The sequence below is a fragment of the Actinia tenebrosa genome, unplaced genomic scaffold (assembly GCF_029948245.1).
Source record: "Actinia tenebrosa isolate PJP-AT-01 unplaced genomic scaffold, QUT_ActTen_1.0 PGA_scaffold1__47_contigs__length_23844297, whole genome shotgun sequence".
Taxonomy (NCBI): Eukaryota; Metazoa; Cnidaria; class Anthozoa; order Actiniaria; family Actiniidae; genus Actinia; species Actinia tenebrosa.
In genome coordinates this window covers 4,120,471-4,176,251 of record NW_028292578.1, presented here as the reverse complement: position 1 = coordinate 4,176,251, position 55,781 = coordinate 4,120,471, and the positions used below count along the sequence as shown (strand labels likewise).

The window sequence follows — 55,781 nt, the reverse complement described above, 5'->3', positions numbered from 1 at the left end:
CAATGTACATTTGACCCTCGCAAACAATAACAGCACCATATAGCGCGAGTAATGAACTGGCTTTGCCAAAATTCTGGCCAACAAAATGTGTTTGCAATGAGTTTGTACTCTTTGATTACAATAACAAGCCAGGAGTTCATTATTTGACTAGCTCTCAAACCATGTGCGTCTTAGATTTAAAACAAAGTTCATGGTAAATCATGATGCCTTCCCCCAGCATTTTAGCGCTGGATTTACAAGACAAAAACCAGATGCAAATACAACTGCAAATACAAATACCAACTACCCATCAAATACAATCAAATCCAATGCCAATACAAATAATACCCATACAAAGGTCAATCACAATACAAATCACATGCACATACAAATACACATCAAATGCAAATACAAATACAAACAAATACAAATACAAATCAAATACCACATAACAAATACAAATACAACTACAATACACAAATACAATACAAATACAAATACAAATACAATACAAATCCAAATACAAATACACTACAAATACCCTATACAAATCAAATACAAATCAATACATACAATCCAAATACAAATACAAAAATACAAATACAAATACAATACAAATACAAATCATACCAAATACAAATACAATACAAATCAATACAAAATCCAAATACAAATCCCAATACAAATACAATAACAATCCAATACAAATACATACAATACACATACAATACAAATACACTACAATACAAATACAAATACAAATACAATACAAATACAAAAATACACTACAATACAAATACAATACAAATACAAATACAAACAATACAATACAAATACAAATACAAATACAAATACAATACAAAATCAATACAATACACTCCAACATAACAAATACAAATAATACAAATACAAATACACTTCAAATACCATACAATCAAATACAAATACAAATACAATACAATAACAACTACAAATATCCAAATCCACAATCCAAATACAAATACAAATACAAATAACAAATACCAAGACCAATCCCACAAATCAAAATACAATAACAAATAAAATACAAATCCAATCCAATCACATACAAATACAAATACAACTACAAATACAAATACAATACAAATACACTCCACAATACCCAATACAATACAATACAAATAAATACCAATACAAATCAATACAATCAAAACAATAACAAATACAAATACAAATACAAATACCAATACATACAAGCAAATACAAATACAATAAAATAACAATACAAATACCATACAATACACATACAATACCAATACAAATACACATACAATACAAAATACAATACAAATACATACAAACACCAATAAACTACAAATCACTACAAATAACAAATACCAATACAACTACACATACAAATACCAAATCAAATACAAATAACAAAACTACAAATACAAATACAAAACAATACAAATACAAATACACCTACAACTCAAATACAAATACAATACATACAATACAAATACAAAACAAATACAAATACAATACAAATACAAATACAAAATACAATACAAATACAATACAATACAAATACAAATGACAAATAACCAATACAATACAATACAAATTCCAAATACAAATCCCAAATACAAATACAAACTACCAATACAAAATACAAATACCAATACCATACAAATACAAATACAAATACAATACAAATACAAATACAAATACAAATACAAATACAATACAATCTCAAATACAAATACAAATACAAATCCAAATACAAATACAATACAAATACAATACAAATACAAATACAAATACAAACAACTAACAAATACAAATACAAATAAATACAAACAATACAATACAAAACAAATACAAAGACAAATACAACATACAAATATAAATACAAATACAATACAGAATACCAATTACAAATATACAAGTACAAAGACAAATAAATCCAATAGAAATACAAATCAAATATGCAAGTACAAATACAACAACAAATACAAACTACAAATTATCAAAGTACAATACAAATACAATACTACAAAAAAGCACAATCATCAACTACAATACGCCCATCCAATACAATACACCAAATACACACTACAAGACAATAAAATGCAAACACATACCAAATACCAATCAATTACAAATTCCACATACAAATGACAAATACACAATACAACTATCCAAATCCGCATACAAACTACAAATACAAAATCCAATATCAGAATACAAAATACAAATACAATCAACACTACCAATACAATACAACTACAAATACAAATACACATACAAATACAAATACCAAAAACAATACAAATACAAACTACCAATACAATAATACAAATACAAATACAAATACAAAATCCAAACGCTCCAAATACAAATACAAATACAAATTACCAAATACAAACTACAAATTACACACTCCAAATACAAATACAAAGATTCAGAAATATAAGTAAAATATCAATCCAAATCGAAACAAATACAATACAAATATCAAATACAATCAAATACAACTACACACATCCACAAATACAAATACGAAATCACACAATACAAATACAAATACAATACAAATAGCAAATACTACAATCCAAATCCAAAAAATAACAAATTGGGAAATACAGAATACACATACAAATACAAATACAAATACAAATCAACAATACAAATACAAATACAAATACCAAATACAAATACCAATCAAATATCAAATAACCACATACAATACAATACAATACAAATACAATACAAATACAGAATACAATACAAATACAATACACAATACCAATACAAATACCAAATACTATACAAATACCAAATAACAAATAACATACAAATAAAATACAAATACAAATACAATCAAATCAAATACAAATCACAATACACAATATCAAATACAAATACAAATCAAAGTACAAATACAAATACAAATACAAATACAACAAATACAAATACAAATACAATACAATACCAATACACAAATCAAATACAAATCAATACAAATACAAATACAAACAAATACAAAAATCAAATACAATACAAGACAAATACAAAATACAAATATCAAATACAATACAAATACCAAAAAATTTACAAATACAATTACCAATACAAATAAATAACAATACAAATACAAATACAAATACCACATCCAATACAATACACAATACAAATACAAATACAATCACAAATACAATACAATACAATACAAATACAAAATACCAATACAAACTACAAATCACAAATACAAATACAATACAAATACAATACAAATACAAAACAAATACAAATACAATACAATACAAATACAAATACATAATACAATACCAAATACCAATACAAATACAAATACAATACAAATACAAATACAAATACAAATACAGAATACAAATCAAATACAATACAAAATACAAATACAAATACCAAACTACAAATACAAATCAAATCAAATCCATACAAATACAATACACAATCAACTACAAATACAAAATACAATACAATACAAATACCAATCCAATAATCCAATCAATACAAATACAAATACCAATAAAAATACAATACAAATCCAAATACAAATACAAATACAAATACCAATAACAAATACAATACAAAATACAATACAAATACCAATACAATACAAATACAATACAATACAAATAGCAAATACCGCAAATACAATACCACAAATACCCAATACAATACAATAACAAATACAAATAACAAAAATACAAACAAATACAAATCAATACAATACAATACAATCCAAATACAAATCCAAATACAAAATACAATAACAAATACAAATCAATCACTACAATAGACAAAAGGACAATACAAAGACAAAGACAAAAAATAAACACTACAACCTCCAAATACAAATACAAATACAATACAAATACAAATACATACAAAACAAATCAATACAAATACAAATCAAATACAATACAAATACAAATACAATACCAAAATACAAATACAAACTAACAAATACAAAGTCAAATAAACACATACAAATTCAAATACAAATACAAATAACAAATACAATACAAGATACAACTACTACAATACAAATACAAATACAAATAACAAATAGCCAATACAAATATAATGCAAATGCAATGCAAATGCAATGCCAATGAAAAATGCAAATAGCAAATTGACAAAATGCAATATGCAATCAAATGCAAATGCAATGCAAATAACTGCAAATCCCAATACAAAAATACAATACAAATACAAATACAAATACAATACAAATAGCAAACTACAATACATATTATGTCCGTGTTCCCACTTTTTTTCCCCGATTTTGTATAAGGTTAAATCGTTATATCCTTTGTATTTTTTAACCTTGTGGTTTTTTAACTATTTTTTTGCTCTATATTTGTCTTTATCCGGCTCTTTGTTTGTTTGTTTGTTTGTTTGTTTGTTTGTTTGTTGTTTTTCTTTTGTTTTGTTTTGTTTTTGCATAATTCCTCTTCTGGTCCGCCTCAGCAGTTTTGTTTTAAAAGGAATGACATAAAGTTTTTTTCTTTCAATATCAAAAAAATCTACATCAACTTTTATCTTACCAAATACTAATGCGCCAAGACAAAAGTGCTGACATGATTAGAACCAATCTCGTACCCAGAGCCTGCGCCTTCTGGCCTGCGGCGAAGAACGAGGGCTCTGGCATAATCCATTTTTTTGAGACCAGGATTTCTTGGGCTTCCGGTATAAGAGCACATACGTTAAAAGACTTGCCCATCAGAAAAAATCTGTTAACATTTGGTCAGCTACAATTTCAAGCTCACGCCCCCTCATGTGAGCCCATACAAATTATGTCTCAAAAACACGGTTTTTGTTGTTTTTTCTCTGTAAATGGATCTTTTTTTTGTAAATAACTAAAACTAAATTTCTTGCAATTTGTTTTGTATTTGTTGTAAATTGTCCTGTAATAAAATAAAATTTAAAAAAAATTATGGTGGTAAAATACACCATTAATAGTCGGTTATTATAACCAATTGATGGTGGTAAAATATACCATTAATAGTTGGTTATTATAACCAATTTATGGTGGTAAAATATACCATTAATAGTTGGTTATTATAACCAATGAATGGTAGTTTCAACCACACCACGGTCAAACTTTCTTATTTCAACCACTGTTAAATGAACTTTGGTTTCTATCTTGCAATCAACACACAACCTGAAAGAATGTCAAAAACCAGAAATGAGCACCTAGCTAGGCTGCCCATAGGAACAGCCACAGCTTGGCATATGCCATAAAGCAAGTGTTCCTACAGTATGTATGCAACAGTATGCCTTGATATAACAACGGCTCCTGAATTAAAATACCTAATCTTGTGAGCGAGTCCATTGTAGAACACAAAGGTTTGTGAAGAGCAAAATTCAAGGTCAGTAAATTGGGCACTGACACAGACATAGACATGGACATTTTGGATTTTATTTTTAGTACCTCAATGTTTACATTTATCAAATATATTAAAGAGAAATTGTCCAGAACGTAAGGTACAAGCTATCTAAAATAACTAAAAAAGTTATTTAGTTAGACAGCTATATATCTAACAGTTTGATAGAGAAAATCCAAGTTAAAGTTTATGCAAATGATTACGAATCTATATCAGATATAAAACCTCCTTCATTGTCACGATTTCTATACACGATGTCTATATTGTGTTTCCTTCATGAATTATTAATGCGTTTTTGAATAAGTTTTAAAGGTTAAATGATAAAGTGATTTTCTAATTCGAAACAATGCCGAGCCTTAAACACAAATCGGGCACGTTCCGCAGATGTGAAATTATGGAATTCGCCAATATTAGATTTCGAGAAGCTCTTATGTAACGTGACTGCAATGTTTACATCGAAGCAGAAAACAATAGAAACGTGACGTGGTACCGCTTTGTAGATCTGGAGCGAATCACGGACTGATATATATATATATATATACATTTATATCACTTATTGATTTTCTAGGTAAATGACAAAAAAATATTAATTAACTATATAATGTTATATATAATTATTGTATAGTGAACACATGATATTAAATTCATAGCAAGTAGGAAAAAGTAACAACTCAATTGTACATGAGAATTAATTTATTCTTTAGGAATGTAATGAAGATTGCCTTGCTAAGTTGTTTTGTAGAGTCATCAATGGAATTCCAAATTTTAGCACCTATGAGTTTGATGTTCATTGAGCCATAATTTGTTCTGTGTTCTTAGGAAGCACGAAAGTCAATCTTGTGTTGTAAGCATGTCTTTTTGAGACTGGTAGAAAAAAGTTATTGAAAACAAGTGGAAAGAGAGCAATTTAGAGGAGTTAGTTATGTCATTTAGGTAAAGAAGAAAGAGTGTTGGTCCAAGTACCAAGCCTTGCGGGACGCCGCAACTTACTGTACGGATTTCTGATTCAGTATTGTCTAAAGTTACAAATTGTTTCCTATTTAAAAGATAAGAAGAGAACAGATTTCCAGCTGGACACGTATTCCATAATGTTCAAGTTTAGATAGTAACAATTGATGGTTTACAGAATCAAACGCTCTGCTTAAATTAAGAAAAATGCTACATGAATATTCATTAGCTTATATAGCACATTGGATATTATTTACAATAGATATTATTGCATGAATAGTACTATTGTGCTTACGGAAGTCAAACTGTTTATTGTTAAGTATATTCTTTTCATTTAAAAATTTGATTAGTCTTTTGCTTATTAATCGATCCGAAACATTCGCGAAAATATGCAATATTGCCAAGTCATTTTTCAAGATGAAGTAAGCGACGTTATTTTAAAGTATTAACACTATGATATACGCTAATTACTTTGCCAGTGACTTGCCTCCGGCCAAGAATCAGAACCCAAGAATCAGAACCCAAGAATCAGAACCCAAGAAATGCTTGCTGTTGCCATACGTACAACAGAAGGTGAACAGACCAACTTTCAAAGGTCCAAGGTTCACGATAATTCCCGCGTGTTTCTTTTCGGAGCGAATCAGAATAATTACTAATTTACTTTGTTAATAAATATTTACTATTTTAAAATGCACTCAACACAATTACTTTATTCTGATTGACTTTATTCTGATTGGACAAGGAGTGCAATTAAATCGAAAAACGACAAGCCCGATACTTTAACAATTTTTTACTCAACTGAGCTTAAAACTCCAAATTTTTAAGCGATTCATTGATGTTACGAAATTTTGTCGAGTTAGAGTAAAGGCTGCTTATTAGTATTCACGAAAATGTCAGTTTTTTGCTGATCAAAATATCACCTCTACAAAAATACACGGCTTTATATCTCAAATACGCATAAATAAATTTTGGTCGTATTTAATATTTTGATATTTGGCTCCAAAAGAACGTGTTTACAAAATATTGAGCTTAAATACGTAAAGCTGTCCTTATTACGAAAGGCCAAAAACCGTTTTTCTGCCCTGTCATATATGACCGTTTAAAGTATCAGGGTACCCCAAACGACCATTGTGCATTCAACTCTTAATAGCACAAAACCTTTTAATCGAAACCTCAACAAAGTATACATTTTCTGAAAGCTGAATAAATGTCGAAACTATTCTTTTTTTCCTTTTTGTAAAATATATTTATCCTTTTAAGCGAATTATTCAAATTTACACCGTGGCACCTTCGCGGAGTTTGGTGACAGCCGGTAATGATCGGAAACCACTTGCTTATTACCTTTCCGAGATCACAAGTCATCACTTGTCAAGGGTGTTTCTCCGATTTTTGATTAGTTGCCCCGTTGCTTTTTTCTACGCTCTTAAAGTTATGACGCTGCTATATCACTGGTATGTAAACCAATATCCACGATAACTTTTGAAATAAGCAAATAAATAAATAAATAGATAAATAAATAAAGAAAAAATAAATAAAATAAAAATAAAAAAAAAAAGAAAAAATAAAATAAAATAAATAAAATAAAGAAAAAAGAAATAAATAAAGAAGAAAGAGAAAGAAACGAATAAGAAAGAAATTAAAGAAATAAAGAAATAAATAAATAAATAAATAAATTAAATAAATAAATAAATAAATAAAGTAATAAATAAATAAATAAATTAAATAAATTAAATAAATAAATAAATAATATAAATAAATAAATAATAAATAATAAATAAATAAATAAATAAATAAATAAATAAATAATACTTAAATAAATAAATAAATAAATAAATAAATAAAAAATAAATACAATAAAAAATAAAAGTAGAAATTAAAATCGGAATACCACGGTTTGAAGAACAACTATCCAAGATGACTTCCTCAAAATTTCAGTTAAATCGGTCATTTTGCCTTTGACAATGAACTCAAAATTTACAGTTAACTGAACGCAAAATCGCTTCCGAGAAAAACGCAAAAATGACTGAGAGGAAGCGCCTTTGTTGCCACAAACCGTATTTTTTTATTACTCCCTATTAAAAATAACTATCGAATTTTTTTGGGGGGGAGGGGGGGGGGGAATCGAAGAATATTATATATTTTATCACAAAATGTAAAAATGTAAAAATCGATACTTTTGAGCAATTTTGGGGTACCCTGATACCTTAAATATAATCACATATAATGAGTGGCGACCAATGATGCACTTACATCTCCGGTACTCCCGTAAATTGAACCATTCGTTGTTAGCAAACCGTCATAACTGTGATGGAATAGACCTCCTCGACATTGGAGTGCTCGAGCTTAATGTTGTCTCATTTCAGACCACGTGTCATTTCCTTGAGAATAATACTCTTTGTTTGTGTTGTATCCATTCATGTGTCTTCTCATGTGCAACCGAGCTCAAACCTTTTACTCAGAGTATTATGATTTCTTTGTTTAAAAACAAATAAATGATACTCTAAGAATGACATGCGTGGTCTGAAATGGGAAAACACTACGTAAGAACGGATGAGGTCCATTCAATCCATGGGGCTGCGCCCCCTCCACCGTTATCAATCAATCAATCAGCTTTGTTAGCCACTTAACAAAAGTAAAGTATCGTTTTAATCAACCCAACTGCATAAATAATGATTCCGTAATTATTCCATTTGCGTTTTAAATCTTCAAAGCCCATTTTTTAAGGCAACGGCATTTATGCCGGTACCCCCGGTACCCCCGTAAATTGAACCATTCGTCGTTATCAAACCTTCATAACTGTGATGCGTAATGTTGTCCCATTTCAGAAAACGTGTCATTCCCTTGAGAATAATATTCTTTGTTTGAGTTGTACCATTATTCATGTGTCTTCTCATCTGCAACCGAGCGCAAACCTTAAACAAAGAAATGATGCTCTAGAGAATGACACGTGGTCTGAAATGGGAAAACATTACGTAAGAGCCGAGGAGGTCTATTCCATGGGGATGCGCCCCCTCCACCGTTAACAACTTAACAAAAGTAAAGTATCGTTTGAATTAACCCAACTGCATAAATAATGATTCCGTTATTATTTCCTCTGTGTTTCAAATCTTCAATGCCCATTTTTTTGAAAGCAACGGTATTTATGACGGCTTATATCAGTTACACAACAGTCCGCGATATTTGTATTATTTTTGTGGTCTGTAATAATGCGCACATGCGTGAAAAAAAAAATCCGGGACTTCGGTTAGGAATTTTCCAGAATTAAATTCTTTTGTCGAGCATACGAAGTAAGAAATAAAGACTATTGCCTTTAAGGATATGATTTTTCCTTTCTCTTGTTTTCAGCTGCCAAGCTGGATTGTGTCCAATATCCCTGCCCCAAAATGTCCCGTGGTATTCGCCATGCAAATCGTTCCGTGGTACTTCCCTGTTTACCCATCAAGTACACTATGGAATCGAGAAACCATCCAAATCGATGCCATTTGCTCGTCTCAAGCATGGGATTGTTAGTCTCACAGCTATACTAATCAAAGATCCATTCCTGAAGTTCCATGGAGATAAATGGCGGGGGCTCGCTGTGTTTAACGAAGCAGCGAGATCTTCGTACATGTTGTCGAAAGTCTTTGCTCCAACAATTCCGACCATGAATGAGTTCTCGATTATTGCAGAGCATTTTAAAAGAAAACCGAAGCTTCTTTTACATGTAAGTTTTTTTTTTTGATTTTAGGGGTGAGGGGCACATAACCGTATTAAACTAGGCAAATGATGTACGATAACATCTGCCTATCAAATTCGTCCTGAATCCATAATAACAGAAAAAAAGTTACACTTAAATTTGGTCATTACTAGACATGTATAGAAACTGACCTTAAATACAATAAATACTTTATTGAACAATTAAATTGAACAGTTTGAAATACTGATTTGTTTGATTTGAAGCAGTTGACTAAAATGTCTTTCGTTCGGTTTACTCAGGGCTACGCAAAGATACCATCAGATCAAGAGCCATTTGACAAATCCAAGACTGATTGGTTGTCAGATCAACATTTTGCTGAACAAAGACTGGCTGGAACCAATCCATTGAATCTAAATAAGATAACTTTCTCTGGTGAAGGTAATGCCTTTATCATCAGAATGTACTGATTTTGTCAAATTTTAGAAAACCATGCATTAGCGGGCCGATCTAATAAAGTCACGGCTAACTATTAGATCAAACTTGCCCGGTTTAGTAGGCTGGGATTTGCTGCATGAGAGAGGAGACAACCAAATGACCCAAAGCAAATCCTCGAATCGAGGGAGAGAAAAACAAGGACATGAAAGTTTGAATAATATTTTTCTTGGAACATTATGGTATACTAGCAGTAAAACATAAATTATATTGATTTTAGGAGACATTCTATTTTTTCTATATAGTGGGAGTAAACTGGAATGAATTGAAATCAACATTGAACGAAAAGTTTGAATGGGAGAGCGTTGTCTCAAAAGCATTGAATGGAATGCTCTTTGACACGGTAAGGAAACGTCGAAAGCGTTCAATATTTCTAAAAGGCAATGCCGATAACATGCGCACTAAAATCGGTTGGTTTAGCAAGATAATATATAAGTTAGGCACTGCCTAAATGCGGAGCTCCCAAAAAGGCACAGGAAACCAAATCTGGATAAAACTTGCAGGTGAAAATAAAATCGGTGGGAAAAAAATGCGAAAAAAATAACTACAGATAATTTAATAAAATATAGTAAAATATAGTGAAATTTACTTTGGTTGTTTTTTATCAAAATCCAAATTTACTCTAGAACTTTTTAAGGACAAAACAGGACTCGTCGATCAAAGAAGTGGTTAAAAAGTTGAGCAAAATATAAGCTCAATTTAACTTTTCTTCCACTTCTTTAACATAAAAATTTTTGGTTATCCATATGAAGAGTTTTATCTTTTTATATGAAACGTATTCTCTCCCCAATAAAAATTAAACACATAAATGGAAGCAGCAAAATTAGTTAAACAAATATTTGGTAGCATTAAAGAGAAGAAAGTAAGCTTGCAATTACTCGCCTAAACTAGACAAATTTGCGAGACCCTGCAGCGACAACAAGATACTTAAAAATAACTTTCTGATCCTAATTCTTCATTAAAATATTTTCATTACTTTCATACGAGCATAAACTGTTTTTCGAGAATCTTAAAAACTAAGCTTACTGGATTTTGAGATTTAATTTTACCAGTTTTTATCTGCTATAATGTTTGAACAAGATGTGAAAATCAAGAACGATAAAAATTTTCGAAAAATAAAGTTTACACTCAGCTAAATGAAACTTCACAAAAACCGAGTTAAATTTATTAGTGCAAAATATGTATTCCGTTTTATATTTCTTTCTATGTTTAAATAAACTATCTATACAAATATTAAAACTATTGAATAAAAGTCTTCTTTGCTTTGCCGATGGGAAGCGAACGAAACTGTTTTTCATGTACGTACTAAATATCCTAATGCGATAGTTGGCTAAAAACAATATTATTGAAGATTTATAAGCTAAATAAAGCGTGAATATAGTTTGTAATATATACTGTTTTTAAATTACCTATAAAAATATGAAACGTTTTGCGCTGAGAAAGTCCTTGATAAATTGTCGATTTGATGAAAAAAAACTGCTTTTTACAAAGGTAAAAATATTACACAACTGCTCTCTAAAAAACACACACCTGAATTCTTGAACAATAGTTCTAGATCCATCTTTGACTAGATGCTTTTTTTCCCTGTTGTTGGGCTTAAATTTTTCCTAAAGCGATGTTTTCTGTGCCTGTGAGAGCCGGGTTTGTTAGTATATTTGTTTTGGCATCAAGCGGGATCCCTCGGGTTGTGTAATTGGACGTACGTATACGGACGGAAGTTACGTAGTAGTCAGGCCATGAAAACTCAACTCTCAATGGGCCTTCGGCCCGCGCGGGAGCTCTGTTAAAAACAAATTGGCTGGGGGTGGGGGGTCTCTAGGTCTTAAGTTACAACCATTGATCGAAAGACGGCCAAATGTTCATTTGCAACAACCCTTTCCTAACCCTTACCCTCCATAACTAGTTGGTCGTAGGCTGCCCTTAAATGGCTTTATTTAAATCTAGTAGTATTCTCTATGCTTTATCAATCACGAGAAGACCGGCTTCGTTATATGATAGTGTATATTTTTTAATCACTAAATCCTGTCGCCCCGTGCTACATATGACATTTTCAGTATTAGCCAATGTAGTTCAAAAATTATTGCGCGGGGGAGGGGGGAAGGTACGGCCTAGCATATAATAACTAAGTATAACTTGAAGCAAATACCTACGAAAGATGTGCCTGGCGAGCGCTTAATGAAGGATATCCACCGAGTAGAGGTCTATTTTACAAGGAAGCGGGACCGTGCAATCACCTGTCCGTTCAAAGCAGATTAGAGTATCCGCTTAATAAGGAACGGCTTAAGATAGGTATCATTGTCCTATGAGGCCTTTGAGGCCTCTGAGTCCCGATGGCTCTATTACGATCGACTTTGATCTATTGCAGGCCATCAAAGAAGGACACCTTTATGTCCTACACCACCCTTATGGCGATGACTTGATGACGATGGCCGATGAGGTAGACAAGGATCCTGAAAGAAAGATGTGGAAATTCATGTCTCCGATTGCTCTCTTTGCATCCGTACCATCCAAGAATTCTTCCTCTGAGGCAAGACTGCTGCCTGTTGCAATTCAAGTGGACCATAAACAGAGTATGAAAAACCTTGAGAACTAAAAATTACCATTAGAGATTATTTCTTAGATTGATGATCTACTCTATCAGCAAATCTGGCAAATTTACTATGAATCAGTAATATCGCTGCCAGGAATGGTCTTGGTTTGTTAGAACGCTTCATGCTACAGTATATCAATCATTAGACATGCAATGGTTTTTGTCCGTATTATGTGCGGTGCATGACGTTGAAATGCATGGATCTATTGAAACAACTTGTTTACTAACCGTTTTTCTTAGGTTCTCCTGTCTATACCCCAAACGACGGTGACTTGTGGACCTTAGCCAAACTCAATGTTCAGCTCACAGACTTTGAGGTCAGCCAGATTGTAGAACATCTTAGCAAAGTTCACTTCATAGCCGAAGGATTGTGTGTAAGTGTGGAGAGACAGTTATCTTATCAGCACCCACTCTACGTCATCATGAGGTACCACTGCCGAGGAGTGCTCGTGGCCAACACATATGGTGGACCAGTTCTGTTGGCTGATAATCTAAAGCTTGATAAATTATTCGCTTATGGTTATAAGGGATCCAACGAACTTGTAGCCAAGACTGCGAAGATGTTTGAATGGGGTGACATAAAGCTGGAAAACAACATCAAGGTAACATAGAACCCAACATATCATTATTCGGGAGTGGAAGATGGAAGTTTGCATTTAAATAATTATACCATTCATTGTTCGCCCATTGTTTTCCTAATTATTTAAACGGTTGGAGGCATCAACACATTGTTTTGATTTCGGATCGTGTTTGCATTAAGAGAGCAGGTGGAAATGCTATTTCATTGCGATACGGCTGCCTGCATTTTCAATAGGCTCTGGAAAGTTTTGAAACACTAACTTGATGGTTTTATTTGCTTACCATTTTCGTTGATCCAGCAATGGCGCCGTAGTATCATAATATTAGGGTCTATATCCATAGAAATTAAATAAATAATGCAGTCTACTGAAATAGCTGACAGCATTTGTGATAATATAGCCGGCGTGTATGATTTTGCTCTCAGCAATTTTTGATATAATGCAGCCGAGAGAAAGCAATAGGCTGGGATATTGCATAGTATTTATGACAAATTATCACTTTGGCACACATCCTTTGTGGGTATATTGCCGGCAGCTTCGGGCTGCCTCCTCAGCTCCATCCATTACCCCCACTTATGCTGCGTGCCGCAGAATTATCTATCAAATAATGTCGTGCAATTTGTACTTATTAGCCCGTAAATTTTGTATCTTGTTCTAAACATCTGAATGTTTTTATAGCGAAGAGGAGTAGATGACACTCGTCGCCTACCCTATTACCCATTCCGAGACGACGGAGCCGAGATAGAGAAGGCTATACGACTCATGATAACGGATTATGTGAATGCGTAAGCATAATAGCTAACAATACCTATTAAACTATGAATATAATATAACAATAACATTACAGGACTGTACAATGTTTCTTAATACAGTACGCGCAGAATCGTCGTGCCGACGAAATAGTTTTGGATGTTCCATGACCTTCCATAGACAAGTGTCTCGAAAAGGTCATGGAAATACTTTGATTGACCCCTATCACTACCCTTTCGCGACGGAAAATTCTGCGCGTACCATTGGATTGCACATAAAGTATATACTCGTTAGATCCCTGAAAAGGTACAAAGCTGAGACCAACGAGGATTATCGGGAGATACACTTTCCATGTTTATACTGCTTCATAACTATATTGCTGGATTTGACATCTTTTACCAGTTACATTTCCAGCTTCTGTGAGCATCCTCAAACTGCAGTTTATGTCAAAAGCTATCCAGGTGAACTGACTGGGCGCGTAAAGCATGGTTTTCCTTTTTTTTTTTTTTTTTTTTTAAATGAATCAATCCCATTAACCACTGCACGCTCAATTCACTTGATTTTGGTGGCGGCATCTTGAAAAATGATAAAAAAATGCGACTTTGTTGAAGTAAATAAACTTTTTCTTGTTGAAAATGAGACACTATCAATAATAGATATGAGGCTTAACTAAAGTTCTAAAGCATCCTGGAGATTTTTAAAGACCCAAGAGCACTGAAAGATGTGGAGGTTGAGGTTAAATCTTATCAAGAGATCGAGCGGAAAGTTTTTCGCCAGCTTCTTCAATAGCGCTTAGGGGTTCACTGTTTATTAATAAAATCGATGGAAAATAACCTTCCGATGAAAGCAAATGTCTCTAGTACCATCTGAACAACATTTAAAGCAGAAACATTTTAAAGCCTTAAAATATCGGCTAAATGACATTATCCGTTTGTATTTTCCTTGTCCGCCATTTTGTTTTCCACATCAATAATTTAGACGCGCAAAGACACATGAGATTATTTTCCCAAAAAAGTGATTCGCGATTTGATAGATTGGCTAATCGTTTATCCCCAGATCACTTGGCTACTTGGATCATGAAGTATTTCCCAAGATCTTCTGCGGTCTCAGCTATATATGTTTTGGGTGACTAGCTTTGTTGAAATACATGAGGAGCTTTGGTCAAAAAAGTTTAAACTTTGATTGACATAAAGTAGTTTCATGCTGCATTTAGCGACACCTTCAAGGTATCGCAGTCAAAAAGTGCATTATAGCAGTTTGTTTTATTAAGAATACACTATAGTAGTTTCATGTTTCATGTTGTTTTTGTTTTATCAAGCATTCGACTGTGTGACTAAAGTAGACTAACGACTCTACGATGAGCCTGAATGAAATCATATCATAGCAGTAAATTCTAATCAACAGTCGGATTTTGCATATTTTGTTAACGATTAGAAAGCGTACAACGAAAATTATTTCTTTATCGTATTTAGAAGAAAAAGACATGAAAAAGTAACGTGAACTAAGCACGTCGACTTTTGAATATGTGTTCTAGAAAAAAACAATTACTGTTGCCGAGAGGCAGACTTGATCACTGAAGATATAAAGACGCGTGACACATGAAGGACGACATTTATTTATATGAAACAAACTCACTATGTCACCGTTTTAGGGTTATGAAGTTTTCTAAAGTGCTATTTGTGATATTTTGCGTGGATAAGGCAGTAGGAAATCAGGTCCATGAATAAAACCCCAAACAAAAAATTGATGATGGAATGACTTACCGTGTATCTGCTCTTATTACAAAGAACGAGTGTATGTTGACAACAGGATTGACACCTACACACTGATACTTAAGGAACGATGGACATTACTTCAAACCTAAAAAGACCTCATGCAAAGTAAACTTTTTTTACCAAAGCTCCTCATGATGGCGACCGTACGTAAATTTTTATTTTAGCGAAAGTCATTGAATTTGATTCCAAATTGCTCGATTCTAAAGGTACTATCGTAGAGATCGTGATGTGAAAAGAGATATCGAAGTGCAAGCCTTTGCGAGTGAGGTCTCAGACGAAGGAAAAAATTCAAAAGTCATGGTAAGAAAGACAGATTAACCATATCAGTCCATTTTCCCTTCCTGCAAACGGCAGGACTCAACGTTTTACCTCGACGTTTTCATCCCTTCCCTGCACTTCTCACTTTACCTTTTGCAAACTTTCTCACCACGTTTCTAGTTTCTCTTTTGCCGAAAACGAGATTAACTAAAAACTGTAATTCAAGTTTATTAACTGTTTCAGAACCATTATTCTTCAAAATTAAATTCTGATACTTTTTAATACGTTTTACACGCATATATATTTTATCTAACAGCTTCGCGGGTTTCCTGCAACGATCGACACCAAGGAGCAGCTGGTTGATACATTCACTCAAATCATTTGGTTGATGACTGGCCATGACTGGCCAGCATGCGTCTGTCAATTATCCAATGATAGACTACGTTACGTATGTCCCCAATTTACCCCTGAAACTCTACGATTCTGAAAGGATTCCTAATACCACATTTGGTCCTGAGAGGTTGCCAAACAGAGCACAATCAGCGGTAAGTCTTTAAATGCGTTTTCTAGCAAGTTTATCGCTAATGAATGACTTTAAGAGAGGCTCAAGAGAGGCTACCAAACAGAGCATGTTTAGCCGTAAACGTGTACAATGTCTTTGGCAAAGGTTTTAGAAATGATATTGAGAACCAAGGAATAAATCACATGTATGACTTAACATAACACGTTACATAAACTTTAAAAATAAACCCTTCGCCAAAATAGCGCCGGAAAATTGAAATTGTTAAATTACAGCGAAAATCGTTGCATCGCGACCCACCGTTAAAATCCTGAATGGATTTTGGTCTTTTCCGAGCCGTACAATTATCTTGGGCATATGCAAATGAAGTCTACGAACATGATCGCCCAACGTCGGCCATTAACTCATCTTTTTGCGAAACTCTAAAATGACTCAAGAATATTTCAAGCAGTTGCTATACAGAGTAGTTTTAAAGTTAAGAGAAGGCTGATCAATCAGCTGAATGTAGGCAAAGACCAGGAAAGGTTAGAAGCCTTGAGCCGCCGGGCGAGTTTCCAAAGCCTCGGATTTCAAAGCCTAAATATTCAGTTTCTGAATTCTTCGGAATTTAATACAGCTCGGATGAAACACTATCATCGACACATATTTACTAGTAATTTACAAACTATTGTCTTAATCACTATAAAATTTGCTTACGAAAGCCTACACAGATTACTGTCGAAACTTTTTAAGTAAAACTACTCAAAATGTTTACCTCGTCCATTCTGAGAATAGTGCAAAACATTTTGCTCATGATAAATATTGTAGCAAAAAATTCTGAGTTTGATAAAGATGAGCAACAAAAATGGCTTTAATCAAAGGAAAAACACTTAAGAACACTACTCTCCAATTCCTTTGAATATCACCAAGTCATTTTAGATTTTTGAAAAAATTCAAAAATCAGGCAAATTTCATACGTCCAATTCGCGCCAACTAAATTGAAAAGCTCTTTGTGGAGTGTTTCACGGACCAACATTACCTGCTCGTCATTTTATGGTAATGGTTTAATAAACAATTGGTGTGCTCGTCTTTTTAATGATGAATAATTAATGTACTCGTCCTACTCGTCCAAAACTCTTGCATAACAATGAACTCATGACGTCAATTGGACGTCATGGCAACCTCAAACAATACCTGCTCGTCATTTTATGCTAATATGTGAAGAATAATTAATGTACTCGTCCTGCTCGTCCTTTTGCTCGTCCAAAATCCGGCCCTTGCGGTGCGGCCTATACTACTAAGACATGAGATTGAAATCGCTTTGAATATAGTTTGCTGTAAACGCGAACAAATTTCATAAAATATTATAAGTTGAATTAAATGCACACGTCGTCAGATATTTCTTCACTTTTGTAATGTTTTTTCATGTATATTATTAATAAGTAATCATACGGTTTCTCGTTCGATTTGAGATAATTTGCACTCGTGTGTTTTTCAAAAAGCTGAAATTGAGCTCGACCTACGGTCTCGTGCAATTACTCTTTGAAAAACGCACTCGTGCGAATTAATCTCTAATTGAACTTGAAACAATATGATTACCTATACTAACAGTTAACTGACAACTGACTTAAAAATTAGTAGATAGCTGAAAGTTGGTTACCCCCCTCCACACCCCCTATGATGCCGCAAATACTAGATAATGTAATTTCAAATTCAGTTTCCATTTCAATAAAATATTGTCAGCTCGTGTAATTCCAATATAAATTTTGCAAGAAAATAGTAACTAAGAAAAGGAATTCCATATATATAACACCCTATCATGAGCACTCTTTAATACTATTTTTAGAATCTTTGACGCTATCGTTAGAATAATTGATTTGATCTTTTTTCCACGCGCTCTACGTTGTGGCTGCCCATGTCTTCATGTGTTTTTTTCGAAAAAACCGTAAAGAAACAGCTGCTTAGAACGCGCGCAATATGCGCGTGCAGAAAACCAAACGATAGCAAACGTGATTTTAAGAATAGTATCAAACGATGCCTATGATAATTAGGAGCACGAATAGCAGAGATTCCCTCTCTTGGTTCATTTTCTCATGATTTACGATCGAATTTTCAATTTCTGTTTTTAGTCTCAAGCTTCCTTTGGCGCGACCCTTGCTTCGTATCGTGAGGATAGTCTCTTCGACTACGGCAAAAATCTCAAAGACTGCAAAGGTAGAAAAGTGGTGTCTCGATACTACAACTACCTAAAAGATGTAGTGGATCCGCTTTTGGAGATGAGAAATCATAAGAGGCTTGTTAAAGGTCACCTGACCTATCCCTACATGCAGCCAAGATGGGTGCCAAATGGTATTCAGACTTAAAAAATGTATGCAACTTATTCAATTGATGAGAACGACAACCCAAAGAAATTCATAATATGAAAATTAATGTTATCTTAACGGATAAAGCCAATAATAATAATAATAATAATAATAATAATAATAATAGTAATAATAATAATAATAAATTTAATAATGAATTTATTAATAATAATAATAATAATAATAATAATAATAATAATAAAATTTATTCAAAAGAGCTGGTAGATTTGTGGTTCACAGTCTGTGTTCAATGTGAAAAATAGACCGTTCTAGAATATTATAGAACATTGCTTCAATCCCCTCCAATCCCCCCCCGATTATTCAACATACACTGGATATAGTTCTCCGGTTTTCAAACGCTAAAGTTCCAATTCTATCTTTGGGCTTTAATGTAACAAGAAGCTTGGGACTATGTTTATAGTGTTTTTATAGTGTCTATTGAATTCCATAGCTTGACTCGATTGAATCTAATGCTGAATTTATTAGTTGGTTCTCACGCATGTGTGAGAGAATGACGACTTTGATGCAAGTCTTGTATTGTAATTATGTATTTGAGAGGATTTAACAAAGAATGAATCAAAAATACTTGCTAGATTTCCTGAATGGTAGTTATACATAAAAACGGAATATAAAAGTAAATAGGTTCCTCGAGCTTTAATGAATAAGGAAGTGAGGCTAATGCGAATAAAGCAGCTTATCACTTAATTCATCTTTGATGTCTAGGAAATATTCAAAGTATTACTTGAGGTTTACCAAGTGACTGCTAAGATGCATGAAATATTTGCTTAGGTGCTTGCTTATCTTTTTTTTCACATGAGCGATTAAAATCTTCATTTGATGGCCCACTCTTAATCATAAAAAAAACTTGCTTCTCATTAGTTGATTGGATCTCGATTTTTTCTAAATCTATGCCCTTCTTTAATCAATTGCACGCACGGTTTTAATGACACCCATACATTTTCGCCAATATACATATTATAATCAACACTTTTTTGTGAGATTTGTCATTACGAGGAAATACTACTTTATTTCTTGAAGATTTACTGAAAAATACCACTTCACTGAATTTAAGCTTATTATTAAAGATTCCAAAGTGTTTAGATTAGAATCTGGATTCAGAAATTTTTTTCCGATAAAACTCCATTTTAAATTATCAATGCAGATATTTTCCCCCAAAACAATTAGTTACTTTTTATATTTGTGTGGTTTTCACCTTCGTTTTGTGCCGACCACGCAGCATCCGGAAATCATTGAACTACTAAGGCTTATACGTAAATGCTTGCCCTTAAGCTTTTTTTTTTTTTTTTTTTTAATTATTACATTAGAAACCAAGAGGCCTGATAAAAGCAATAGAGTGAAAACACTTTTAAGGCTTAATGCTGGTGGGAGGCTGAAGAACGTAAGTACCTTTGTCCAAGGGGTGATCGGCGGTAGAAAGAGCTTTTGAAGTCACGTATAATTCAGACCCTAAAAGGTACAACCAAATAAAATGATCGAAAGTGGTTGTACTGATGTATCGTTTAATCAGTGACTGGACAACATCTTTATTTTGTTCTTTCATTTTTCTTCAATAAAGAAAATGAATAATGAACCCTAAAAGGTTCATAAACAGGAAAGTCGTAAAGGACTGCCGATGAGCCTTACCACTTGGACAAAGGGAGTGCCCCCCTCCCCCCCTCTCCCCACTCCCCCCTCCCCCAAACACCACTCCTCCGCTTACCCCGAGGTTTGCAACATATATGAAGCAAATAGAGCCCTTTTAGTTTAATATAAAACGATAGCGACAGAGAGATAGAACCTACAGGAAAGCGAGTTGCTGTTTGTTAAGGATTCTGAGTATTCAGCAGGTAACAATTTTGTCTTAGTCTTAGAGTTGACCGATGTTATTAAAAATAATAATTTTATCGATACCCGGAAAAAACCTATGGGGTAAAAAACGATTAAAAAAACTAGAAGAGGCCAAAAAAAAAAAAAAAAAAAAAAAAAAAAAAAAAAAAAAAATAATAATAATAATAATAATAATAATAATAATAATAATAATAATAATAACTAAAAATTAAGGGCATATCGTCTGGTAAAAACAGATTACTCGTTTGAAAATTATTTAATGGAAGTTCAAAATGTTGAACACAGAAAATCATTAGCCTGCGCTGCATCCGGAATTTTCTAATTGAGAATTAGTAATGACTGCCTTGAAATCGAAAAGGAAAGATATTCAAGGGAATATGTCCGCTCGACAGCTTGATCCATTGAAAAAACAAAGATTTAAGATTTGCTCTCTGAAAACACGAAGATGTGACAGAAGCCCAAGGAACGTCATGTAATACGTCACGATACCTTAGTGAACAGGCACTTCAAGCGGTGTCACATTACACCAGCAACGCCTGGTCAAAAGTATTCAATTCGAAACGTGTGTACTCAATTCAAAATGCGCGTTCGTTGTTTTCAGTTAAAAACAAAAAAATAAAAAAACACGCAAATCAGAATGCATTCGAATTGTTGTTAGTTTACACAACAAATTCGCAAAAAGATTTTGGTTTTCGCAAGACTGGCGTAAGCATTTGTCCGAATGTAATTCGACACGAGTATTTTTTTTGCTAAATTCGAAACGATATATGTAATGTTTTGGTTGAATAATGATTAAGTGACGTTTTATCTAACAATTCAAAATGAAAAGTACGTCTTTTTTTTAGGAGCAAATGACACAAAACATTTGAATTCTTAATTCATAACGTCTCTGCACAACACTGTGAATTTTGATCCCCAAAACACGCCATATTCCTTTGCCCAGATAGTGTAGAAGATGAGAGGCACTTTCTTCTTCACTATACACTATACTTAAATCTAACTTTTTAATTCCGACGAAGGACTAGCGTCCCAAACGTCATCATCTTTTCACGGTGTATAATTTATCTTTTTATCATTACTGTTTCATTAGAAACATCGACCTAGCTAACAGATAGAAGATAGAAGATAGAAGACAGAAGACAGAAGACAGAAGACAGAAGACAGAAGACAGAAGATAGAAGATAGAAGACAGAAGACAGAAGACAGAAGACAGAAGAAAGAAGAAAGAAGAAAGAAGAAAGAAGAGAGAAGATAGAAGAAAGAAGAAAGAAGACAGAAGACAGAGACAGAAGACAGAAGACAGAAGACAGAAGACAGAAGACAGAAGACAGAAGACAGAAGACAGAAGACAGAAGACAGAAGACAGAAGACAGAAGACATGGAAGACAGAAGACAGAAGACAGAAGACAGAAGACAGAAGACAGAAGACAGAAGACAGAAGACAGAAGACAGAAGACAGAAGACAGAAGACAGAAGATAGAAGATAGAAGATAGAAGATAGAAGATAGAAGATAGAAGATAGAAGATAGAAGATAGAAGATAGAAGATAGAAGATAGAGAATAGAAGATAGAAGATAGAAGATAGAAGATAGAAGATAGAAGATAGAAGATAGAAGATAGAAGATAGAAGATAGAAGATAGAAGATAGAAGATAGAAGATAGAAGATAGAAGATAGAAGATAGAAGATAGAAGATAGAAGATAGAAGATAGAAGATAGAAGATAGAAGATAGAAGATAGAAGATAGAAGATAGAAGATAAGATAGAAGATAGAAGATAGAAGATACATGGCGAAAAATTACGTACAGTCAGCGGTTCGGTACCGCGGGCGCGTATTCATTGTTCAATATTGTACTAAGATGGCTGCCAGTACCAATCGAAAAACGATGCCAGGATTCTACAGACAGCTTAATGAGTCTGAAACCTGGTTTTTAGAGCCAGTAAAGGTGATGAAAAGAAACAGGATGACAAGTGGCCCATATTTTGCAGTAGAAAGGTTAATTTCGAAGCGAAACTACAAGGGAAATGTAAGTAAATTAAAATTTTTTGACAACTTCATTCTTACTTTTTCGGCATGCTTGTGACCATTTTCTTAGCTTTAAAAGTCAAAATTTTAAATTTTTTTTCGAAAAAAAGGATTCGGACTCCTGTTTAGTTAGTAAGCTTCACATTTCCCCCCAATTTAACAAGGATTTTTGTATTTTCAGACTGAGTATCTTATCAAGTGGGAAGGTTACAGCTCGTACTGCAGTAGCTGGGAGGATGAGGGGAATCTAACAAAAGATCTGATCCGGTAAGTATTAATGCGAATCTAGTGATTTTTGCTCCTGTAAATTACATGCCAACATAAAACTTTATTTAATCATACTCTACTAACTGTGATTAAATTAACCTCTATTAACTCTGGATTAAATTCACTCTCTTTTTTTTACAGAACATTTGACAAACCTATAATAGACCATCCAAGACTGGAAGCAAACATTGACTGCTTGTTACATAACATAACTGCTAAGCTAAAAAGCAAATCAAGGGCTCCAGTTTCCTTTTGTTTTGACCATGATTGTTTTCGGTTTTATTTGGGGGTAAGGGAACTGTATCTAGGGATGACAAAGCATTTATGCTAGAAAAGGAGGATTTTCAATGTTGTCATTTTTTCAATGATTGGGATCAGTGTTTAGATAGCAATGGGGATGGAGTCATTATTCAATTTCCAATGAAGGTGGGACTAGTTCTTTCTTTATCACCAAGTGTAACTGTTTTTCAAAATAGGAAATTAGTAAAACAACCCAGAATGCCAATAGAAAAGCTGAAAATTGATTTTTTTCGTAAGCCTTTCTCCTGTATTTAAATTGTTTACATTAGGGAAAACATTTAAATATAAACAAATTACTTGAAAGTATCATTTGTAAAAGACATGAAAAGTTATTTATCAGCTTCTAAAAAGACACTCTAACTCATTGTTTTTTCCCCAAACAGTTGAATGACTGTGTCATCTATGTGAATTGTCAGTATAATGAGTGTCAAATGGGCTAGCTAGTGTATTTTATTCAATATGCATTGCATTTTATGTCTGCTATTACTTGATTTTTGTAGATAAAATCCATTGTCAAGCAAAAGCTAACAATTTAAAATTTTGTATTTGTCAATAGAAGATAAAATAGTGCAAATTGTAAAGATAATTTACATTGTACTTCTTTGAACTTTTGTAAGCAAACAGGCTAATTTTTAAATTTTAAAGCAATTAATTTGAAAAAAGTAGCTATTAGAGTGCCATGAACATAGTAATAAAATAGTAACACTATGTGAATGAAATTGTATATAGAAAAGCTACTTAAAGTATATTGCAATTGAATATATACAATATGAGTCAATGGCATGAAATTAAAACATCTGGGTAATTAAAAAACTATAATATTTTTAGTATTTCAGTATGCCAGTCATTTGCATTTCTCTTTGAGATAAAATTGTCTCTTTGTTTTCTTTTTTATTCCCTCTTCCCAGTAAACAGCATTCTTTTTCTCATATTTTCTTCTTTTCCTTTCATTATCCCTTAGACTCCATTGCCTACTTTCCACTCTTAAGATATCTGCTGTTGAGTCCCACTTGTTTGATTTTCTTAGGACTACAGATCTAGCAACATCATTGTTTTTCTCCACTCCCTGTCCTGTAAAAACTTTCAATGACTTGTACATTTGAAGAAAATATGGTACATGAGCTACTAAGATATGCATATAAGGTGTTACCCTTCTCCTCTCATACCCCTTCATTTTTCCATTCAGGGAAACAAACAACTTCACCCAAGCTACAGCTTTAAGATGGAAGATAGATGGATCTTGTTCTGGTGACCAAGTGTTGATAATGGCATAGAGCTCACCAAAGTTATTCCATATCTCTATAACCTTTTGTCCCAGGTCTTGACACTGAAAAAGTTCTAGAGTTCCTTCTTTTTTTGGAAATTCTTTAAGAAGTTTCTTTTTGTCATCTCCTGTAAGACTGGTCCACTTATATCTTCCACTTGCCCTCCCATCTGCATTTTTTTCTTCCCACACATCAAAAGAAATTCCTAGTGACTTAATATGCTCCACAGTTTTCTTTAGCTGAACTCCCCTCTCTTGTCCCCTAGCTCTATTCACTTCAATAATTTTGTCCCAATCTAGTGCAGCATCTATCACATTCTCTAGCAAAATATCTGTTACTCTTAACATAAGATGAAGCTCATCTACGACTACATGGTCTAGTTGAATCTTAATAAGTGGTTCTCGTTCGCACCCATAGTTGTAGTTATTTTTCTTGCTGGGATGGTTTTTGTACAAGGTAAGTATTTCTTTGAGAGTTCTGCATAGAGGAAGCTTATTAAAATTGGAGAAATCAGTGTCTACTTTCCATCTATCTTCTTTGGGAATCTTACACCAGGCACAGGCATAGTCAGCTGTGGCAGATTTTAATCCAAGCATTAGCAAAATAAATTTGTAATCCCCTCCCAAGAAAAATTCAGTGTTCAGGTGTTGTCCATTAACTTCTATAGAACCACTCTGTATCAAATCATTGATTTCTTGAAAATTGATTGGAAGGCATCCCTTAGAACTTCATAATTTTCAGGTGCATCGACAATGGCAATGGTCCTGTTTCCCTTAGCAGACATTACATCTTGTCCCGATTGCAGCAAAGAAAATGAGAGAATTATATAATTACTATTCCTGGTCATACGAGCACCATCGCCATTTACCTTGATTTTGATCTTATCATTGGCTACAGAAAAGTCCCTTGCATTTTTAAAGAAATCTGTTACCTGTACTTTGAGTAGGTCAGTTAGAGAGTTTACTTTAGAACCATGGTATGGGCCAGGAAGTGAAGATAAATGGCACATGTCATTAAGGTTGGACCTGCACTGTTTGATTAAATAAGATTTGGGAAGTCCCTCACAAATAAAAGAAAATTCATGATAAAATTTGTCACCAACACAAAACTTGTCAAGTAGATATAAAACCTGCTCAACTTTGGACTTTTCTTCATTGGTCAAGTTGTTATAATTTTTTCCCTTCTGACTACCATTTAAATCTAGCATATGGGTATCTCCTGATTCTTGATCCTTAATTAGTAAAGCCTGTATGTCTAGGCCAAAAGAATTGGAAAACCAAAGTGCTGTTTTTGCTCTATTTAGAAAACAGTTCAGTGTTCTGCTCTTATTTTTTGTCGATGATAGAGGTTTGCCTTGAAATTCGTTTTCATTTTCTAGTACAGAAATGTAGCTTTGTAGCTCGGCATTGGACTCCTGAAGATGTTGAATTTGCCTATCTCTATTTGCTATTTCTTGCACAAGACAATCAAACATATCTTTCTTTGCCTTTTCAATATCATCATACCTTTTTCTCCATTCCTCCACTTCATTCCTTCATTCCTTAGAGTACCTAGCTCCTCGTTCCACTGATCTACGGTTTTAATTTCGCCTTCTCGAATATGAAAATTTCTGCTTCTATCATTCAGTTGCTTCCTAGCTCTACCTTTAGTCTTCCTATATTCTTGAACTACTGATCCTGCTATTTTTCTGATGTTATCGTTTATTCTATTTCTTACTTTTTCTTCAGAAATAAAAACAAACGCATTACCTGGCACACTCCATTCTAGTAAATCAACAAAATTTACCTTTGCATTGTACCGATCTTCTTGTACAATTTCGTGCCATAATTTCAGTAGTGGAAAAGGTATTTTCACTGCAAAAATTACTTTATCGTTTCCCCTACTATAAGCATAATGAAATTCAGAAGAAGACAACTCAACGTTTGAGAGATCTTTATTCAAACGGAGCCGATGGTAATGTGCAAACACGTCCGACATTTTGAAAAACTAGTAAACAGCTGATCGATTGACAGATGATTTTACCGCCAAAATACGATCCACAGGCTCTCAGTCCTCCTCTATAAAATTAGTCAGTGATAACCTGGGACTTAGATGATATATTGAATGATGGGATACAAAATGGCAGACGAAGAATCTATAGTTTTTCAGATATTCTCTTCGAAATTCGCTCTAATTGTACAAGAATACCGCGCGTCATTAGGAATATAAGCAGAAGAAGATTCAAAATTTCTATTCTACCTCATGTTTGGCTGATTTTGGAACCGGTAAAACGAATTTTTTTGCTTATAATTTTGGTTTAAAAACATTGTTTACATGATGAACTTCAAACCTGGATATGTGCAAAACCTATATATTCTTCATTTACATTATTAGAAAGCTGGATTTTCGTGCGAAAATCAGTAAAACAGCATGTCGGCCATTTAATTTGTCTATTCACTCTATGTTTTAACGGCTAAATCTTTGAAAGTAATTGGAACCGGTAAGACGATATTTTTTCCTTTCAAAAATGTAATGACATTATCGATAATTGTTAGGAAAAAAATATTGGATATGTGCAAAATGTAAATATTTCTCACAATAAAAGCTAGGAGGAAAAAACTCGGGATTCTCGAAGGTTTTCAATTAAATTTTGTTGTTCTTTCTTTGACTTTTAAGCACTCTACTGCGCATGCTCATCGGCCATGTTGTAGCGAATTTTTCGCCATGTAGAAGATAGAAGATAGAAGATAGAAGATAGAAGATAGAAGATAGAAGATAGAAGATAGAAGATAGAAGATAGAAGATAGAAGATAGAAGATAGAAGATAGAAGATAGAAGATAGAAGATAGAAGATAGAAGTGTGAACATCTCCTGGCGAGAGAGTATTATGAATGTCAAATATGTCTCACCGATTTGTTGTGGATTTTCTTGCAGTTGGTGATTTCCTATATCTACACTATGTACACTTTCAATTTCTACATACTTGTACGGTGAAGTCTCTGCCATTTATGTCGATAAAACTAGTTGGGGGCCACGTTAGCTTCACTGGCAACCCTCGCGAACGAAGGATTGTTTTGTTTCCTGACTGCCAAAAAATCCGAGAAGGTGGCCTTTGACCATAAGGGCTGTTACTTGCCTCAAAATGGTCAAGTGGTGGATATTTCATTTGATAACTTTATTCAAACGCGATTGATTGAGCTAGAACATCGAGCATCCAAACAACCGGTCGGCTTGAAATCACATACCCGGCGACTAAGATGACAAACCTTGAACCGATTTTTCGAATTCTCTTCAAAAATATCTCCTAAAACCATTCATTTAATTACATACATTCATTTTTAATTATTTCTTGTCAAGCTTAGGTTCTTATCATTTAAACTTTTTGTTTTGGAATAATTATAAAGCGTTCTTATTGTTTCAGGGTCAATATTGAAGTCTAAAGTCTTTTAAAGGTTATGATAAATTGATAAACTTTGCATTGTAAATTTAACAGTATTTAACCAGACGCCATTTTTATTTACAACATCAAAATCGCTGACAAATTGCTCGCGGTAAAAAAATCAACAGGGAACCCAATACGTCGTTGCCCACCACAACCTTCATTGTATTCTGCCGTGGCTTTCTTTGTTCTGCCGTGGCTTTCTTTATTCTACCGTGAGTTAAGTTTATTTTGCCGTGAATTTATTGCCTTTTGCCGTGAGTTAAGTTTGTTTTGCCGTGAGTTTTTGTTTTGCCCTGAGAATTGTGGGCCACCGTAAGAAAACCAGCTTATGAACACTTTGAATGCCAAGGAGCCGAGAGACTGAAAAATATATTGATCTTCAAAATTGGAAGAAAGCTAGCAGTGCAGTACTTATAAAACTTGTTTTTTTTTTAGTTGACCCTGAGCTATAGTAGTGTAGGTAGTATTTTGTAATCGTAGACTCGGGCTATTGGAAAACAAATTACGGTACAAAAATTACCGTAAATTAGCGTAAAATTGACGATGGTAGTTTGTAAAGTAAGCTTAAATTTCTTACAATAGATTTGTTCATTCTTGTTAGACTATGAAAAAAAATTTTAAATTTTATTTTTTTGACTTCTCTAACACCATCACGATCAAGCAAAAAGCTTCTGAGGGAGCTTAACAAGGTCAATATAGTCGCAGCACAAACGAAAGAAAGCTTTACTCGTCGAAATGTAGTAACAATCAAATGTGCTTCAAAACGACAAATTTTCCTTTTTTAGAGGAAAGACATAATTCTTGATAAAAATAAATGAATATTTGAAATTTGAAATGTGAAAATGCTTTAAATTGAAGAGCCGAATTCCTGTGACTTAATTTCTATGTTTAATTTTGTATAGAAAACATGGTTTTGACGTCATATCTATGTTTATATACTCTGATAAAACATAGCTTTTCATCCAATCAGAGCGCGCGTTCGTGAAAATCTATTATATAATGAATAAATAAATAAAACAGGAAGCCCTTCTCTTCCTAAGCTGCAACTTTAATTAACAAGAAAATTGTTTCCGGTAAATGATTTTCCTTATTTTATGTCCAACCAGGTGTCAGCTTGTTAGCCCTTTCTCTATTCCCCTCCCCCTTTCCCCCATATGTTATTTTGAAAGGGAAGTCAATGGTTGATGTGACATGAGAGTGACGAGTGGGCAAAATAAGTGGGTTGGATAAGCACCTATAAATATCTTAGCAATTAATTAAATTGAGGACAAATATCCGTAGGCAATATTGACATATCAGCTTATAATTTTAATTAATTTTAAATTTCCATATGACTAAATGCTGCAAATTAAAAAACATTGCTTACGTTAGCTCTAACGAGTGTGAGAGAGGAAGTTGATCGTTTTTTTCAGTGTGCGGAAACGTAGACGGGTACTGAAACATTTCACATACATTTTACGACACACCGTAACATTTATCGCAGTTTTGTTCTCTTCTCCCACGAGGTAAACGCAGTTTTACGACAAAATACAGTTCAGTACACTCGCGCCACTGTCAACTTGCGTTAGTATTTGGGCCTTCCCCTTAGATGTTATGAGACATTTTTATTTTAAAGACAAAGGTAAGTAGACGTTTTTGAAAAGGAGCAATTAGCCGTCATTTTCTTAAGGCCACATGCATAGTAGTTACAAATGCTGAAGAGGCGATCACAGTGTTGAAAATAGGCCGATAGGTAAATAGACAGTTGAGTAGTATTGTAAAGGAAGAAAGGAAAAGAGCGACGTGCGATATGAGCGAAGAAAAAGAAAGACCGGCTTAGAATTTTCTCTGAAAAGGCTCATTTGGCCAATAAAACAAAAGAAAAAACAGTGAAAAAGAAAAAAAGAAGAAAGACTGAATTCATAAATGATTAATTAGAAAATGAACCAATGGTGCTAACATCAATTCTTTATCTATAAAGATAATTTGCAGGTGGCCCTCGCCGATGAATAAATGAATGAATGACTATCGAAATGAATAAATGAACTTCTTAAACCCCCTGAAGGGATAGAGGGCAATCGGCACAATTAAAGCTAATAATTTCTCCACTATGCAAATCTCTTATATCACATTAATTTTCCAATTTATTTGTTATAAAGGTCGTTTTGCTCATGTAGTACCGAATTCTGGGTAGCACTCGTACAACTGGAATATCGAAGAATAATCTGAAACACACGAAGAGTCTTTGAATTAAGCAAACCATGGTTGAAAGTAGATACCATCAACTTTTAAATGGTAAAGTATTAGCATAATGCCGTATTAATAATGTATGTAGAGGATATTACTCGGTGGCTCAAACATATGAAGTTTATCTTCTAGTGGTGGACATATTTTTTAACACGAGAAGACAACATCGTCATATCTTCAGGCCAACGTGTGATCTTCTTTTTATTATATAGACACATTCACAAACAAAAAAATTGTTGAAAACATTGGAAAAGACGTTATCGACATATTCAGTAGTAAGGATATCGATGACGCCTTTTCCAATGTTTTGAAAACGTTTTTGTTCGTGAATGTGTCTGCATAAGAAAAAAAAAGAAATTAGACGTTGGCTTAAAGATATGACGCTTATTTTAAAAAAATATTCCAACGTTTTACAAACATACAAAACAAACATACAATCTACATCCGGGACCTCAATCACATATTTCCCATATCTTGACTAGTAAGGATATGCAAAATATGTCCCGGATGTTGTTCGTATGAAAAATACGAGTTGCATATTTTCCATAGCAGTAAAACACTAATGTCTATGTAATAATTGTAGATATGTAATCAATCATTTAAGGATCCCCTTGGTTTGTGATCACTACATTTTCTAAAAAAATTAAAGCAAACTGTTTCTGTGCGAGTTGAGAAAGTTGAGAAAAAACCAGTTGAGAAAAAACCATTAGCAACCAGCACTATAGTTATATATTCAGTAAAGATCTGGTGTTCTGTCAATGAACATCAGAAAAAATCTGTTAACATTTGGTCACTTACAACTTATGTCCCAAAAACACGGTTTTTGGATATTTTCTCAAAATAATTACTACCTAGGCAAAAATCAGAATTGGATTCAGTTAATTCAACTATTCACGGACTGTATTATATGGTTTAGATTGAATTCTAAAAGAGCAAATATTCCAAATGTATGGGCAATTTTTTCCAATGGTAACCTATAAATAAGATGGGGATTTCCGGCCAACCCTAAATTACGCAGTTTGAAACGGCGATCAGAAGTTTGATAACGACGGAAGTAGATGCCATCCAATCGACTTGTTTTCTATCTATGATCGGTTCATGGTACGTGCAGCAGTAAGTCAAATTAGTCATTTCTTTGATCGATAACGATAACGATTTCAGTTGTAGAAAAAGAAGACGAAGACAACAACAACTGCAGAAAGAAACGCTGTTGGTTAGTTAGGAAAAAAATGTTTTTGAGAAAAAGGGTAAAGAAAATCTGAGCTCGAGAGACGATTCTTGCTATCAAAATATTGCTTGCGTACGCCTTGGTTTGTTCCGTATAGCAAAACTCTCATTCCAAATAGCCTTATAATACCTTTTAACTCAAAATGCAGTTCTTCTTCTCTCATTTAAAGTATTTTGTTTTTTATTTTTTTAATGGGGCAATAACTGTTATCGTGGATGAGCACGCCACCCCAACAAACCAGCGGTATTGTGATGAACGTAGCATCAAAACGAGACTATCGGGTCGAGCTTCGGATAATTTGCTAAGACATTTACTACAATTCTTCGAAAGATCACTACATTTTTATAGATATCTTTGTTATACAAAGTATTTTTTCGGCTTTCTAACTTTGATCAAACACTATATAGATCATGGGTGTAATATATATGAACAGTAGTTTAAAGACAGAAAGCAAGGAATTATCGTGGCTTTGCTACCATTGGTAACTGTAAAACGTGGCTTGCTAAATGACATGGTTCATCAGTTAAAACGTAGAGAGAACACTGAGTTACCAAAAAGTCTTACATTTATAGTTGGCATTTCGAACATGAATGCTTTTTTAAGCCACTGAGATGACAGATAATTGATTTGAAGCCGAGGTCCTATGCGAGGAGGCTCTCAGTAAAACACTGCATACCAGGGCTCCAATAGTTTTTTTTTAAAATTATTTAAACCATAGCCAGAAATCTCGGACATTTTGCTCCCGCGGTCAAGTCAGCGGAATTACCCATATGAGATATATTCAATATGGCGACAGTCAGAAAGAAAGACTATGGTGAGGGTTACTATCAACAAGACTATGGTGAGGGTTACTATCAACAATTACGCAACATTTCATCGGTCATTTTACATGAAAACAGGAAGAAAAAAGTAAAAACCTACCCACATTATTTTGAAGTCGAAAAAATAATATCTAACACGAGTGGAACAATAGATAGGTTGTTTATATGTATTGTGAATGAAATTTCACTTGCATTTACGTATCGTTGTTTTACATAGGTAAGATTACAACTAAAATAAACCCTTAAAGTACTTTGAAGCTTTTAAAAATCATAAAAATCAAACTGAATCGACATTTTGTTTTGTAATTCGAAAATTTGATCTCACCGGAAGTAAAAGTGCACAGTCTTTTACTATTGATTTTGGGCTTCCTTTGCAAGTCTTCCCAAAACCCTCTGCGGCATGGCTAAGCCTGATTTCAGAGGTTTATTTTGGTATCAAACACGCTCAGAAAATGCCTTTTAAAACGCCAAAAAATGGCGATTTTTGTGCGTCATCTTCGCCTTCCGGAAGCAGGATACACTCGACATGGATTATTAACTTCTTTTGTGACAAATCAAAAGCTTTGACTCCCAAAAGGCAAACTTTGCTGATGGTAAAGACTTCCAATTTCTTCGCCAGCGATCAAAGTAAACATTGCCCTACTTAGATCGGTCTTGGCAAATTAAAAATGCGTCATGGATTCTTTGTAACCAAGTGAAGATGTATGGATACTTCTGGCTAATCTATAGTGGATGCTAGGGAGATCGGCGATAGCGAAGGGCAAAATTAAAGCCATGGAAAGGCAAAGAAAGCTCATTGAATTTTACTTTTTATATAAGTTGTGTGAAATAACAATTAATTATAGACTTCAATACAAACTTGGCAAAATAAAAAATAATAATTCCCAAGGTTTTATTTACATGAATATTGTCGTCTCCCATACATTTTTTATATATTTTGATGCGATCTCGAAGTACTGCGATTGGGGAACTCCGCTTTGCGATCGCGGGCTCAATGTCCGAGATTTCTGGCCATGCCCATCGCCAACTATTTCGGTCATGCGCCCGCGTGAAAATGCAGCGGTGTCACTTGAAAGTGTTAAGCGAGTTAAGTCAGATTTTACAAGGAAATGTATACAGAGTCAAGATAGTTTTCGATTTATAATTTTCTGCGTAAACAGTTTTCCACTTGCCGGGGTAGAAGAACATTATATAACATTAAAGCATTTGATTTTTACCAAACATACTTTAATTTGTTTGGGAAAAAGCTTTTCGTCTCGATAGTTAAATTTTAACAGCCTTCATGGGAAAAAATTGCCCACACATTTGGAATATTTGCTCTTTCCGGTCTTTTTCCTCTCTTTCCAAAGCAATAGGTTGTTCTTAAAAGTAAAGTTATATAGCACAAGTAAACTGCGTGACACAACATCCTCAATGACCCGTAAATCTTTTCGTGTTTTCGAGGCTACGAAACCTAAGAAACCATAAAAGGCGAATGTATAGGCCAACAGATAATATGAGCTTATAAAATCAGCAAAAATACGGTTCTAAATTTTAACAAATTCCTACGAATTATATACCAAAATGTTCAGGAAAGCCCGGGGTTTTCAAATCCACTTCTGTTTTGTTTTTTTCTTATTTTTTTGTTGACAGGTTCTGTTTTATTTCAAGGAGAGACGATTTTCTAGCTTGACCCCGGTTATGTCATGCATTTACTCTTGTAAAATACATCCAACAGCGTACATTCAACTAAAAAAGTACGGTGTTTTTTTTTTTCAATAGAATTCAATCTATACAGTCCGTGAATAGTTGAATTAACTGAATCCGCCTCTGTTTTTTACCTAGATAGCCATTATTGAGACATAAGTTGTATGGGCTCACATGAGGGGGCGTGAGCTTGAAATCGTAGCTGACCTAATGTTAACAGATTTTTTCTGATGTTGCCATATGTGCTTTGTTAAAGTGCAAGAAAAACACAAAAGGTCAAATATTATGAACAGGATTTCTCAAAATCAGAACTAGTTACCTCATTTTCCGGGGTCGATCCTTAAAATACACGCATTCTAAATTGCTGGTATCGAATCTTTGGTCCATTAAACGAATTTATACCTTTCGATTTTTACTTTTAAAAAGCTCCGATTCGAGACGAGTATTTGTGAGATCCTTTCTTCAAGAATAGGCACTTTGCACATACCCTACAGGTCGGCACATACCCGTATAGCAAATATGGGGGAGTACCCCCCTCCCCCCCCCTACCCCCGGGCTCTGGCCCAGTTCCCCAGTGTCATATTTTATCTAAAAAATATGTTTATATTACTTTTTCCGATAGATATCCTGCTACAGTTTTTACATTTCATTGAAGTCAAATAACTTAATTGGATATCGAGCCTCCAAAGCAAAGCAAAGTGGGGTCAAAAACATTCCTAGAACGTCATTTGAATGGAGTGTAGCAGGAAACTGAAATAAGAAGTATCGATAATGGTGGACATTAGGGATATTGCTTTGAATAGCACCGCGAACTCAACAAATGGCACTGAATGCTTTCCCTATCGCAATAGCCCCTCGGAAGTTGAAGAGCCAAAAGCATCCGAGAATTTTCGAACAGTGTTTATGGCCTTTATAATATTCTTTTCAATAGTGGGCAATGCTTTGGTATTAAGAGGAGCCATTTCTCGAAGGAACAAGCCATTTGTTTACTATCTGGTGATAAATCTATCTATAGCAGAAATCAGTATTGGCGTTCTGCGGCCATTTGACATGGTCGTCGAAAGAACACCTTTTAAATGGGTGTTTGGTGATTTATTGTGCCAGCTCGTCAAGCCTTTGTCATTATGTGCTGCAATGGTTGTCACGTTTACTCTAGCAGCCATCGCAGTGTTCCGAGCCATAATGATGCTTCAGCCAAAGAGGAATCGCCCTACTAAACGATTTGCTTTCAAAATTATGGCCTTTTCCTGGATTTGGGGAGCTTGCTTGCTCACGCCCATCGGGTTGAACCAAAAATTGTATGTATATCCGGATCCGTGTGCTCCGGTTGTCCTTAAAATCTGTAGCATTGTTGAGGATATGCCCGTTTACGATGTTGTGTATTATATTGCATTTTTTTTCGCGCCATTTGCGTTGATGTTGGCGTCTTATAGCATAGTGATATACAGGATAAAACAGCACATTCGTTCCGAGGAAACTAGTAGTCGAGAAGAATCCATTGATATGACCAGTGTCACTTGCACGAGAGCAAGCTCTTTGGAAAGCGAAACCAGACCTGCACAGTTCCTCGCGACAAAGCCGCCTCAATCCTCTCCATACAACCAAGCCTCGCAACTCAAAGACCTCAAACAAAGGCCTAGAATAATGCCCAAAAACAGAGATAGCCAAAAAAGCAAGATGTTAAAGTTTGAAAAAGATGTCCTGAACATTCTTTACATCCTCATTCTTGTTTTCTTTATCTGTTATCTTCCGTGGACAATCATGTATATTTTGTTGCAAATAGCGAGGGTACCAAGTGCTATAAATTGGCCCTATAAAATAATATTCGACTGGTATATGACCTTGCTCCATAGCCTACCTAGTGCCCTTCACCCCATTTGTTATGGAGCCGCGAGTAAAGTTATAAATATAAACTTCAGATTCCCATGCAAAAGGTCATGTGAGAATTGAGATGTGACTGAATGAGGTGCAAGGTATAATACGCATGTAATGGAAAATACATCATCATGAACAACAACAACAACAAAAAGACAAATGACAAAAAAATAAAGTAATAAAAACGGCACACCATAGCGACCGACCAACGATCAGAAGTTTTCAGTACAATTCAAAAAGATGTTTGAAAAACAAACGAGTGCAAATTATCCTAAATTGAAGAAAAATCGTGTTATTACTTAGTAATAGTGAAGTTGATGAATGGATGACCAGAAACAAGTTAGAATTGAATGCTGATAAGACCGAGATTCTTGTCGTGTCGGCTGCTCATCGTCCTAGACCACGTAATAATTTTCTTACGTTTTCTGACTATGATATCTAGTCTCCGTCTTCAATTGTTCTTGACATTGGAGTTATTGATGAGAAATTGTCTATGAAAAACCATATCACCTCTATTTGCAAGTCATGCTTCTTTCATATTAAAAATATAGGGAAAATTCGTAAATATATCAGTGTTGAAGTATGCGAAACTCTTGTCCATGCCCTTATATCTTCCAGACTTGATTTTTGCAATTCTTTGTTGTATGGTTTGCCTAAATCTTTACTACAAAAACTTCAGCATGTTCAAAATGCAGCTGCACGACTTGTGTCTTATGGACACAAACATGATCATATCACTCCAGTTCTTTTTCGCTTGCACTGGTTGCCTGTTGAGCAGCGCATTGAATTTAAAATACTGTTGTTAACCTTCAAGGCTCTAAATAATGCTGCTCCTTTCTATCTTCGTGAACTTGTTAAGCCATATGTCCCAGCTCGCTCCCTAAGATCAGCATCATCAAATCTTTTAACCAAAGGTTCCTTCAGCCTTAAAACATATGGGAAAAGAGCTTTCTCGAATGCTTCTCCTGAGATATGGAACAGACTCCCGCAAATATTAGGTCTTCTGTATCAATTACCAGTTTCAAGCGGGAGCTTAAAACCTGGCTATTTAAACAAACGTACAATTTATCTTAGCCAGTAATTAATCTAATGATGTTATCATTTTAAATTTTTATAATATATAAATGGAATTCTTATGAAATCGGATTCTTAACAATGCAATTTTGAAATACAAATAAGTAAAAAATATATATTATGTTATGTATGTGTATATATGTAGTGAAACAAATATATTGTTTAATGAAATGGTTCTTTTTTAGAATTTTAATAAATCTTAATTAGTTGTTATGATTTTAAACTTTTATTAAAATTAATGGAATATTTAAACCAAGTTCATTAGTAATATCATGTTATGTATTAGTATGTATGTTTAAAACAAAAATTTATTGATCAATAAAATAGTAATTTTCTGAATTTTAACTTTTAATTCTACTATCGAGAAATTTATGGAAAATGCAAAGCGTTGTTGAACGTCTGGATATATAAAATAACATATTATTATTATCAGCAGTAAACACGTTTGAATGCTAATTAGGTAAGCTAGATAGGGCGTACTTTTGTAACCTACCAGCATGACAGGACTAATAAAACAATCACTTAAAACCAATTATAGAGGGGAAAAAAAAAATATATATATATATATATATAGCTATATCGTAAAATGTCTTATTTCTAATAATAGTTTCTAAATGTTTCTCATATAGTGCTCTTTAGGATGGTACTCATCACTTAAAAAAAGAATAAAAATAAATAAATAAATAAAGTCCATAATAAGATTTACTAAACTTAAATTAACTGTAATGTTCTTAAGATGCAGTTTAAATACTTAGAATGTTTGAAATGTCCTTAAGATGTGATTAATTTGAATGTTCTTGCAATATTCACTGTGCAGCTTAATACTGCTTTCTGCATTCTAAGTAATACATCTTTTTATTATATAATTACCAATGAAATATCTATTTTTCTCTATTTCAAAAAATTGATATCTTCACACGTGAAAATAACATGTTATTTTCACGTGTGAAAATAACACCATTGCGATGGCTATTCAAAAATTTACGGGAAGAATTGCCTAAAAAAGTCAAAACATACTTCATTGATAATTATATAATAAACAGAATATTACATGGCCGCTTGGAGATAGGAATTTTGTCTTCTCGTGTTGAAAATCTCACACTAGTTCGCTACGCTCACTCGTGAGAGATCATTTCAACACTCGAAAATACAATTCGTAACTCCGCGCGCCAATGTAATATACTCTATTTATTATTAATATTATTATTATTATTATTATTATTATTATTATTATTATTATTATTATAACATACATCGGAGGCTTCATCGAAGAAAACAGTACCGATCAGAGGATACTGTTTTCGGCAACTAAGGGACTGCTTGGAAGAGTGAACGAGATTAAGTATCCTCAATTCAAGGATAAGGTTGTCCTTGCCAATAAATTTGGCGACTTCTTTGTTTAAAAGATCAACACCATTCAGACCAAGCTTGACAACATGGTTTCGACCTCTCCCCCTTACATTGCAAGCGAGAATATTCCTGAAGTACCCTCTTTTGACAAGTTTAATCTACTGAGCCAAGACGATGTCAGGAAACTCATTGAGGCCACGCCCAAAACGTCTTGCTTGCTCGACCCTGTACCAACAACACTCGTAATCGGTTGTGTCGATGTTCTGTTGCCAGTAATTAAAAAGATCATTAATATATCGCTACAGACTGGAGAATTTGCTGATCAATGGAAATGTGCGTTGGTTCATCCTTTACTCAAGAAGCCCGAGCTTGATAACCTTTCCACAAGCTGGAATCACAAGGCCAGAAAAATCATGTATCCCTTTTTACTTGGAGCATCCATTTACTTGTATGGTGGGAGGAACTACAGGATGTGGAAAAACCTTTTGTTTTGGGTACAGCAGTTGTTGGAGCATGCGCAAGTGATGATCAACCCTCCACCTCAGCGTACCGGCTTATCTAGAAATGTTAAGAACCGTGCCTGGCATTGAATTTATCAGAGGTATTCCGCAGCTGGAACTGGATCAAGATCACCTTTTTGATGTAAATGTACGAAATCTTATAGTGATCGATGACCAGATGACCGAAACTGGGAATGATAAGCGAGTTTTAAACTTGTTCACTAAAGGATCGCATCATCGCAACCTGAGTGTCATCTACATGGTACAGAATATCTTTCATCAAGGAAAAGTTAATCGAGGCATTAGTTTGAATTGTCATTATTTGGTCATATTCAAGAATTCAAGAGACAAACTTCAAATTCTCAATCTAGCCAAGCAAATGTATCCTGGAAAAACTGAATATTTTCTGGAAAAATATGAACAAGCCGTGAGTAGACCTTACGGATATCTCTTCATTGACTTGAAGACAACCACCCCAGACGACTGCAGACTGAGAACCAATATCTTCCCTGGAGAGAAGAAAGAGCAAGAGAAAAATGTACCTGAGGAATTGCTTCATTACCTTGGTAGGCAAAATCTTGTACTACCCCCAGAGATTTCGAGAATGCAAAGCTTGAAAGATCAAATGAATACACTTCTCAAGGATCCTTATGAAGATAAAAGTCAAAAAGTAAGGCAATACGTTCAACTCCAGAACAATTATCTGTGTTACAAGGACAAAATGAATCCAGGTGCAGTGGGATTAGGTAATTCAACACCCCTTAGTAGCTTCGCTGCGGAAATTCAGTCACCATCAGAACAATTATCTATCGAGCCCGCAAGGAGTTCACCGCTGCCTGCTGAACCTTCTAACTTTCTTCCTCCACCCGCATTATCACCTACCACTGCCTCTCCTGTGTTACTCTCCACTGAACCACAAATGCCATAGACTCCCATATCATCTCTCATGGCATCTTCTCCTTTGATACAACCACCTTCGTCGCTATTGCCCCACCTGATTCCCTCTCAAAAAGTCGAAAACGACCACGTATTGAATTATTAAACTACCTAGAAGGTGACCCCAACAAAAAGCCTGGAAGAAGTGTGCGTCGGTCAATACGGGTAAAAAACCGCATCCCTTATAAGTACGAGCACCATTGACATTGCTTTAGGTTAAGAAGAAAAATAGAAGAAGATGAAGTAGAATGAGTTGATTGTATTTGTTGTTTGTTATCATATATTGAGGAATGAACTAAAACTCAATGATTTGTATTGGTCTGTATTGTTTATTTGAATGCCGTTTGGCAACAAGTATTTTACTCTTTGTCAGTACATTGCTTGTTGAGAAATGCAGCTTTTCGAGCCAAACTTTTTATTTAAGTAGCGATGAAGAATAAGCATTGTATATTAATATTAGTTTATAAATAAAGGTGCTTTACTCTCAAACGTTTTTCTTCGTATTTGAATAATTAGGTAGAACTTCGTAAGTCTTATTGTTTGTGGTTTATGAGTCATTAATTGTATTGTGTTGGATACAATAGTCACTAAATTATAATTCCTAAAATGATAGAGTACAAACAATATAACCGTGAAACTTTAGTAATACTGAATAGCACAATGTCATGCAAATACCATTGTTTTCTATTGTTTAATTAGCACTATTTTGTACTATTTAGTAATTAGTGTTTCACGGATTAATTGTTTGTACTCTATGTAGGCTTGGTGTTCGTTCTTAAAAGAATTACCGAAGGATGTTATCAAGAATTTGCTCAACCCATCAGTTGTATTGACATCACTCTATCCGCTACTGAGCTATGATGACGGGCAATACAAAACCTTCTCCTAATGCGGTCTGTTAGCATCCCCTTCTCCGTGTGGGATTTGTCCAAGAATCTACTAGGATATATGTTCATATCACAGAAAAAGACGCCTTCCACTTTGGAGTTAAAAATTCAAAATCCGCGCGCTCTATCAATTGGATTGGTAAACAAAAGACTTGCCCAAACTTGCCTGACGTAATGTCAACCCGAAACATTACCTGCTCGTCGTTTTATGGTAATGGTTTAATAAACAATTGGTGTGCTCGTCTTTTTAATAATGAATATTTAATGTCTCGTCCTGCTCATCCAAAACTCTTGCCTAACAATAAACTCATGACGTCAATTGGACGTCATGGCAACCTCAAACAATACCTGCTCGTCATTTTATGCTAGTATGTGAAGAATAATTAATGTACTCGTCCTGCTCGTCCTTTTGCTCGTCCAAAATCCGTCCTGTGCGGTGCGGCCTATACTACTAAGACATAAGATTGAAGTCGCTTTGAATATAGTTTGCTGTAAACGAACACATTTCATAAAATAATATAAGTTGAATTACATACACACGTCGCCAGATATTTCTTCACTTTTGTAATGTTTTTCATGTATATTAGTAATAAGTAATCATACGGTTTCTCGTTCGATTTGGGATAATTTGCACTCGCGTGTTTTTCAAAGAGCAGAAATTGAGCTCGACCTACGTTCTCGTGCAATTACTCTTTGAAAAACACACTCGTGCGAATTAATCTCTAATTGAACTCGAAACCGTATAATTATCTATACTAACAGTTAGAACAGACAACTGACTTCAAAATTAGTAGATATAGCTGAAAGTTGGTTACCCCTATCCACACACCCTATGATGCCGCAAATACTAGATGACGTATGTAATAATTAATTCAATTAATTTTAGTCAATTTTGATGTGTCTAGAAAATATTTAAAGTATTACTTGAGGTTTACCAAGTGACTGCTAAGGTGCATGAAATATGTGCTCAGGTGCTTGCTTATCTCTTTTTTTCACCTGTGCAATTAAAATCATCCTTTTAATTTGGGTTGATTGGATATCTATTCGGCACGCGCACGGTTTTGGTGGCGCCCATGCATTTTTACTCAATATATATATATATTACAATCAACACTTTTTCGTAGATTTGTCATTAAGAGGAAATACCACTTTATTTCTCGAAGAATTAATGAAAAATACCACTTGCAATTTAAGCTTATAATTCAAGCTTGCAAAATGTTTGGATTTGTATCTGAATATCATGAAACTCCACTTTTAAATAGTCAATGCGGATATTCCCCCCCTCCCCCCCCCCCCCCCCCCCCTCCCCCCCAAATTATACTTTTTATATGCGTGAGGTTTTGAACTTCATATTGTGCCCGACCACTCGGTATCCGGATGTCATTGAAGTAAGGCTGCGTTGATAATGTATGGCAGGGGGGGATGTATAGGCAACAGATGGTATGAGCTTATGAATTGATAAAGAACTTTCTGCAGGTCATAGCACAGTTGGTGCAGGGTCAGGTTTAGTAAATTATTTACTTATTGATATATATATACTTTTTTTTTTTTTTTCTATAGAATTTAAAACGTAGAATTTTTGCTTAAATTTGTTTCAAATGCCGGGGGCCTTAAGATTAGGACTCTGGAATTTGCATGGGCATTACAGCAAAAATCTTGGAAACAAATTGAAGCTAAAAGAGGTTAACAATATAATTAATAGTCATGATATTTTTGGCATTGTAGAAACACACGCCAGCCTTGATTCTGACTTGAAATTAGAAGACTATAAATACTATACAAAATGTCGTGACAAAACAGGAAATCGCCATGCTGGAGGAATAGCACTATATATAAACAATAGAATCAGCAAGGGCGTTTCCTATATACCGACGTCTAACCAAAATGTTATTTGGTGTAGAATAAGTAAAGACTTTTTCCATCTAACAAATGACATATACGTAGGCACAATTTACCTAAGCCCAAATAATTATGCAAAAGAGAATGATGAAGATATATTGCAGGATATAGAACTAGATATAATTAATTTTTCCAACTAAAGGTGAAGTCATTCTACAAGGCGACTTTAATGCACGAACTGGGGAAATCCAGGAATACATAAATGATGATGACAGTAAGTACCTTAATTTACCTGATGATTATCTCATTGACAATCAAATGAAAAGGTACTCTAAAGACAAAGAGAACGTCGATAAAAGGGGTAAATGTCTAATAGATATTTGCACGGCTTGCAATTTACGAATCTTTAATGGAAGGGTTGTTGGTGACTTGACGGGCAAAAAGACTTGTTTTCGATACAACGGAAATAGTCTAGTCGACTATGTAATCGGGAGTACAAATCTACTTGAAAAAGCTCGATTTTTGAAGGTTAATCCACTAATGCCAGATCTATCCGATCATTGTCATATTTCTTATGGAATAGAAATCCAACTTTACCCCAAAAACAGTGGAAACAAAGAAAGAGAAGAAAATAGGGAATTTTCGACAATTTCTAGCTTAAAGTGGCATACTGGAAATATCGATAAATTACAAAACATTTTAAGCACTACAGAAATGCAAGCAACGCTACGCGAATCAATAGAAAACGCAGATAATGTAGACTCAATGGTTAAGGCATTTACTGAAACCCTAACAAGCATAGGAACAGAAGCAGGTCTTTGTTCCCTAACTAAACAAACTAAAGCATTTAAAGAAAATACAGATTCACAAAAGTGGTTTGATTCAGAATGTGAAAACGAAAAGAAAAATCTTCGATCTCTTGGAAAACAAATTTGTAGGAATCCAAATAATGAACAACTTCGTAGGAATCTACATATCCATAAAAGGTCCTTTCGAAGCATGTGTAGACGTAAGAAAAACAAATATTTCAATTCAAAATTAATGAACCTTGACCTCAAAGATTCGAAATCCACCTGGAAGTCTTTGAAACAACTTTTTAATGTAGGCAAAGCAAAAAATGCAAACTCCTGTCGAGCAAACGAAAAGGACTTATTTAATCACTTCAAGACGCTTAATAGCTCCCAGACATCTGCAGTAAATACTACGGAGACCTTAGAACAGTCGCAAAGTCAAGGGGAATTAGATTTTTCCATTACAGATCAAGAAGTATATGAAGTTCTAAGTAACCTAAAGAAACATAAAGCTCCCGGCCCTGATAATATTCCAAATGAGCTATTGATAACGGGAAAGGAAGCACTAAAAGGACACCTAACGGTAATTTTCAATAAAATCCTAGACAACGGAAAGTTTCCCTCTTCATGGAATCTAGGATATATTGTTCCATTGCATAAAAAGGACGATCCAACGAAAGCTGAAAATTACCGTGGAATAACACTCCTTTCTGCAATTGGCAAAGTTTTTACGGCAATACTTAACAAACGGCTCTATGATTACCTAACTACGAATAATATAATTAAACAGGAACAGGGTGGGTTTAGAAAAAAGCACGGAACAACAGATAGTATTTTTATTCTGAAATCCGTAATCGATAAATATGTTAAAAGTAAGCCACGGAAGAAAAATAATTTCCTTTTTTCCTGCTTTGTAGATTTTCAAAAAGCGTTTGACTGCATCCCAAGGAAAAAATTAATGGCAAAACTTGAAAATGTTGGTATAAATGGAAATTTTCTAAGAGTGATACAATCGATGTACTCCACTGATCAATCAGCAATCAAAGTAAATGGACACATTTCTCCGACATTTTCCTGTTATATGGGTGTTAAACAAGGCTGTATGCTGAGCCCTACGTTATTTAATTTATATCTTCACGATCTGCCTGACTCATTAAATTCGTGTAACAACAATGATGTAATGTTGAATGGCAAACCGATTAGTACTCTTTTATATGCAGATGACCTGGTTCTGTTCTCTAAATCTGCTAAAGGGCTTCAGAAATATCTCGACAAGCTAGAGGCATTTTGTGAACAATCAGGCTTAACAGTTAATATAACAAAGACAAAAGTGATGGTTTTCAATAATACAGGGAAGACAATGAATAACTTCCAATTCTATTTGAACAAATCTAAACTAGAAAACGTTAAATCATATAAATATTTAGGATTAAATTTTACAACCTTTGGAAACTTTACGTTTGCAAAACAAGAATTAAAAAAAGCTGCATTAAAGGCACTATTTCAGATGAAAAAACAAATGGGTGAATTTTTCACATCCAATATCAAATTAACTATAAAACTGTTTGACTCGCTTGTTACACCAATACTTCTATACGCAAGTGAGATATGGGGTATCGAAACATTAAGCACCAAAGACCAAGAGCCCATGGAACTTGTTCATTTGAAATTTTGCAAAATGCTCCTCAAGGTGACAAAGAATGCTAGTAACCTTGCATGCAGAGCTGAGTTAGGAAGGTTTCCGCTAAAATGCAAAGCATGCAGTAGAAGCTTTAAATTCTGGCATAAAATTATAAAGTCGGAACTTACACCCAAAAAAAACTTTCAGCCGAAGTCTACCAAGATATTAAAAATGAAACTAAAAAAGCCTTTTGGAGCATAAAAATTAAAACTACTTTAGAACAACTCGGATTGGGGATAATTTGGATGAAACAAAAGGAACTTTCTCCAAGATGGTATGAATATGGAAAAATAATAACCCAAAGAATATATGACATTGAGAGGCAAATTTTATGGAGTAATCTCCACAATGATGAAAGAAAAGACGACAGACATAAAAATAAACTCAGAGTCTTTCGTCAGTTCAAAACGGATTATAACTTTGAAGAATATTTAAGTCAAGTCACCAATATTAAGCACAGAGTGGCGCTTACAAAATTAAGAATTAGTAACCATAAGCTTGAAGTAGAAACGGGGAGGTATAAGAGGCCTTATCTCATTTACGATGAAAGGATTTGCCCAGTGTGTAAGTCGGGAGTAGAAAACGAAAAACACTTTCTAGTTTGGTGTCCACTATATGACTCTCATAGAAACGACTTAAGAGAGTTCATAGAAAAAAACACCAGCATTAATTTCAACAATATGAGCGCTGACAGTCGTTTTATGTTCTTAATCAATTCAAAATCAGCGTCTCTACAAAGAGCCATATCAGCATACATTCATCAATGTATGCTGATACGTGAAAATGAATTAAGAAAATTACCTAATACATAGTATATATATATACCTATAATATATTTGGAATCAAACACTCATGTACTATTAGTATAAGGTGCCAAATAAAATTGTATTGTATTGTATTGTATTGTATTGAGCTTATAAAATCAGCAAAAATACGGTTCTAAATTTTAACTAATTCCTTTGAATTATATACCAAAATGTTCAGGAAAGTCCGGGGTTTTCAATAGAATTCAATCTAAACCATATAATACAGTCCGTGAATAGTTGAATTAACTGAATCCACTTCTGTTTTTTGCCTAGATAGTCATTATTTTGAGAAAAGATCCAAAAACCGTGTTTTTGAGACATAATTTGTATGGGTTCACATGAGGGGGCGTGGGCTTGAAATCGTAGCTGACCAAATGTTAACAGATTTTTTCTGATGAAACGCTTTTAAGGCTTAATGCTGGTGGGAGGATGAAGAGTCCCAAGTTAACAATAAGATGTTACATGTGTGACGGCACTATATTTCAAATGCCGCGACAGCGCGAGTTCGTTGAGTTAACGCAAAGGAATGAGAACGGAGAGTAACTTTACAAAACAATTTATTGAATCGCACGACTGAATAATTTTAACTAATACAACTTGAAATCGTAAATATCACACGCTAGGAAAATAAATATCACTAAGTAACCAATACCAATCACACATACTAAGCGATGAAATATAGGATATCACACTTCTAAATTAACTCACTATTTTGGTTACACTCCACACTCGGTAACAAGAGAAGAGGTGCACTCATACCTTATAAAGTTGTTGGAAGCGTACCAAGTTGTTGTAGCATTCGGGTTCCCGACTAACACACCAAACTAGCGTGGTAACTCTCCTTTTATAGTCCAAGGATCTTGAAGGACAGCTGCCAGTCTAGCTCAGTTTTATCTTAACAACCAGTATGTCGTGCACCCCCCTTACTTAGCCTAGTTGGTAACTATGCAGTGAGAAATCTTAGTTTTCTTACCACTTCGTAATGAAGCACATAAAAACGTACATACTCCTAAAAAGACTAACTCTTTGTTTACCATCTTATGAAAAGAAATCAAACTTTAACTCAATTTGGTACGGGAATAACTTAGTTAGAATTTCCGAAATGGTAAACAGAAAATATCGTAAACAAGTCATAACCTAAGCTAAAATATTAAAATGATATTTAAGGACAACCCCGATTTAAGCGTCTGTGGCAACCGCGTATCCAACAAAACTAAACTAATTTCTAAAGAGATCGTAGGTTAATGAAGATTTAGCGCTAATGAGCACATGGCTAAACAATACGCGAACTAACCCGAATATTCCCGTGAGATCGTTACAATCGGAACCGATTTGTTAGCGCATTGTTTCAGCCATGCACAATCTATTGCTGCGGATCAACTCGTTATTCTTTGTAGTAAGAAAAGACTTCCTAAAGTTACTATAACTTTTATCCTGCTATTATGACCAACTGGGCTTGAATTTGACTTATTGACTAAATTGAATTAAATATTGAACGGTTGAGCTAATCATTAACTCGGCTAAAATTCTCTGTCGTCACACATGAAACCCCGAGTGTGGTTTGTCTCGAATCTAACTTTTAACTAAGGGCGTTATAAGTAGCGACACCTTATTTTGCTAGCTGTCAACTTGATGATTTTTTTTGAGTTCAATAAATCAAAATACTGCAGCTACACGTATAAAGCCTTTAGCTGTCTATAATAGAGACGATCCGAATTCTACGATGCTTTATCTAATTAATCAGAGGGCCTATAGTCTATGTTTCAAACTATGTGAATACCCAACTTTGAGCTACCGGTATTATTTTAGAATCAGATTGATAACTCATGTTTATAATTCTATATCGTTAGGGAGGAAAAAGCATACTCAATTGTGCTAATTACAGTATAGATTGATAAATTTTCCAATTTATCAGAATTGCAAGCGAAATATCTTTCAATGCTGATTGCGTTTGGAAGCAAAGGTTAATACAGTGTGCAGAGTTATGAAACCACAACTTAGTTAATTGTAATACGAGTAGGAAGACGTCATAGATATTACGCAGGGAAATCCTAAACTACATAAAGCTCCTCAGTAAATGGTTGACGTGAGAATGACGAGTAGGCAAATTGGTTAAACAAATAAGTGGATCGGGTAACCACCTACAAATATCGCAGCAATGTCCATTAGTTAAATTGAGGACAAAACTCGCAGACAGTATGTTGACATATCTAATAATCTCAATACGTTTTTAAATTACCATATTATAAAATACTGCAAATGTGAGAGAGAGGACGTTGAGCGTTTTTTTCAGTGTGCGGAAACGTAGACGGGTACTGAAACATTTCACATACATTTTACGACACACCGTAACATTTATCGCAGTTTCGTTCTCTTCTCCCACGAGTTAAACGCAGTTTTACGACAAAATACAGTCCAGTACACTCCCGCCACTCTCAACTTGTGTTAGTATTTGGGCCTTCACCTTAGATGTTTTGAGACATTTTCATTTTAAAGACAAAGGTAAGTAGACGTTTTTGAAAAGGAGCAATTAGCCGTCATTCAGTAGCTGGTTTTTCTAGTTCATTTTTTTAAAAGCCACATGAAGAGTAGATACAATTGCTGAAGAGGCGATCATAGTGTTGAAAATAGGCCGATAGGTAAATAGACAGTTGAATAGTATTTTGAAGGAAGAAAGGCAAAGAGCGACGTGCGACGAGCGAAGAAAAGACACCGGGTTACGGAATTTGTTGTGAAAAGGTTCATTTGGCAAATAAAACAGAAGGAAAAAAAGTGAAACAGAAAAAAAGAAAAAAGAAAAAGAAAAAAGAAAAAAAAGAAGAAAGAATAAACTGATAAATGATGAATTCGAAAATGAACACAATAGTGCTAACATGAACTTCGTCACCTACAAAGATAATTTTCAGGTGGCCCTCGCCGATGAATAAATGAATGAATGAATATCGAAATGAATAAATGAACTTCTTAAACCCCCTGAAGGGATAGAGTCCACTGTTTTAAAATATATATATTCAAGTCACTCGCTCGCTGCGCTCACTCATGAAATATTTTATTTCACTATTCGAAGTGGGATTAAATAAATTTTACTTTTTCATATATGTACTTATATATATGTATATATATACAGTCGATTGCAGAAACGTTGTAGTATACATTTAAACAAATATCTAATTTATTTAGTATATTTAATGATATGCAAAACAGAAAAATCGCTTTATTTATCGTTTGTTTCATTCCATGACTGTCAAAATATTTTTTCTTGTCCATTGGATCGTACAGATCACAAATCAGTTGGTTTTAAGCGTTGGAAATGATTATTTTGTATGATGCATCTCATTAGATATACTGAATAAATTAGATATTTGTATAAATGTATACTACAACGTTTCTGCAATCGAGTGTATAAGAAAATATATATATATATATATACCTAACCATTAGAATTCTGCGACTTTACCTATATATATGTCTTTTGTTTTTCTATTGTTTTGGCTCTCGAGAACAAAAGACATATATATATATCTGAAGTTACAGAATTTCTTTGGTTAGGTGTGTATATATATATATGTGTGTGTATATATATATATAAGTATATATATATATACACACTCGATTGCAGAAACGTTGTAGTATACATTTGTACATATATCTAATTTATTCAGTATATTTAATGATATGCAAAACAGAAAAATCGATTTATTTATCGTTTGTTTCATTCAATGACTGTCAAAATATTTTTTTTTCTTGTCTATTAGATCGTACAGATTATAAATTAGTTGGTTTTAAGCATTGAAAATGGTTATTTTGTATTATGCATCTCATTAGATATTTGTATAAGTGTATACTACAACGTTTCTGCAATCGAGTGTATATATATATATATACCTAACCATAAGAATTCTGCGACTTTACCTATATATATGTCTTTTGTTTTTCTATTGTTTCGGCTCTCGAGAACAAAAGACATATATATATCTGAAGTTACAGAATTTCTTTGGTTAGGTGTATATATATATATATATATATATATATATATATATATATATATATATATATATACATATATATGTGTGTGTGTATATATATTTAGAAAACTCATTAATAATTCATGAAGAAAACACAATAGAAATCATGACCATGAAGGTGATTTTATATCGGATAAAGATTCGTCTTCATTTGCATAAACTTTAACTTGGATTTTCTCTATCAAACTTGGTTCATTTCGTAAAAAAATCGGTACACAATGAGAACAAACATCATAAGTTTTCTAAGCCGTTCAATAATCTCGCAGATCGTGGTTTATCGGGTCTAAAACCACTCGGCTACGCCTCGTGTTTTATACCCAATAAAACACTCCTGCTCGTTTATTAAACATTACATATACACTCGATTGCAGAAACGTTGTAGTATACATTTGTACGTATATCTAATTTATTCAGTATATTTAATGATATGCAAAACAGAACAATCGCTTTATTTATCGTTTGTTTCATTCAATGACTGTCAAAATATTTTTTTCTCTTGTCCATTGGATTGTACAGATTATAAATTAGTTGGTTTTAAGCATTGAAAATGGTTATTTTGTAGTATGCATCTCATTAGATATTTGTATAAATGTATAAATGTATACTACAACGTTTCTGCAATCGAGTGTATATATACACTCGATTGCAGAAACTTTGTAGTATACATTTATACATTTATACAAATACCTAATGAGATGCATATTGCAATTTTACTTTTCTAACCCTCAAAACCAATTGATTTATAATCTGTGGGATGTAGAACACAAGAATAAAATATTTTGACGTTCATTGAATGAAAGAAATAATAAATAAAGCGAGTTTTCTGTTTTGCATATCATTAAATATACTGAATAAATTAGGTATTTGTATAAATGTATACTACAACCTTTCTGCAATCAAGTGTATATATATACATATATATATGAAAAATATATATACCGGATCGCTAAAACTTTGACATTCATTGATATATATTTATGTATATGTGTCCCCTTTTTTCTATTGTATTTCCACGATTCTTTTGTACCGCTAGGAGGCCAGGAGCACAAAGGACCATAAAATAGTCAGTAGCCCAATTTACCGTATTAGTCATTTCTTTGATCACATAACGATTTCAGTAGGATAAAAAGAAAGAAAAAATAGAAGGGGAAAAAATTACACACAACACCAAAAATAAAACAAAACAAAAACAACAACGAAAGGTGAGCGGTTTAGCAGCAAGGCTTGTGGAAAGGTATTGCTTGGTTTCGTCGAAAATTAGCCGGAATGATTCTCTCTCACCCGTGCGTTATTCTTGAAAAAAAGATTTCTTCGAGGTACGAAAATAATTCGTTAAGAAGGAATATTAAGTTAAGGGTGAACGAGAGAATACGAGAAAATACCCTAGTAGCAGAGAATCCGAAAAAATGGATGGGAAAATTTTGCCATATTAAGAGCGTATGTCTGTAAGAATCAAACATACGACGGCAAGACTCGAAGTTTCATTACAATTTGCTCTATTTTCGGAATTAAGTATTGACGCATAATAAAACGCTGTTTGCTAGTTAGGAAAAAAAAAAAGGTTTTTGAGAAAAATAACTAAGGGAAAAGAAAATCTGAGCTCCAGGGAAATTCTTGCTACCAGAATATGGCTACAAAATTGCTTGCGTACGCGTAGGCTTAGTCCACGTTGCAAAACTATCATTCCAAACAACCTTATAAAACTTTCTATTCAAAATGCAACTTTTTCTCTTATTTACATTTTTTTTTAAATTGCAATTCAAAACATTTTAGCACCATAAAAGCAAAAAACTGGTCTCTTGAAAAAGGTAGTTTTTATTCTAGGGAAATAATTGTGCGCTTTTTGCGATATATTTTATTTTGGCTCGTTATACATGCAAAAATACTATGTTTTTCGAAATAATTTTACTTGAAACATTATTAGAAGAAACAACATAAATCAAGAGAATATGAAGTATTCTCTTGCATAAATATACTAACCTTTAATACAAAAAAGTCCTTTTTCATGAGATATCAAGAATTTAAAATTGATGGGTTGCAAGCATTCTCAAGAGAGTTAAAAGACAAAAACATGGCGGCCATTGTGGTACTGTTAACAATGGATGCTAATGAGAAATCTTTTGTTAAATGGTACCAACATGGCCGCGATGACGTAACGTGCAAACGAAAAATTTACAACCGTTACACGCTTGTTTACTATCGAGTCTTAAAACTCCCAAAATACAACCTATCAGACAACTCACCAGTTTCAAAGTGACCGATGAAAACTATCCACTTAACAAAACTCGATTTCTACAGTGTCCATACCAATGTATGTTTACCATGCACATTTAATTAGGTCGTTAGACCCAAAATCGTCCTTGGAAGATTTGGGTAGTACTTTAATTTCATGTTCTTAAGGAAAATAGAACATCAGAAGACAAGACAATGCATACTATATAAAACAGTACACTACTTATATACAATATATGCATTGTATTCGTCTAGAACATGAACTGATTACTAAGATTCCAAAGCTAGTCGACCCCAGATTTGAGACACTTGGGAATTGGGCGGGGGGTTAGGCAATATATTCAACCGAGAAGAACAATGAAAACCGAGATGATGTAAAAATAATTAATGATTAATATTATTTTTACATCATCTCGGTTTTCCTAGTTCTTCTCGGTTGAATATATCGCATAACCCACCCGCCCAATTCCCAAGTGTCTCAAAGCCGGGGGCGGCTTTGAAATCTTCCAGGGAAGATTTGGGGCTAAGAAACTTATTAAATATGCAGGGGGAATATACATTCGTATGCAAGCGGAATATGACATATGACATATCGTTGTTTTCATATCTTATCTAAAAAATATTCTTATATTACTTTTTCCAATAGATATCCTGGTAAAGTCTTTACTTTTCATAGAAGCCAAATAACTGAATTGGATATCGAGCCTCCCAAAGCAGGAATAGCAAGGAATAGCAAAGTGGGATCAAGAACATTTCTAGAACGTTAAAACAGAATATTCCAACAGTCATTTGCATGGAGTGTAGCAAGAAACTGAAATAAGAAGTATCGATAATGGTGGACATTAGGGATATTGTTTTGAATAGCACCGGGAACTCGACAAATGGCACTGAATGTTCTTCCTATGGCAAAAGCCCCTCGAAAGTTGAAGAGCCAAAAGCATCCGAGAATTTTCGAACAGTGTTTATGGCCTTTATAATATTCTTTTCAATAGTGGGCAATGCCTTGGTATTAAGAGGAGCCATTTCTCGAAGGAACAAGCCATTTGTTTACTATCTGGTGATAAATCTATCTATAGCAGAAATCAGTATTGGCGTTCTGCGGCCATTTGACATGGTCGTCGAAAGAACACCTTTTAAATGGGTGTTTGGTGATTTATTATGCCAGCTCGTCAAGCCTTTGTCATTATGTGCTACAATGGTTGTCACGTTTACTCTAGCAGCCATCGCAGTGTTCCGAGCCATAATGATGCTTCAGCCAAAGAGGAATCGCCCTTCTAAACGATTTGCTTTCAAAATTATGGCCTTTTCCTGGATTTGGGGAGCTTGCTTGGTCACGCCCATCGGGCTGAACCAAAGACTCCTTTTACATTCGGATCCGTGTTTTCCGGTTATCCTTAAAATCTGTGGCACTGTTGAGGATATGCCCGTTTACGATGTTGTGTATTATATTGCATTTTTTTTCGCGCCATTTGCGTTGATGTTGGCGTCTTATAGCATAGTGATATACAGGATAAAACAGCACATTCGTTCCGAGGAAACTAGTAGTCGAGAAGAATCCATTGAATTGAATAGACCTGTACAGTTCCTTGCGACAAAGCCGCCTCAAACCTCTCCATACAACCAAGCCTCGCAACTCAAAGACCTCAAACAAAGGCCTAGAATGCCCAATAACAGAGATAACCAAAAAAGCAAGATGTTAAAGTTTGAAAAAGATGTCCTGAACATTCTTTACATCCTCATTCTTGTTTTCTTTATCTGTTATCTTCCGTGGACAATCATGTATATTTTGTTGCAAATAGCGAGGGTACCAAGTGCTATAAATTGGCCCTATTTAACAATATTCGATTGGTACATGACCTTGCTCCATAGCCTACCTAGTGCCCTTCACCCCATTTGTTATGGAGCCGCGAGTAAAGTTATAAATATAAACTTCAGATTCCCCTGCAAAAGGTCATGTGAGAATTGAAATGTGACTGAATGAGGTACAAGGTATAATATGCACGTAATGGAAAATACATCATCTTGAACAACAACGAACAAAAAGAAGACAAAAATGACAAAAAGTAATAAAACCGGATTTCTTATGGACCATAACTATTAAGCACAAAATCTAAAATACTACTAACTCTTTTGGCTAGCAAAACAAAATATTAAGCATATATGACATCATTACGTCGTTGGGAAGCACGGGTGGAGTGCGCTGCCTCTCACCAATGCGGTCGTGTTAGTCCAGCCTATCGTCGATGTCGTATGTAAATAGAGTTGTTTGTTGGTTCTCTCCTGTACTTCGAGGGTTTTCTAAGGGTTTTGTGATACAACAGCTAAAGCTTAATATATTTTTTAACTCGTGGTTACGAAGCGTAAAACTAGTTATTGTGAGGGGTCTGAATATGCACTCACCAAAAATGTTAGCAGATCGATAATTAAACGCTTGTCAACCGTCTTACGTCATTTGCTTACGAACGTTAAACGAGACTTTAGGACTTCGTATAAACTAGTAAGAACTTCTTATTAATGAAGGGAGGACTGAAAGAAACTGTAAATGCCTTTTATCGATGTGGGATGTTGTCTAACACCAGGGCAGGCTAGCACTAAAGAAAAGATCAATGCATGTATGTTGCATCAGATTTTTAAAAAATCTCCTAAGCTAGAGAAAAATAATATAAATTAACATAACTGAGAAGCATGAAAAGAAATGTTTAAATTGATGAACTAAAAATAATTCTTTTAATAGCATTCAAGACAATTCTTCGGATTTCTGTAGGAAATTCAGCGGGGAAAAAACACTACGAAACCTATCAGTCTTATCAAACAAACTTTAATAAAGACAAGTCGAATAACATTCCTAAACGAATTTCGGTTGTGTGGGCCAAGTTGCCAAGGAATATAAAGGATTTCCAAATCAATCAACTCATTTAAGAGAAACGTTAGGAAAGTAGATATTAATAATCTCATCTCAGAGATGTTAAAATTGTTCTTTATGCAATACTTAAATATTTTTTTAGTCGATGTATTTATTATTATATATTTAAGTTTTGTCTTTATTTTGATATTATTATTATATCTGATATTTATTTTGCGGGGTTTTTTTTTTAAAGGGGAACACCACCTTGAGAGAAGCGCTTGTGGAATAAAAGTTTATATTATACTCAACTTATTCTTAAGGTCTTAAGTCCCTCTCTTTCGTAGCTTTCGAGGAATCCTGCCTGAAAGTAGCGATAAATTGAATCCCAGGAGGCCGCCATCTTGAATACAACACTGAGCCTGCAATAGGTCAGCAGATGCCCTGTGTGACGTCACTGCGTGCTTCGATCTTCGCGCGAAAATTTGTATTTTATCCGTATCTGTCTTTTAGATATTAGGTTTTATTTCT

General features: G+C 34.1%; 4 protein-coding genes and 1 pseudogene across 4 annotated transcripts; 4 read left to right on the top strand and 1 right to left on the bottom strand.

The window, feature by feature from the left end:
* The first annotated feature begins 6,797 nt into the window (after positions 1–6,797).
* LOC116304962 (polyunsaturated fatty acid 5-lipoxygenase-like) lies at positions 6,798–19,408 on the top strand. Its single transcript, XM_089032145.1, has 10 exons — positions 6,798–6,946; positions 9,690–10,047; positions 10,320–10,458; positions 10,758–10,855; positions 12,878–13,082; positions 13,343–13,704; positions 14,359–14,465; positions 16,412–16,505; positions 16,856–17,008; positions 19,092–19,408. Exons 1-10 carry the CDS (start codon positions 6,798–6,800, stop codon positions 19,323–19,325), a joined length of 1,899 nt encoding a protein of 632 aa, XP_088888271.1. The 3' UTR covers positions 19,326–19,408.
* A 3,556-nt stretch (positions 19,409–22,964) lies between these two features.
* Positions 22,965–24,402, top strand: LOC148909720 (chromodomain Y-like protein 2). Its single transcript, XM_089033474.1, has 3 exons — positions 22,965–23,199; positions 23,380–23,465; positions 23,607–24,402. Exons 1-3 carry the CDS (start codon positions 23,032–23,034, stop codon positions 23,794–23,796), a joined length of 444 nt encoding a protein of 147 aa, XP_088889600.1. The 5' UTR covers positions 22,965–23,031; the 3' UTR covers positions 23,797–24,402.
* A 158-nt stretch (positions 24,403–24,560) lies between these two features.
* Positions 24,561–25,877, bottom strand: LOC148909719 (uncharacterized; annotated as a pseudogene).
* A 3,919-nt stretch (positions 25,878–29,796) lies between these two features.
* Positions 29,797–37,440, top strand: LOC116304965 (orexin receptor type 2-like). The gene is made up of 3 exons (XM_089033104.1): positions 29,797–30,072; positions 30,590–30,725; positions 35,035–37,440. The coding sequence occupies exon 3, from the start codon at positions 35,184–35,186 to the stop codon at positions 36,360–36,362; it is 1,179 nt and encodes a 392-aa protein (XP_088889230.1). The 5' UTR covers positions 29,797–30,072; positions 30,590–30,725; positions 35,035–35,183; the 3' UTR covers positions 36,363–37,440.
* Positions 37,441–53,240: 15,800 nt separating this feature from the next.
* Positions 53,241–54,815, top strand: LOC116293042 (neuropeptide receptor npr-1-like). Its single transcript, XM_031700436.2, has one exon. It carries the CDS (start codon positions 53,241–53,243, stop codon positions 54,372–54,374), a length of 1,134 nt encoding a protein of 377 aa, XP_031556296.2. The 3' UTR covers positions 54,375–54,815.
* Positions 54,816–55,781: the final 966 nt, after the last annotated feature.

Coding starts and splice junctions, on each gene's coding strand:
- LOC116293042 (XM_031700436.2), top strand. CDS start 53,241: ATGGTGGACATTAGGGATATTGTTTTGAATAGCACCGGGAACTCGACA.
- LOC116304965 (XM_089033104.1), top strand. CDS start 35,184: ATGGTGGACATTAGGGATATTGCTTTGAATAGCACCGCGAACTCAACA.
- LOC148909720 (XM_089033474.1), top strand. CDS start 23,032: ATGGCTGCCAGTACCAATCGAAAAACGATGCCAGGATTCTACAGACAG. Junction 23,200..23,379: donor AGCGAAACTACAAGGGAAAT/GTAAGTAAATTA, acceptor TTGTATTTTCAG/ACTGAGTATCTTATCAAGTG. Junction 23,466..23,606: donor CTAACAAAAGATCTGATCCG/GTAAGTATTAAT, acceptor TTTTTTTTACAG/AACATTTGACAAACCTATAA.
- LOC116304962 (XM_089032145.1), top strand. CDS start 6,798: ATGATATACGCTAATTACTTTGCCAGTGACTTGCCTCCGGCCAAGAAT. Junction 6,947..9,689: donor CCAACTTTCAAAGGTCCAAG/GTTCACGATAAT, acceptor TCTTGTTTTCAG/CTGCCAAGCTGGATTGTGTC. Junction 10,856..12,877: donor ATGGAATGCTCTTTGACACG/GTAAGGAAACGT, acceptor GATCTATTGCAG/GCCATCAAAGAAGGACACCT.